We start from the raw sequence: 71,865 nt of genomic DNA, 5'->3' as shown, positions 1-71,865 counted from the left end.
GAAAAAGAGTGGTAGGGAGGAAAAGGGAGAAGAAAGTGAGACAAAGGAGAGAGTGTGGCGGGAAGGGAGAGGAGGGTGAGTGAGTGAGTGAGTGAGTGAGTGGGAAAGGAGGGGGAAGGAATGAGGGAGGGAGGCAGAGGAGGAGGGAGGGAGGGAAGCAGAGGAGGGGAGGGAGAGATGTGGAGAGAGGTTAGGTAGGTGGCTGCACTAGTGAGTGGTGGGAAGAGGACTGAGGGAATTTGCCTCAACAGCTCCCTTCAGTCTCTCCCCACCCAGTCCCCCTGTTCTTGTCATGCATCTGCAACTGTTATAGAAGAGCTGCCTGGATAGAGGAGGTCTGGTGCTGCTTCTGCATTCTCATTCTCCCCCCCTCCCTCGCAACTGGGTTTATGAGCCTCTCTGTGGTGTGTTGTTGGGCTAAAGTCAACCAGAAGTTGCCACTGAGCCACTTTGTTCTTTCTCTCAAATACACAGAACAAAACACTCGGGAGTTCCTGACTTGGTTCTGGGGAAAATGGCAACTCGCTCTCTAGCTGGTTCACCGACACCCTCGGAACCCAAACAGTTGAAGGTGTGGGAGTGTGCTTAGCTCCCAGAGTGCTGATCCCGAGAGCTCCCCATGAAAATGAACACTGCCCAAGACTGTAAATGGTCACTACTACCCAGGGTGCCCACTACCTTCACCTCATCAACCAGTTCTTCCCTGTTGGCGAGAATCAAATCCAATATAGCAGATCCACTTGTTTCCCTCTCAGATTTCTAGAAAAGTTGTCAGCAAGACAAGTCAAGATTTTTTTTTTTAACTTTCATTTTTTGAAGGGTTGGACTTCCAACAGATAACTGGGTAATTGAAATCTCCTATGACCACCATGTCCTGACTCTTTGACAACCTTGTAATCTATTCTAGGATTTTCTTATCCAAGCCCTCTGCCTGACCTGGTGGTCTATAACAGACCCCCACCATAATATTACGATTATTTCTTATTCCTTTTATTTTTACCCAGAGACTCTCAACTGAACTTCCATGCTCAGATTCACATATTTCATCACAAGTATATACCTCCTTTATATATAATGCGACTCCTCTACCTTTACTGTTTTGTCTGTCCCGTTTAAGTAAGTTGTATCCCTCAATCCTAGTATTCCAATTGTAAGTGTCATCCCACCAAGTTTCAGCAGTACCTATTAGTCTCCTTCCTGTATTAGGACTTCCAGTTCCTCCTGCTTGTTTTCCATATTCTATGCATTAGTGTAGAGACAATGGAATCCACTTTTTATGCTCCCTGAGGTTTTTGTTTCTGTACTTATCTGTGAGGTGATGTTACCTAGCATATGAGCCACTCTCTGCAACACTTTAGTATTCTTATCTACAGTTATTGGCATTGTACTAGGCTTTGAATTTTTGTCTGGCTCCCCCCTCCTTATTAGGATTGCAAGGCTCTTGTCAAATAGATTCCCCCCCCCATCCTCGTGAGGTGCAAATCATCTCCTGATAGAAGAGCTTCATCTCAAAAGTATAAACCATGGTCCAAAAATCCAAACTTTTCCTGATGACACCATCTATATAGCCAGTCATTTATTTGCAGTACTTTCCTTTCCTAAGCCATGGCCTTTGACAGGAAGAACTGATAAAAACACAACCTCACTCCCAGGTCCTTCACCTTCTTGCCTACAGCCACATAGCCTCTTTTAATATGTTCTGGGCTCTGTCCATGAAGTCTTCACTTTCCCTTATAAACTGGAGTGTGGACAAGTGTGCCTCAGGTACCTGTATCTTCTCCTCCAGTAGGGCTACCAAGATACACTTACTGCAAGTGTAATTGCTGTTACCCTCAACTAAGAATACAAACACGCCAAAGATTTTGCATGTCACTGCCTCTGCTCCTTCACCAGCCATGCTTCTGCAATTGATTTCAAATTCAAATTAGTTCTGTTTGTATTGTACCTCCCTGATAACTCCACTGCCAAGCTGCCTCCTGAGACTAATTATGAATAGCTGCTCACCTTCCTACAGGGCTCCCAGACCAGACCCCCCAGGCTAAGAGCCCTTGAGCTCTTGCCCTTTGGCTTGCACCAATGGAGAAGGAACCTTACACAACAGAAGCCTCACTCATCAGGGGTCAGAACCAGTAGTGAATCCAATTACACCCAGTCAACAGAGACAAACTGAAATCATGCTTACTCAAACAGGCACCACTCTCCAACAAGTTATACACAGCCACACACCCTCAAACACTTCCTCCCCCACAGTAACCTCAGCTAAATCTCTGTAGCTATTAAGGAAAGACAAATAGAAAAACACTCACCCCTCCCTCAGCTCTATATCCTGCTGCTTCTCAGAGCCCAATGAATTAGGTCTTGCCAGGTCCAATCATCATGCCAGCAGAAGGATTGGGGGGTGCATTTTGGGAGTGGGTGGAGATGTTGTGTGATCTGCATATGTCACCCAGAAGTGATGTAGGCACAATGGTGATGTTGGTGGAGATACTGTATGGCAAAATCAACTTCAAACCATAGAGTTTTGCCCAAAAACCAGAATATCATCCCCCAACATCAGGTAACATCAGCAAGTCCCACATGATGTTGCTATTTGGGGGAGGGAATTTACTTCCTCTGGCCAGCTGGTGCCGGCAGGCAGGAACCTGCAAAAGCAGGGGATCCCCCACTCCACCCCGGGGAATGGTAACCCTAAGTGGGACAGAGGGTTTCCTTCTCTCCCAGTTTGTCCAGGCCAGCATTGCTTCCACTGCTTTGCACATGTATGTAAATGCTAAGCAAAGCAAAAAACCTGTGAGTCTCTGGTACATGGTTCCAATCTGGTTCTGTTTGTCAGAATTTCCAGCCTGTCTCCTGTTTTGGGATGATGAAGCTAAGTGTCCATGCTCTTCATGTTTTGTATTTTGATTATCTAGGCCAAGATCCAGTGGGCTGCATTCAGTGTGCTTCATGTACACAGAAGATATTCAGCCTTTCTACTACTGACAGCAGTTATGTCTCAAAAAACTGCCCTTGAAAGCAGGAAACCTTCCAGAGGAGCATGTTGTGAGGCATGAGAGGTTGTATGTTGCCTAAAGCAAAAATCAGTAAATCAGTAAAATGTACATATTGGAGAGCTGTGCTTCTTCTTGGCCCCAGCTGATAGCTACTGAGTTTTTATTATAGTGCTGTCTATTTAAAAGTGGGAAAGGATCTGATCTTACATAAGTGTACACTTCTGACCTCCAGATAATGGCGAAGAAAATAGAGAATGCAGAATTTGGCACTCTGTCGTATATAAAATTATCCTAAAACATGTTTCAAGATTGATTTGTGCGAACAAACAAAAAATGGACTTAAATGGAGATTTTGTTTAGAGTATCCACTGATGTCATCTAAGGGCAGTAATATATTGCAATTTTAAGCTACATGTCAGAATCTTTGGTGAATCACAACCATTAAATCTTGTTTTGTTGCTATCTTCTCAATAAATTGGTACCAATTATGTTGGCTACTATCCAACACACAGTTAAGCATCTTATGCTCCTTAGAAAGCAAGAAAGCTTGGTTAACTCCACTCTGTATTGTGACTTTCAAATGTAGACTTGAAGTGATAAATTAGATATATTCTTAACAGCTGACTGTGAACTAGAAAGAAATACCTCTTGACTGGCAGTTTCTGTACAGGTTCTTCTTGCCTTTTGTCTACACAAAGCCATTTGAGCACTATCATGATAATTTAATTTTCTTCTTCCCCTTATGTTCCGGATAGCACAAAACAGTATCCCACAGTTCCCTGCTGGAAACTAAATATTATGCTTTCAAAGGGAAGGCATTCTTCAGTCAAGTTCAACTAAAGAATCTCCAAGGGAGCTGTCTCTGTTGTCGAATGCATTTATGAGCCAAGATCAGTAAATAAAAAAAGAAAACTACATCTGTCCTGTAACTTTAGAGATCACCAAGTAATTCCAACAACCATAAGTCACAAGTCTAATGGAATTTCAGATTTCCTTCATTCTGAGATTTCTGTCACAATAGACAGCACCCAAAGCCAGAATGTCCAACATGTGGACATTCCCGCAAAGAATATTGCAATATATGTTTTTCATTCTGACATCTTGGGAATACATTTATAATGTACTTTGTAAAAGTAACCCTAGTTTTATTGTGAAAGGTATTCTTCCAGAATATATGTGTGACAATATGTGTAGAACAACAACAACAACAACAACAAAATTTTATTTATATCCCGCCCTCCCCGCCGGGGCAGGCTCAGGGCGGCTAACAACACAATTCAAGTTTAGCTATACAGATAGATAAAATTACAGTTAAACAACATGAACATTTAATTAAAAATCTGCTTAAGTTTTAAAATTAAATTAAATTAATAAAAGTGCTAATGCTATGTTTACTTTAGAACTGGGGGGGAGTGATATGGAAATTATTTATTTCTTTATTTTTGTTCAAAACCAGGACTTTTTTTGAAGCAGAAACTCCTTTGCATATTAGGCCACACACCCCTGATGTATCCAATCTTCCAGGAGCTTACAGTAAGCCCTGCACTAAGAGCCCTCCTTCCGAGGTTGGTAAAATGAGTACCCAGCTTTCTGGGGTTAAAGTGTAGATGACTGAGGAAGGCAATGGCAAACCACCCGGTAAAAAGTCTGCTGTGAAAACGTCATGATGTGACGTTACCCCAGAGTCGGAAATGACTGGTACTTGCACAGGGGACTACCTTTACCTTTAAGAACCCTGTAAGCTCTTGGAGGATTGGCTACATCAGGGGTGTGTAGCCTAATATTCAAAGGAGTTCCTTCTACAAAAAAAGCCCCGTTTAAAACATTTATTAGCTGTCTTTCTACCGTGCAGAAGTCAAGGCAGCTTACAATATGAATAATACCAGGATTATAAAACATTAAAGATGACAATTTAAAATTTCAGGATTGTCAATAAAAAAAAAAAACTAAATTAGTCAAATGCAATCATAAATAAAATTAATTAAAAGCATTTTATGTTTCTTAGAATGAAAGGGAGTGTGGAGCAGTGAACAAAGTACTGGACTTTTATAAGAAAGACCTCAGTTGAATTCTCATGCAGGAAGAAATTTCACTGGCTCATGCTGGAGTAACTCACTGCCTCTTGTAGTCTACTTGGGGACTGCCAAAGTTTGATGTCAAAAAATTACAGGCCATCCAGAGCACAACCAGAAAGTGGAAGCAGGCTGAACTTGGCACATCAGGATGGAACTTAGATGAGTCCAGATGCTGGAAAGCAGAACAGAATCTGGAGCCGAATAGAATCTTCCATAGATCTTCCACCACCATGCAGGGATCGCCCATATCCCGCCCCGTCCCCACGTGTCCATCACCCCCACCCCCTCCTTGGACTGAGGGCCGCTGCCTCACAAGGGACCCTCAGGAGCCTGTGGTGCCACGCATGGGGGGGCCTGCAGTTACTGTTGAGTGCCACGGTCCACAGTCCACCAGGTCAGCCATGGCTCTGCGGGGCCAAGGCTGGGGAGCGGCGGCACACTGCCCAAGGGCAGTGCAGATCTCAGCAGCCTGATGACTGTCGCCTCCCCTCCCCCCACCAAGGCACCTCCCAGGACAACCCCCCTGATGTGTGCCATGCACGATGGGAACCCAGCAGCCCAGTGGAAGGTGAGTGCCCGTGTGTGGGGCTGTGTGGTAGGAGGGGCCACAGGGGTAGTGCTGTGATGGCTCTGGTGGCGGCCACCCCATGGCCCAGGCAGCAGCTGTGAACCTCATGAGGGCCGAGGGCCGTCACCAGGAGCCGCCAGCCCCTGGCCAAATGGAAACCAAACTATTGCACAAGCCTGGTACCAGGGACCACCCTTTATGAGATGTCCCCCAACACCCAGGATGCTGTCCGATGCGCATGCTGGAGGCATGTGTCAGCACTGCAGAGGTGGTCTCCATCTCCTGGACCAGGCAGACAGGCACCATGAGGACTCAGAGGCAGCTGCCAGGAGGGAGCACTGAGAGTATCTGGAGGCACTGCGGAGCAGCCACGAGGAGGAAAGGGTAAGCTGTCAGGCCATAGTGGATGCCCTCACCAGCACCATGGACTTGCTGGATCCATTGGCTGTATAAATAGGAGCTCCAGGGGGGCCACCGCTCCACAGCCACCATTGGATCCTCCCACCATGGAGGCAGCCCCCACCCTTGGGGGGGGGCTTTTGCTGGGCCCAGCCAGGGGAGGAAGCCCCGACTGGCACATGCGGGCTGGCAGTAATGCCTGAGGCGGAGTCCGGGGCCCCAGCAGCCACAACAGGCTGCAGCAGCAAGGCAGGCCGAAGCCCCTGTAAACGGGTGCAGTACAGCCTGGGGCCCTGAACTGAGATGGCATACTGTGCCTTGTAGTCACCAGGGGGTCCCAGGCCCACCCCAGGCCACTCTGATGCGTATCAGCATATGCAAGTCATGGTGCTGTCAAATAAGTAACTTTATTGGGAGTGAGTGGATATTCTGGGGGCAGGCAGTTCTATGGCGGCCACGTCACTCCAGCTGGCTAGCAGGGCCAGAGGGCACGTCGCTCTCTCCATGGTCTGAGCACAGAGGCAGGCCCACCCTGGCACGGAGCTCCCAGACGTTGTGGTCTGTGGCGCACTGTGCAAATGGGAATGCATGGGGCCCTGTGACTGGGCGCCATGGGCTGTGCCTCTCCCCAGCGTTCTGTGAGAATGCCTCCCTGCAGGCATCCCCTCCAGTCCCCAGGCGCCCCCCTTGCCCCTCCCCCTCCGAGGGATTCCACAGCATACCCAGAGTGGCCCCCCAACTCACCTGTGGCATAGCGGTCATGCCATGCAGGACACCCAGCCTGCTCCCACAGCTTCCAGAGGTAATCAAACCCAAGTGGGCACGACCGCATGAGGGTAGCCGCTCCAGTCCTCCATGGCCTCGAAGAACTGGGCCTTCTCCCTTTTGAATTTTGCCCTGCATTGGGCAGCATTATGGGCAGGACCTGGGCTGCTTGACCCTGTGCTCCATCGTACGGTCCAGCAGGGTGGTGAGCAGCAGGGTCACCTCTGGCTCCTGCCAGAACACAGCATGCCTTGGCTCCTCCATTTTACATGGGATACGCTGGCCATTGTGCGCTTCGACATATGCTCTTTGGCGGGCCAGAATCTCCCAGCGCGCCACTTCCCCACCAGGGCCTTCCGGGGGCCTATAGGGGCGCCACGGCTGAATAACATCCCAGACATCTGGCACTGTGCATGGGCGGCCTCCAGTCTCCTGAGGGAGGCTCCCTGGGGATGCGGCCAGCCCTGTCCCACCCAGCACAGGCCAGGCATCCTTGTTCCCGCTGCTGCTACGCCAGCCCTTTCCCTCCCCCTGGCAGCTTCCACAGGTGGAGGAGGGACGTCGAGGCTGCTGGTGGCTTTGCATGCCCTGTGGGGGACGGCAACCCTTCTGCGGGCTGCCCGGGACCATTCTCGATCCCTGTGGGAGCTTGCCAGAGATTCTGGGGCTGGAAGGGGGGCCAGGCCGCCATGCACTACTGCGTATAGTGAGCACCTCCATAGGCAGCACAGGCAGAGGGACCACACATCGCCGTGCATCTCCGCGCTAGCCCTGGGAATGCAGACTGGGGTCAGGGGCCTCCGCTGTGTATGTTGCGGGGCACCCTCCCAGCACCGAGAGGTGGTGTGGTGCGAGGCGCAGGCTGCCACATGGTGGCCAGCCCAGCCTCGTCACAGGCCCCCCCTTCTCCATATCACGACCCCAGACTTCCCTTGGGGGCTTTCTTGCCAGCTGCTGTGATGGTGAGACCAGATGGTGTGACCCTCCCTCCCCTGACGGACAGACAGCCCTCAGAGATAGGTGCCCCCTGGGCCCGCCCTGGCCCCCTCCTCCTCCCGTGGAGTGGCTGCATGGACAGCGACAACAATCTGCACAAGCGCTTCTGTTGCAAGGCGTGTTATTATTCTCCATTGTCTGTGTGGTTGCCAAAGGCAGATGATGTTGCCATAGGAGTGCTGGCCCTTGGGCAGGTGTGCTACGCGCTTGGAACCCCTGCCAACGCGCCTCACTGCTGGCGCTGCCTGAGCACCCATGTGGTAATCGCTGCCCGCACCTGCTGCCCTTCGATCTGCTGCCTGCTGAGGCGCGCACGTTGCAGCAGGGCCAAGGGCGGGACACGGGCGGGCTCCCTCTCCCCTGGCCACAGTATCAGAGCATGCCCTTGCTCCTCACAGATGTTGTGCAGCACCATGCAGGCAGCGATGACAGGGATGAAGTTGTCTGCATGGACCTCCAGCTGTACGGAGAGATAGCGCCAACGTTCCTTCAGCCGGCCTCACTCCCAGAACACAGGCAAGCAGCCCCGCCGCATCTCTCTCCATGCTCGTGCCTTTCTCGTAGCTGAGCGTGGATCACCCACAGGGAGTTCGGTGACCAAGGGTGAGAAGAGCGCTTCTGCACACGTGCGCACAACCGGATGAGCGCATCAGTGCATATCAGTGCAGATGGGGACACTGCCCAGCCCTCGGAGGTCGGCGCTGTGTGGAGATGGCCCCCAGTCTAAGGGCTGGAATTCGGCTGCTTCCCCGCAAGCGGCGTGTGGGAACGTGCGGAGGCTCCCGACTGGCTTGTTTTGGCCCGGTCCGATTCGGGATGCCTCCCAGCCGCCCTAGATTGCCTGTCTGTTCTCAGCCATAGTGTCTGCTAAGTGCTGTATAGCATCTGAAAATAAGTCTCTAAATAGAACATTTAACACCAATGCTAATTAGACTAAATGTGGTTGTAGGAATTTCAGAATGTAAGATTTGCCACAGAAGTGCTGACTTATTAAGGTACAGAGCAGGGGTGGTCAAACTCGCTTAACATAAAAGCCACAGAGAATAAACGTCAACTGCTTGAGAGCCGCACAACATGAATATCAGAGGTTTGAGAGCCAGAAGACAAAAAGGAAGGAAAGCAAATAAATGGGGGAGTGAGATGGAGGTGGAAATAAAGCGACTTTAAATGCGTTCTCCCAACCACTGGCTGGCTGGGCTCGGAGAAGTGATTTAAAGAGACAAATGCCTTCTCCGAGCCAGCTGATGGGGTAGTGGGGGCTGCGAGAGCCGCACGGTATGTGTGAAAGAGCCACACGTGGCTCCCAAGCCGCAGTTTGGCCACCCCTGGTATAGAGCTATGCATAGTTTTCTTTCTCTCTTTGGGAAGAGCTGATGTTCTCTTCCTTTTTCCTATGGTCTGTTAGACTGTTACATTACCTTGCTCTCTCACCGCTTTTTGAAGGTTCGTTGGACTCTGCTTTATAACATAATGCAGGGTTAGACAAATATTTGAGATTCAAGGGCTGCTACAGAACGGCCAAAAGTAGTCAACACAATTTATCAGCATGTCTCAGTTGTCTTTATTTTTGAGCAGTCACAGGAGATTTGCATGATGTCCTAGCTGTAAATTCGTCCCCAGAAGCTATGCCCTGCTGCACTTTCTCTTGGGTTAACACCTTGCAAGAAGAGTCTTCATAAAGCATGTACGTAGCTGCACAATTGTAACACACTCCAAATTACTGAGCACAAGTCCACCCTACAAGTCTTCTCCTTACACCAGAATGCACGCTAATTGAAGCAATCTTGTATCTATCAGACATGAAACGATGTGCTACTACAGAAGAATGAGTGACAGCACATCAAACTACTTAGAAGCCTTAACTCAATATGGGCAAATTTTGGCATAAACAAGTGAGTAGAAAATTATCACAGAATTGCCACGCTCGTATTTCAGTTTGCAAGTTCTCTTCCGAAACGGCAATATAAAGTAAAGCAAGATAAGAAGTTGGCTCCAGTGCAACACTGCAAGAACAAGAGCACAAGAGCTGGCCACTTGCACTACGTCAAAATTGTGGTATCCCAACATGTACTTCTGCTTGCACAAAATCTTGTGCCAGTTTCTGGACTCTTTAATATACAGGGAGGAAAGTGGTGTTGCACAAGTGCAAGCAAAAGCAACATAACACGTACTAGGATTTCATGTATTGACTGATGGGATCTGATGACACACAGGAGTGAGCAGAAATAAATTTCACAACTGATGTAACAAAGATAAACATTCACATTATCATCTAGAGTCACAGTAAATCCTAAGGCAACCCACCTTGTACCTGACACAATTATTCAGCATGGTAAACCTGGGAAGAATTCCAAATCTGACTACTAGTCTACAGAATGGAGGATGAGATTCAATTAACATTGAGTGGGGAAAAAGCAAAGTTAATGTGTAATCGCCAACAGGAGGATTCCTGAGCCTATGAATTGGTTTAAAAGAAGCTGGTTTAGAGGGAAGCAGACCAGTGGTCCATATTAGCCCTGTAGTTTCATAGTGACCAGTAGCCCTCCAAATCTCAACCATAAACTTTCCCAGCCTTACTACCTGAAATCAGGGATTACTGTAATTTTGGTCTGGATCTTTCCCAACCTACAGTGGCTCAAATGCCCAATGTGCTGCTATAGCTGATGAACAAATCTATACCCTTGGGGAATCGGACAGCTCTATCCACCATGGCAGGAAGTCCTATATAGCCCCCACCTTTGCCATCAGCAATGGCTACTGTGTTTGTGCAGACCTTCATGGTGCGGGGGAGGAAAGGGATGACACATAGAAGAGAGGGGAAGTCAAAACAGAACAAATAGCAGAGCTCAAGAGAACTAGGTATACTGCTTACCCATATCACACCATTGCTGTGAGTCCTTATAAACTACTACTTAGGTGCCTTGACTCATAAAATCAGGCCATAAAATGGCAAGAATCATGAGAACCGTGTTTGTGCAGTTTTACTGCAGATTATGAAGGATTATAATCTATTCTTGCAAACTATCCTTTGTTGCCATTTAAGTGACAAAGTGCAGGCATTCCAGGCATAACAGGCCCATTAATAACAACTGTAAACCAATAGCTTTTAGAATAATTCATCATCTTGTTCTTGGCAGATTGGTTTACTTTAATCCTGTTTACAGTGGCAGCTTTGCTATTTAAAGGTAGTCTGGTTCCAGTATATAAATCACTTGGAACTAAGAATTAGCATTTCATATTTATTTTGGGTTATTTCAAAGATATTAGATTAACACCATGTTAATTTTTGTCGCTACAGTGCAGTGAGAAAGTGGAGGAATTATTTCTCACAGACAGTATTTCCGTGGTAGAACATATGCTTTGCATGCAAAAAGTCTCAGATTCAGTCTTTGGGTTCTTGAGTTAAAAGGACTGCATAGTAAATTATGTGAAGCACCTTATGCTGAGACTCTTGTGGACAATACTGCTATCAATAGACAGTATTAATCTCAATATACCAATGGTCTGATTTGGTATAAGGCAGTTCTATGTGTATCGTGTGTATTCCATCCTTACTCATTTTCAGATTTTTTATCCTTTTTTTCTGCCCTCACAGGCTAACACAAGCTAAACTCACATCTTAAATAGCCATTAAAATCAACCCCTACCCCCCAAAAAATGCATCACTAAACAATTCAGAACAATATTAAAATACAGATAAGACATAAAACAGCTATTAAAACACTGGTTAGGAAGGAGGGATTACTGTGGGAATGCCAATTGAAACAAAAAGTCTTCACCTGCAGGTAGAAGATGGCAACCGAAGGGGACAGATGAATCCCCCAAGGAAGAGAGTTCCAGAGCTTTGGTGCCATGACCAGGAAAGCCTCCCCCATGTTGCCACCCAGCTAATATCAGAAGGTGGGGGCACCCGAAGCCAGGCCTCTGAAGATGACTGCAGTGGTTGTGCAGGTTCATAAGGGCATAGGTGGTCCTTGAGGTATATTGTTTCCGAACCATATAGGTCTGGTGCTGTGCAGTCACATTTTGACTTGCAGCTCCCTCCAATTTCATTTGCAGCTTTTGGATCTCCAAAAAACAAGACCAAGTCACCATGATGAAAATTGGAGGGAGCCACGAGTCAAAATGTAGCCATGCAGCAACTAGTGGGAAACTGGTCGTTTGCTCAGAGGAAAACATAAACTTGGCATAAACAGCAAGGGGGACACACCACCTTTAGAATAGGAAGGAAATTGCACATGCAGTCAGGAACTCCTGGCAGCAAGAAGGCAGAGCACAGGCACAGAACACCCTGCCTGTAAAATGAAGGGAAATAAGTCACTTTCTTCCACAAAAAGGGAGCAAAAAAAAAAAAATGAGATCCCCCCCCCAATTCTACTGAGCCAAAGAGCAGAAGATCTTCCAAATGTGACCTAAAGATGCATATCAGGAAGTTATCTTGCTAGGTAATCCTCCTCATTACAGAGGATGAAGTAGGCTGTCTCAAATGGAAGAGTTTAGGATACTAAAGTGCAGCAAAGGACCAATCATTAGATCTAGTTTACCACTTTACCTCCATAAGAACATAAGAGAAGCCATGCTGGATCAGGCCAATGGCCCATCCAGTCCAACACTCTGTGTCACACAGTGGCCAGAAATGTGTGTGTGTATATATATATATATATATATATATATATATATATATATAAAATATATATGCACACACACTGTGGCTAATAGCCACTGATGGACCTCTGCTCCATATTTTTTAACCCCCTCTTGAAGCTGGCTATGCTTGTGGCCGCCACCACCTCCTGTGGCAGTGAATTCCACATGTTAATCATCCTTTGGGTGAAGAAGTACCTCCTTTTATCCGTTCTAACCTGACTGCTCAGCAATTTCATCGAATGCCCACGAGTTCTTGTATTGTGGGAAAGGAAGAAAAGTACTTCTTTCTCTACTTTCTCCATCCCATGCATAATCTTGTAAACCTCTATCATGTCACCCCGCAGTCGACGTTTCTCCAAGCTAAAAAGCCCCAAGCGTTTTAACCTTTCTTCATAGGGAAAGTGTTCCAAACCTTTAGTCATTCTAGTTGCCCTTTTCTGCACTTTTTCCAATGCTATAATATCCTTTTTGAGGTGCGGTGACCAGAATTGTACACAGTATTCCAAATGAGACCGCACCATCGATTTATACAGGGGCATTATGATATTGGCTAATTTGTTTTCAATTCCCTTCCTAATAATTCCCAGCATGGCGTTGGCCTTTTTTATTGCAATCACACACTGTCTCGACATTTTCAGTGAGTTATCTACCACGACCCCAAGATCTCTCTCCATGGAAGGACCTTTTGGATTTCCAGTCTTCTTGTCATTCCTGAATTTGGAATTTGACCATTACCCCCCTCAAATCCTTCGGATATATTTGTAGCTGCCTACACCTTTTGATCTTTCCATTTTCTGCATTTAAATTTTGAAACTAATTGAGAATAAATGAAAGAAAAGGTGAAAACTCTTTCCAAGAGCCTCTTTCAGATTTGCGCTGTGACTTAGCAACAATGTAACCAATTGGAGCCTTTTATTTTATTTTTTATAGATCATTTTTATGCTTGTTTTTTTCAGTACACAAATATTCTATAGCTGAGAGTATTACAACAAGTTGGCTTCAAATGCCTTTTATCTAATCCTGGAGACAGTGCGTCTGCTCCCTCTGCTGGCCCCCATTAATCACACAAATCTCTCCTGAATGCTCTGTTCTGACTTCAGAACAGACTTTGGATCCAATCACTCTTTTCCCCCTTTAAAAATAATGCATAGGCAGGACTGATACTGGTGAGCTTTTATTTGTCTGCTTGGGACAAACATATACATAATGGTGTAAGATTTGGATCCAGTAGCACCTAAAAGACCGACAAGCTTTCCAGGATGTAAGCTTCCAAAAGTCACAGGCTTTGACTCTGGAGATCGTGCTGGTCATTAAGGTGCTTACTGGACTCAAGTTTTGCTCTTCCACAGCAGATCAGCACCAATCCCCACCCAAAAACATAATGATGCCAACTCCTGTATGCTTACCCAAAGGGGCAATTCATTGTTCCCTGGAGTTATTTCAGAGTGGGGATACAGTGCAGGAAAATGCTTCAACACCCTTGGTACATTCAGAATTCCACCCTTTGTGCATGATTTTTAAAGAGAAACTCCACTAAAGGCTTAATAGAATCATAGAGTTGGAAGGGACTTCTAGGGTCATCTAGTCAAACCCCCTGCACAATGAAGGAACTCACAAACACTTCCCCCTAAATTCACAGGATCTTCATTGCTGTCAGATGGCCATCTAGCCTCTGTTTAAAAACCTCTAAGAAAGGAGAGTCCACCACCTCCCGAGGAAGCCTGTTCCGCTGAGGAATCACTCTAATGGTCAGAAAATTCTTCCTAATGTTGAGCTGGAAACTCTTTTGATTTAATATCAACCCATTGGTTCTGGTCCTACCTTCCGGGTTGATGGAAAACGATTCCACACCATCCTCTAGATGACAGCCCTTCAAGTACTTGAAGATGGTGATCATATCACCTCTCAGCCGCTTCCTCTCCAGGCTAAACATCCCCAGCTCCTTCAACCTTTCCTCATAGGACTTGGTCTCCAGACCCCTCACCATCTTCATCACCCTCCTCTGGACCTGTTCCAGCTTGTCTATATCCTTCTTAAAATGTGGTGCCCAAAACTGAACACAATACTCCAGGTGAGGTCTTACCAGAGCAGAGTAAAGCGATACCATCACATCACGTGATCTGGACACTATACTTCTGTTGATACAGCCCAAAATTGCATTTGCCTTTTTAGCCGTCGCATCACACTGTTGACTCATGTTTAGCGTATGATCCACTAAGACCCCTAGATCCTTTTCGCACATACTTCTAAGACAAGTCTCCCCCATCCTATAACCATGCATTGGATTTTTCCTACCTAAATGCAGAACTTTACATTTATCCCCGTTAAAATTAATTTTATTGATTTTAGCCCAGTTTTCCAGTCAAGGTCATCCTTTATCCTGTTTCTGTCTTCTTCTGTGTTTGCAACCCCTCCCAATTTAGTATCATCTGCAAATTTAATAAGCATTCCCTCTATTCCTTCATCCAAATCATTTATAAATCCTAGGGTCACGTTTGAAACAGTCTTTCAACAATTTCTGCAGCTGCTATAGACAATGCAGTGGGTATTCTGCAACTCAGCCACCTATTTTTAATAAGTCAGGAAAATAACTACACATGAAGCTGTCCCATACCAAGTCAGACCATTTGGTCAGTATTGTCTCCTCTGATTTGCATCACCTCTCCAGGGTCTCAGGCAGAGGTCTTTTACAGCACCTACTGCCTAATCCTTTTATTTGGAAATGCCAGGGATTGAACCAGGGGCCTTGGATATGTTATAAATCATGACTATCTTATGGTGCACAGAATTCAAAATTGTGAGATCTTCAGCTGACATTAAAAAAAAAAAAGTTTCTAGCCTTTATGCTTTAAGAGGAAAAATTGCTAGTCAGAATTCACAAACTGATAAGTCCAGTAATCAAAAGATACAGGATTAAATATGCACAAGAATACGATAGTACACATTGCCTAAGTTACAAAATTCTGCAGTTTTCTTGATGTGAAATTTGGACATGGAATTCTGGTTTTAATGAGCAGAGCATGCACAAACCTTACTTTAAAGGTACATCCATTAATATAATACAACACTGCGAATTAATATACTCCTCCTCAATACTCTGCAAATTTTAATTACCCCCCTCCCTGTAACAAAATTTCCACCAAAAAAACCAAGTATTTGTTCAGGCTGATTTAGCCTCTTCAGGAGCAGATATTGAAAATAAGTCCCATTAAATTCAAAGGATTTATTCCAATGTAAATATGTATCAATCAGTACACTCCTATGCACATTTACTCAGCTGAATGTCTCGCCGTGTTCAATATGGCTTCTGTTTTACAACTGTGCATAAGATTATAGCTTTGGAATTTAAACCTCGTCACCTGGGATTGTCCCTCTCTTGCAGAAAAAGTGACATAGCTCAGTATGAAAGGCCTATTTATGAGATTTTTTTTTAAACTTTTGACACTACTGCTTGCCACACTAGCCCTCACTAAAATGTTCCACTTTTCAGGCTCACATGTAAACAATTACCATAGCACATCCTGTAGCCAGCAAGAAACAGCTGAAACCTGCAAGTAATTTCAACAGACTCAATGGTAGGTGAAGTTAACACAAGGATGAAGATATAATTGCTTGTATCAGACATAAAGACAAATAGCATTGCCTTTCTCTCCCTTGTTCTTGAAATGAATTAGTTGAAACCACACGCTGATTTTCAGAAAAAGCAATGCAAAATATGAAAATACACCAGTGTGTAATGCATTTCAAACAAAGAAATATGGATTCCTGTCCCAGGATTTTATGATGTTTCTTGGATTTCATATAAGGCTATCATTTCTGCAGACTGCATTATGAAAATAGTCCATAGTATGCTGGATACTTAAATCCAGAAACTGGGACCATGAAACAATGAGCCAGGTCCTTCTGTAATCCTGAGAAAAGCCTTGAGTTTGCAGGGGGGAAATCTGGGGGAAAAAATACATTGGGGGTGTTAAATTATATGCAAATAACAGAAGCAGAACCTGTAACTTGGCTGCCCTCTGAGTTCTCAGTGGCTATTAGGGTTGCCAAGTCCAATTCAAGAAATATCTGGGGACTTTGGGGATGGAGCCAGGAGACTTTGGGGGTGGAGCCAGGAAACATTAGGGGTGGAGCCAAGATCAAAGCTGTGACAAGCATAATTGAACTCCAAAGGGAGTTCTGGCCATTACATTTAAAGGGACGGCACACCTTTTCAATTCCTTCCTTCCATAGGAAATAATGAAGGATAGGGGCACCTTCTTTTGGGGCTCATAGAATTGGACCCCCTGGTCCAATCCTTTTGAAAATTGGGGGGTATTTTGGGAAGAGGCTCTAGATGCTATACTGAAAATTTGGTGCCTCTACCCCCCAAAACAGCCCCCCCCCGAGCCCCAGATACCTGCGGATCAATTCTCCATGATTTTCTATGGGAATAGATCTCCATAGGGAAAAACAGAGTTCCCAGCAGACATTTCCCTCCCCTCCCCCCCGCTCTCTGACGACCCTGAAGCGGGGGGAGGGCCTCCAAACCGGGGGATCCCCTGTCCCCACCTGGGGATTGGCAACCCTAGTGGCTATTGTGGGATTGTGAGGCAACAATAACATTGCCAGTTTCAAGCCTTGATTTCTGTCTGTAGAAGACATGGGACGGGAGCTGTTTTGGCTTTGCAGGCCAATCCTGCTCCCCTCCCTCCTGCACTGGGCCAGCTCTGGAAGCAACCATCAGATGGCTCACTACAATATGCACAACTCATTGAGGTGCAGTGGCAACCACCTGGTAACTCCCTGCTATCTGGCCACGGTATCTCAAAAAGGATATTGCGAAACTGGGAAAAAGTACAGAAGAGGGTAGCCGCTGTCAAATGCGTGGACAGGCCCAGAGCCAGGAGTTTTCATTTATTGGAACCTAGAGCCAAGATTTTCATTTAGTGGGGCACATTTTTTGGGGGGGGGGGGTAATTATTATGCTTAAAAATAATTAATGAATAAATAATGCAGACAAGTAATTTATCACTTAAAAATGTTTCAAGATCTGCATTCAGCCCAACCTCACTGCACTGATTCTGCTTTTAACAAATAACTTTGACCGGTGAATGGGGTGGGGAGAGACAGACTGTACTTCTCGTACAGCTGTGAGAAATCACTGGCTGACTGGGATGGACGGGTCCCTATTGCCTTCCCATGGCACACCCCTTGGACAGCCTCTGCAAAGGGAAAAGCCATGAAGCACCCCCCCCCCTTCCAGAGCAACTCACCAGAGAAGGCCCCATCAACAGGATTGAGCCCCTCCTAGTCCAGGGTATGGGAGAAGGGAGTGACAGACTCAGAAAAGGGCTGGTGGTGGGTGACACGCTCAAGACTTTGGCTTTGTAGCAAAGTTTTTCCCCTCCAGGGGCAAACAACTCTGTCTCCGAGCTGCTGCCCCTTGCTTCTGATTCAGGGGAAAGGTGTACAGCAGATTATAGAGTCTTGTTGAAAGTTGTTTGGGCTTGGGACAGTCTTCTGCTCACACCAGGACTGGTTCCCTGTCTTAACAGCTAAGAATAGCCTTGCTGGATCATGCTACATCCAAATGAGCTCATGATGTGCCTGTGAACTATTAACAAACTCATTCGAGGAAACAAAAATATAGATATTGACTCAGACAAGTGCACAAGCAGACAAATTGCTAAATTAGTTTGGTCTGATGTGTTAGCCAAATTGCCCTCAAAGGAGGTATGGGGGATTATTTAGGTGGGCAAAGATGGCAAAATATATGGGGCCAATAACCTGTGTATATAGGAGTCAGTTCACCCAGGAACCCTCTTTAAATAAAGAGATTGGTGTACTAAAAATAAGTTTTTATTGGAAAAATTCTTCACACACACAAGAAAACTCAATTATCAACATTCACACAGATCTAGGAAAATTGATAGGGACATATGAGGGAAGACATACAGCGTTATACACTACCTCTTGATGATGAACAAATGACAATAATCTAACAGACTGAGAGGGAAGGGGGAGTAAGAGACAACCACTCACAATAATGGGCCCAAAACTGATCAAGAATTGGGGGTGGCTCTGGAAGCAAGGTGGAGGTACTGTCAGAGAGACACATGGCAGGCCAAAAATCTGGCCTTCTTATAGCCAATTTCATATCCTGAGGCAGGATCATGTGATGGTTTACACCTACCTGGAGATGGTTCTCAGGAGACAAAACAAAATAATTTGATGAGTGATGATGGTTTGCTGAGTGCAAAGAAACTAGAGTGGTCAATCTAGAGCACAATGGTTCCCTATTGTAGCACCTTAGGTAAAAACAAAGGAAAGGGGATGTGTGGCAGAATTTGGCCGCTGACAGATGATCACCCTCAATGCTGCTCTGTTATGTAAGAAGCTTGTCTTGATGGGCGACAGGAAGATTCCTTTGTTTAATGAAGAGATGTTGCAGCAGCTTATTGTTGACAGTTTGCCTCTACATCTGCATCTCCAAAGTGTTGGCTAGTCTCTGGAATGTAATACACAGTGGAGACATCTTCTCTGCATGGCGGTTTGCAAGAAAGAGTGCTGCCTTTTGGGATATCTCAGGAACATGGCTTCTCTCAGGGTTGCTTCTGGTGCTGTCTTCTTGATGACAGGGATGCAGCTGCTGTTCGGCAGGGCTGAGCAGCTTGTCTGTGAAACACAGTCTGGAGTCCTCTTAGCATGGCCGACATAGGCAGTTCATACAATAACAGGCACAGGCAGGAAGCTTGCTGAGGCCTGGCTGGAAGCACTACTGTACAGTCTATAGGAATTAAATGTCCATAGCGAGGCTGGCAGAGGAGCCAAATGCTTATAGTCCATAAAACTGAGTGTCCATAGTGAGTCTGGCATAGGAGTCTAATGATTATAGCCCATTGAAACTGAATGTCCATAGTGCATCTGGCACAAAACCCAGAGAATTTTAGTTCATAATGGTTGGGGGTCCAGGGCTAACAGATGGTACATGTATATGTAGCCCCAAGCACCAGGGGATTTTAACTTTTTTCAAGTGGAACTCATTTCTAAATGTTCTGTACTTTTCACGATTCACTTCTGAACTCACTTTACCTTTTGGGGCCTACTGGTAAAGCAACTACTGCTTCTCTCCCTCACCAACATATAATGCAGGAATCTCACGCAGAAAAAGAGAGAAGGCCTGGGGGGAAAGGCAGGCAGTAGCATAATAGCTTGAAGTTTTGGCTGCAACTTGTGGCCACTTTCTACCTCCACATCACTTAATCACATTCCTCAAGTGCAAGTTCAGGGGTTTCAAAGGCATGCACACATTCAGGTACTGGATCCCTCTTTTAGGACTTAGCTGCAGCGCTTACCAGGGTTTCTCACAGCAACTGAAATATAGTGGGACATTCTAACATGTTTGCATTTTGTGGGCGGCTGTTGTATGCCGTGATCCTGTCTGACAGAGTATGCTTAGCAAAAGGGCCATCTTAGTTTTTCCTATCAGTAATCAAAATGAGTGGCCTTGCAAGCAGTCTTTATATAAGTTACAACTGACAGTAACAGCACATCTTTCTTTCCTTAACTTGAAGTGCTCCTCTACCAAAGAGATTTGTAGCAGAGTACCCCGAAGAACAACTCTTGGACAGAGGGAGGTGACGAAGTGTCTGCACTTACAAAGTCAGAGAGGAAAAGAAAAACAGCAAAATGAATTTCAAGAGAGCAGACTTCTGTTGATACTGGTAATGATGGACTGTATTAGGAACCCAGAAAGTTAAATGAATCTAGAGGATCCAGTATTAAAATACCTGAGCGTAGGATGTAAATGTATCAATTATACAAAAATACATGCACTTATTATAAAATAGTTTAAAAACAATAAGAGGCCCAAAGATAGCCTCAATTCAGATTAAAATCATACAGCAATCTCAAACATAAACCTATAGACCTGGATGGTGGAGTGGAATCATGACAGCAAACGTTGCCAGCACAAACACACAAATTGATTTGGAACAGAAGCACAAGACAGCACTCTTTTAGGCTTCCTAATCCCTGTAAAATTCATGCCACCATTTCCCACTCAATAGAAGTAGATTTCAATCCACTCCCAATCAATACTCCCTCTAAACTGTCTTGTGAGCAAAAACTGTACATTTGTGAGCTATTGGCATACAAATTGTGAGCTACCGCATAGTTGGCTCCAGGGCCATTTTTCTTGAGCTAGGACAAAAATATGTGAGCCAAAGGCTAAGAAACTGTGAGCTAGCTCATACTAACTCAGCTTAGAGGGAACACTGCTCGCAATTCTATTCCCAATACTGGGATGTACTAAAACGAATGACAGGATGGTCCACAGGAAACAATAGCAGAGCCTGGATGGTCCATAGGATATAATGGGAGAGAAGATTGTCCATTGACTTGCATGGGCTTCATTGAAATACATTGAAGCACAGAAACGGCTGCAACAAAAACCTGGAATGGATAATCTTCTCCCCATTATATCCCAGGTACCATCCAGGCTCCCATCCAGACTCTGCTATTGTTTCCTATGGACAATCGTCTGCCAACCTCCAGCACTGGATTGACAGTGCTTTGCCAACCTCCAGGACTGGATTGACAGGGAAAAATGTACCTTGCCAACCCCCAGGACAGGATTGCCAGGCAAAAAGTACCTTGCCAACCTCCAGGCCTGGCCTGACAGAGGAAAATGTACCTTGCCAACCTCCAGGACTGGATTGACAGGAGAAAAGGTAGTCTGCCAGCCTCCTTGTCAATCCAGTCCTGGAAGTTGGCAAAGTACCTTTTCACCTGTCAATCCAGTCCTGGAGGTTGGCAAAGTACCTTTTCCTTTGTCAATCCAGTCCTGGAGGTTCGCAAAGTGCCTTTTCGCCTGTCAATCCAGTCCTGGAGGTTGGCACACGACCTTTTCCCCTGTCAATCCAGTCCTGGAGGTTGGCACACGACTTTTTCCCCTGTCAATCCAGTCCTGGAGGTTGGCACACGACTTTTTCCCCTGTCAATCCAGTCCTGGAGGTTGGCAGAGTGCCTTTTCACCTGTCAATCCAGTCCTGGATGTTGGCAAAGTATCTTTTCCCTTGTCAATCCAGTCTTGGAGGTTGGCAAAGTACCTATTCCCTTGTCAATCCAGTCCTGGAGGTTGACAAAGTACTTTTTTGCCTGTCAATGCAGTCCTGGAGGTTGGCAAAGTACATTTTCCCCTGTCAATCAAGTCCTGGAGGTTGGCAGAGTACCTTTTCACCTGTCAATCCAATCTTGGAGGTTGGCAAAGTACCTATTCCCTTGTCAATCCAGTCCTGGAGGTTGACAAAGTACCTTTTTGCCTGTCAATGCAGTCCTGGAGGTTGGCAAGGTACATTTTCCCCTGTCAATCAAGTCCTGGAGGTTGGCAGAGTACCTTTTCACCTGTCAATCCAATCTTGGAGGTTGGCAAAGTACCTATTCCCTTGTCAATCCAGTCCTGGAGGTTGACAAAGTACCTTTTTGCCTGTCAATGCAGTCCTGGAGGTTGGCAAAGTACATTTTCCCTTGTCAATCCAGTCCTGGAAGTTGGCAAAGTACCTTTTTGCCTGTCAATCCAGTCCTGGAGGTAGGCAAAGTACCTATTCCCTTGTCAATCAAGTCCTGGAGGTTGGCAGAATACCTTTTCTCTTGTCAATCCGGTCCTGGAGGTTGGCAAAATACCTTTTTGCCTGTCAATCCAGTCTTGGAGGTTGGCAAGTACCTTTTCCCTAGTCAATCCATTCCTGGAGGTTGGGAAAGAAGCTTTCCCCCTGTCAATCCAGTCGTGGAGGTTGGCAAAGTACCTTTTCCCTAGTTAATCCAGTCCTGGAGGTTAGCATAGTACCTTTTCGCCTGTCAATGCAGTCCTGGAGGTTGGCAAAGTACCTTTTCCCTTGTCAATCAAGTCCTGGAGGTTGGCAAACTACCTTTTCCCTTGTCAATCAAGTCCTGAAGGTTGGCAGAGTACCTTTTCCTTTGTCAATCCAGTCCTGGAAGTTGCCAAACTATCTTTTCCGTTGTCAATACAGTCCTGGAGGTTGGCAAACTACCTTTTCCCTTGTCAATCCAGTCCTGGAGGTTCGCAAAGTTCCTTTTCGCCTGTCAATCCAGTCCTGGAGGTTGGCAAAGTGCCGTTTCCCTTGTCAATCCAGTCCTGGAAGTTGGCAAAGAACCTTTTCCGTTGTCAATTCAGTCCTGGAGGTTGGCATACGACCTTTTCCCCTGTCAATCCAGTCCTGGAGGTTGGCAAAGTACCTTTTCTGTAGTCAATCCAGTCCTGGAGGTTGGCATATGACCTTTTCCCTTGTCATTCCAGTCCTGGAGGTTGGCAAAGTACATTTCCCCTTGTGAATCCAGTCCCGGAGGTTGACAAGGTACATTTTCCCCTGTCAATCAAGTCCTGGAGGTTGGCAAAGTACCTTTTCCCTTGTCAATCCAGTCTTGGAGGTTGGCAAAGTACCTATTCCCTTGTCAATCCAGTCCTGGAGGTTACAAAGTACCTTTTTGCCTGTCAATCCAGTGCTGGAAGTTGGCAAAGTACATTTCCCCTTGTGAATCCAGTCCTGGAAGTTGACAAAGTACCTTTTCCGTTGTCAATCCAGTCCTGGAGGTTGGCAAAGTACATTTTCCCTTGTCAATCCAATCCTGGAGGTTGGCATAGTACCTTTTCGCCTGTCAATGCAGTCCTGGAGGTTGGCAAAGTACCTTTTCCCTTGTCAATCCAGCATGGAGGTTGGCAAGGTACATTTTACCCTGTCAATCCCATCCTGGAGGTTGGCAAAATACATTTTCCCTTGTCAATCCAATCCTGGAGGTTGGCATAGTACCTTTTCGCCTGTCAATCCAATCCTGGAGGTTGGCAAAGTACATTTTCCCTTGTCAATCCAGTCCTGGAGGTTGGCAAGGTACATTTTACCCTGTCAATCCCATCCTGGAGGTTGGCAAAATACATTTTCCCTTGTCAATCCAATCCTGGAGGTTGGCATAGTACCTTTTCGCCTGTCAATCCAATCCTGGAGGTTGGCAAAGTACATTTTCCCCTATCAATCCAGTCCTGGAGGTTGGCAAGGTACATTTTCCCATCAATCCAGTGCTGGAAGTTGGCAGACTACCTTTTCTCCTGTCAATCCAGTCCTGGAGTTTGGCAAAGTACCTTTTCCCCTGTCAATCCAATCCTGGAGGTTGGCAAAGTACATTTTCCCCTGTTAATCCAGTGCTGGAGGTTGGGAGATGATTGTCCATAGGAAACAATAGCAAAGGCTGGATGGGAGCCTGGATGGTCCATAGGATATAATGGGAGAGATTATCCCTTCCAGATTTTTGTTGGAGCCATTTATGCGCTTTAATGTATTTCATTGAAGCCCATGGAAGTCAATGGACAATCTTCTCTCCCCTTATATCCTAAGGACCATCCCCACTCTGCTATTGCTTCCTATGGACCATCCTGTCATTCTTTTTAGTACATCCCCCAATATTCGACATTCCACTTTAATTTGTAGCTTGCTGATTTTCGTCGCTGTCTCAGAGTCTAGACAGCGTTTAAAGAATTTCAGAACACTAGCTGGAAACTTGCTGGGGACAAAGTGTAGATGACTGGGGAAGGCAATGGCAAACCACCCCGTAAAAAGTCTGCCGTGCAAACGTCAAGTGATGCAACTTCATCCCAGAATCGGAAACGTCTGGTTCTTGCAAAGCGGGACTACCTTTATCTTTTTATCTGGAAGCTCTTTTCAAGGACTCTCGGCCTTTTAATCCCAAACATGTAAAGCAATGATGCAATTAAACTAGAGGTAAAGAGAACGCACAGGCTTGCGAGTGTCCGTTAAAGTCCCCAAATCGGCAGCCTCAATAGGCCCACAGTGCTTAGCTCCCCGCTACAAACAGGGCTAAATCCCCTTCCCTCCAGAACATGGCATGGCGCCATACGTAGTTCCTGCTTCCGGCACTTGTCCCATGGAACTCCATTTCCCGAAAGGCAACAGGAGGGCGCGAGCCACAGGACTACGTCAGAAGCCCAGGCAGCCAATCGCGTGGCGGCCGAAGCGAGAGCCGTCAGCCGCCAATGTTGTTTTCGCTGAGTTGAGCTGGTGGTGTTGTTGGCGGTGCCGGCGCCATATTGGAAGGGACGAGGCGGTGTTTATTTTTTTTTTCGAAACCACCTAACCCCCCCTCCCCCCTTCCTCCTCGATCGCTGTACAGACTACGGAGCCCCGCCGAGCGCGGGCCCCGCCGCCGTCATGCTGTACCTGGAGGACTACCTCGAGAGTGAGTCTTGTGTGGGGAGCGCGGCGGGGGGCGCCAGGCCCGAAGGGGAGGGGGAGCGGCGAGAGAGTGAGGCGGAAGCTCCTCCCCCTTTCTCCTCCTCCCCCTCCCTTTTGCACGGCGGCCGCCATATCTGACTGACGCGCTCCTTTTCTCCTCCTCCCCCCCCCTCCCTACAGTGATCGAGCAACTTCCCATGGATCTCCGCGACAGGTTTACCGAGATGCGCGAGATGGACCTGCAGGTGCAGAGTACGTGAGTCAGCCCCGCCCACAGGGCGCTTCGGCTCACGCGCCGCTCAGCTGGGGAGGGGAGGGGAGGGGAGCGCTGCGTTTTAGCCTGCGAGTCAAGTTGGGTGCAGGGAGGCTGGAGCGGTCAGCTGTTAGGGACTCTGGTGAGCGGTGGAGGCAGCCGCGCTTACAAAGTTCCCAAATGCAGGAGATAATTGAGCTGCGTCCTAAGCAGGATGAGAGGAAGCCCTGTAGAACTTGCTCTTCAGTAAAGCAGACTTAAGAAACAGTAGGTGGCAGTAAAAAGTGATGATTATGATTTGAGTAAAAGTATTGCTGCCAGATGTGGCAAGAGTAACTGTTATTTACAGCAGTTATCCGTGACACCGTGCTTAATAATATCTTAGCTCTGTTGAACTCAGTAATACCAGTGTTTTCAAGTAAATATGTTTCTTGTTTGGGAAGTGTATATGTCATCTTCTCAGAGAACTGCAAGATGTTGATACTTTGCAGTAAGATCCATGTGAGGTTTCTTATGACATTGACAGTGCAATCCTATCCAGAGTTGCTGCAGTCCAACCCTAATGAAAACCACTGGTTTTAGACTGGAGTAACTGTGTGAATAGCACTGATTGGCATTCTACTGAGGGAGGAATCTGATCTACTCAACTTAAAGGTACTTAGTCTTAAAATTGTACTGAGATTACCTTTAGGATTGCACTGTTAGTGACTTCAGTTAGAAAATAATATCCAAGTTATTATTTCCTAATGTAGGGTTTGTTACTGAGAGAGTAAAGTATTACATAGATCCACGTGGGCAGCCATGTTGGTATGAAGCAGTTGAATAAAGCAAGAGTCAAGTTTCACCTTTAAGACCAACCAGGTTTTATTCAGAACGTAAGCTTTCAAGTGCTCTCTAAGCACACTTCATCAGACGAGGGGATGATGAGGGGATCATCATTAGAGAGCACATGAAAGCTTACGTTCTGAATAAAACGTGGTCTTAAAATATTACATGTGTGTCTGTATGCACACATACTTCCCCACTTTCCGCACAAGCCTAGGCAAGGGAGTATTTTCATGTTCTGTTTGTTTATTTTACTTATTTAAAACATTTTTATGCTGCCCTTCCACTTGATCACGGTGCACAAGGTGGCGTCTATAGGAACATTAAAATGTTTGAACAATTAAAAAAAATAAAAGTTATGAAATGATTCAATAAAAAACATATAGCACCAAAACTAGAGACAAAGACCATGGTGTTTTTTTTGGGGGGGGGGGGGAGGGAACAAAACAAAAAACTCTTCACCCGCTGTTGGATTTTGTTGCATGTTCGCGCTGCCAAGGTATCTGTATTCCTGCAAAAAAATCTAGAAACGGTTATTTTCTAAGCATGCTTTTTGTCACATGTATACAATCACATAGATCTTCATAGAGGTGTAAGGACTCATGCAGCAGAGTCACAGTTATACATGTGAGCACATTTTTACATAGGTCTTCATAAACTGACATTCATGTTTTTTGCATGTATATATTCCACCCCAATTGTTTGTAGAAAAGGACAAATTGTGGCAGGTGAACAATCAATTCATGACATGAAACAGGCAAACCATTATAGGAATCCAGAGAACCATACCCTTATTTGAAGCAGCACAGCCTTTTTCTTATTAAAAGATTTGCAAAGTACTGCTTGCGTTTCTAGGATCTGATGGGCTCTGTACCAGCAGCAGGACTAGTCCTTCATTCCCTAGTTCAGCTTCTGTAGTCAAATAAGTTATTTTAGTTTCTGCACGACTTATTTCCAAATACTGTTTCTACTCTTAGGTGCCTGCAAGTGCGTAATCATCTGGGGAACCTTAACAAAGTCATTTTGATTCATTCCCTTGGCAATACCTTAACTTCAGGGCTTACTTCCATATTATACTGATATGGCTTTAGAAGTCTTTAGAAAATTAATTGGTATGGTTTTAGGTGTCGGCATAGATTTTGGTTTTTAAGAAATATGAATTCATATATAGTGGCAGTAAAATAAGCAAGAAAAATACTAGTGTTAATGTTTCTTTGGACTGTGTTAAATATTTATACATCAAACCAAAACTGCTCTGCAGTAATTTCCATGAGGACATCCAGGAGCCTGTTCCTGAAAAGGCAATTTTTTAAATTTTAGCTTCTGTTTTCTCCTGTATTGAGCACTTCTGGGGCATCTTTCCTTGTACAGTGGTAATTTGTAGAACTGAGTTTGTGTAAATGTTCCACAGTTGACAACTTTTGCTTCATCTTAATGGAATACGCAGCCTGATTGTTCTTAAGTTATCACAGAGAGCAATCCTAAGCAGATCTGCTTAGGATTCTATTCAGGCCAATTTGGAGGTCTCACTCCCAGAAACAAGCTTTTAGCATCACACTGACAGTGCGTGCTTTATGGGGACAACTTCCAAGTCAGTCTTTGTAGGGCCACAATCTTAACTATGTTCTGTTGATGTATTCATTTGCCTTGACTGTGTAGAAAAGTCAGTAGTAAAGAATCCAAAGGTGGATGTTGATTTTTAAGAAAGGCATGTCAATTTTAAATGTATTACTTAGAAATAAGCTTCTTCTTTTTTAAAGTGAAACTAGCTTTGAAGTTATTTGGGAGTGAGTATAGGTGACTTCTATAGTAGTTTGTATTTAATGACTGTTCAGGTGTTCATTTTGCTAATAAATGTGCTTGCAAGTATATTTACCTACAATGTGTGGCAGATAAATGAACATACTGTGATGTTCTCTGTATGTTTAAGATGCAATGGATCAACTGGAGCAAAGAGTAAATGAATTTTTTATGAATGCAAAGAAAAACAAACCAGAATGGAGAGAAGAACAAATGACTTCAATTAAAAAGGTAAAAGCAAGGCAAAAACTAAATAAGCACACACACACCCCAGATCACAGACTCTTGAGTCATTTCTGACAATGTACCTGCAGCTATCTTGAGGGAAAACTTCTCATGAAAACTATATTACCTGAGAAGTGTGGGGAAAAAAATGCCAGGCAGTAGCCTGTCATCTCTAGGAGCTTCATGGCTAGGGCAAAGAGTGGACATGGTTGGGCTCTGTCCTGATGTCTCAGTATGTTGGCCAGTGCTCTAGAAGTTCTGACGTTACCCTACAGTTTCTAGAGCATTGTCTGACATCATGTCTGGTTTCCCCCCCAGATGTAATGTTGGCATGTACCCCAGTGTCACTTCTGCCACTTGCTGTTCATCCCACTGGTCCAAGAGGTGAAGATGCTAGGGAGGGCAGTGGATTCCTTCCCAGAAGCAGGCATTTGGCATCCTTTGATCCCTTGTTTGGCTTGTGCTGCACTTCACTATAAGGGGAATCCTCTGCTCCTCTGATGCTAAGAACTTTCAAGTTTATTTCAAGATTATTCCAAAATGCTGCAACATTTAGCGTGAATGGAAGCATGTAGTGCTGGAGGAATATATTGTATACCATAGGAATGCCCCCACAAAAGAAAAGGGCACAACTCATATGGAAGTATAGGTTAGATTTTAAAACATAACTTGTCTTTGCTTGAACTGGCTCCCAGAATTTGTTGCCTGATTCCCTCCCCTACCTTGGAGTTCCATACTTGGAATGTTGTCCTGCATGGGCTCATTGTTTTCTATTCTAAAGTCTTCGTCTTCAAGAAAGATATTGTGCTGCACCATATATTGAATTTTCTTCCTGGTGTTTGGAAACCGGGTACACAGAAGAAGCTGGATGTTGAACTTGAAATATAGAGCACTGCTCTGACTAGTGTGTCATATTTAATTCTTGCAGCATGATCACAGTTTAAGAATGAAGAAAGAGGTGGATGAAGTACAGGCCAGTTCTTACAAAAAAAAATTGTATGATCCCTTATATTGTTATTGAGAGTTTTTCATAAAGTATTGATCATCAGCCGTTTTGATGTTAAAATGTTAGCCAAAATTTGTAATAATTATTATAAATTATTTCTGAAGACATTTTATTTTTATTATTCTGGTTCAGGATTATTACAAAGCCCTGGAAGATGCTGATGAAAAAGTACAGTTGGCCAATCAAATTTATGATTTAGTAAGTAAAATAGAACTTATACTTGGCATATACTGGGCTGCAGTTTACTGTGCTTAGAGTTACAGCTGCTCCATTCCATTATAAAATTGTATGTTAATATTTAAAAAACCAAAAAAAAACTTTAGCCTGGGTGCTTTTATCAAATTTCTCACTTTCAAAAATAGTTTGTGATTGGGCAGGGGCAGGTTCCCAGGAGAGCGAAGGCTTTTTTCATTGAATGAGTCCAAAGCCAACATGGGCATGTGAAACTAACTGCATATTGATGAGATTTTTTTTAATTGCAGCTGTCGTTTGCAACCATTCATATTAAACATGATGGTTTAAATTCATTCAACTAGATTTAATCCTTGCAGTATAATTAACCACTTGATTATAATTTAAATTTTTCAGTGTAAAGTTTTCATTATAAAGGAGTCAAGATGGACAAAATCATGTTTCTTCGTATAGCACATAATTAACTGAGGGAGTTCATTTCCAGAAATTGTAATGATGGCCATGAGTTTAGAGAACTTATAAATACAAGTTAGACAGTAGAAGATGACTGTGTTTGTTTGCTAAGATGGCTAAATGGAACTTTCATACACACACACAGTGTATTTGCAAATAGCAGTTGCTTGCGGAGGAGACTAACAAGGGATCTGGCCAGCTTTTTCACTTAGACTTGCCCAGTGCTCCTTCATGTTACAAACCCCATTTGATGGCATGGCTTTTGTCCATGAAGCGCCTGTGTTCATCTTTGGGAGTTCAGAGGTCTCCTCACTTGCCTTTTTCATTAGTGAAAAAGGCACTTGGATCCAAACTTGTGTTTTGATTCTCTGCTTGTCTGGCTGCAAACTAGCTTGAATTTCATGTTCTTAAATCAGGTAGATCGTCATTTAAGAAAATTGGACCAGGAATTAGCTAAATTTAAAATGGAACTTGAGGCAGATAATGCCGGGATTACAGAAATACTGGAAAGGCGTAAGTATGTGTGGTTTTTTCCCCTAGTCTCTATAAAGTAGCTCTTTGGCAGAAGTTGAACATACGAAGCTGCCTTATACTGAATCAGACTCTCGGTCCATCAAAGTCAGTATTGTCTACTCAGACTGGCAGCAGCTCTCCAGGGTCTCAAGCGGAGGTTTTTCATGCCTACTTGCCTGGACCCTTTTTAGTTGGAGATGCCGCGGATTGAACCTGGGATCTTCTGCTTACCAAGCAGATGCTCTACCACTGAGCCACTGTCCCTCCCCTAAGTTGATAATTGAAACAATTGTTTGACTAATATATTATTTTAAGATGCAGCTGTCAGAATGCTTGATTTCTTGGGGCTTAGCATTTTAAGAAGTAGAGACATCTGTGTAGTCTCTTTTACATTTTCATTATTTACTTTTAAATATAGATGTGTTTTGTGCAAAACACTTCATAAATATTTTCCACTTGAACAATCTTGGATTGTCATTCTAAAAATGAAAATAAGTACCACTTTGGATTTATCCCTTTTATTTCTTCAGCTACCATCCAGTTCAGAAAAATAGGTTCTGTTGATTTTTGGTGGGGTTTACTTCTGTGAGGGGTGATTACAGCTTTTGGGGGGGGGGGGGGAGGTTAAATAGTTTTTTTTAACAAACAGAAGTTGTATAGAAGCTTGTTGCTTAAAGAGGCAGTGCTGTGTATATTGGTTAGAGACTAGGATCTTAGAAATCCAGGTCCAAACTCTTCATCTGCCATGGGAGCTTGCTGGATGACCTAAGGTCAATGACATGCTTTTAGCTCTAACCTACTTCAGATGGTTTGTTGCTGTGAGAATAAAATGGATGAGAGAATAAATATTACTGTAATTGAAATACATTTTATACCTGCAGATTTGTGTAAAACTACTCTTCAGTATTTATATAATACTTTAAAATATAAGCACAAAACTGAAAATAAATTCAAGTGTAATAAAGATCAATGTAGATTGTGCTTGTTTTTAGTTTATATCCCAAATTTGTCTCAGGATTCCAATTTTAAAGCCTGATTCAAAACCATTCCTGTTAAAATATACTGTCTAGTGAAGGAACTGTGCATGGAGAATAAAAACAGTCTTTAATTCTATTACAGGCAAGTCCTTTAATATATGTTGCTTCTCCACTAATTTGTATTTTTAGCAATTTTTGAAAGATTTACACTACCATTAATTTTAATTCAGGGAAATAAGAAACCAGGACATAGCACAGAGAAATTCCTGCTTAGTTTAAGAGGATCTGTTACTGCTCAGATAGCTTTTTATAGATTTGAATAAACTGGTTTTAAAGAATCACATAGGCAAATAAAACCACAGTTTTTGAGATTGTCATTGCTATATTTCACTCTCACAAACTCTTGTTCCCATAGGTTCTTTGGAACTGGATACACCGTCACAACCACTGAATAATCATCACGCTCATTCACACACTCCGGTAGAAAGTAGGTTGAACATTTTAGCTTCTGTTGTTGATTCAAGTAAAAAACAAGCTATATCAACAGTCATACAAGCAACCTGTCTATCTTTAAACCGCCACCACAATTTGATATATAGCAGGGGTGGCCAAACTGTGGCTCAGAAGCCACATGTGACTCTTTCAGTTTGGGGAAGAAAAAGCAGTTTGGAGAATGCATTTATAGTTAAAGTTGCTTTCTTTCCATCTCTCCCCTTCTCCCTCCCCCTCTCATCTATTTCCTTCCTTCCTTCCTTCCTTCCTTCCTTCCTTCCTTCCTTCCTTCCTTCCTTCCTTCCTTCCTTCCTTCCTTCCTTCCTTCCTTCCTTCCTTCCTTCCTCTGATGTTCATGTTTTGCAGCTCTCAGACATCTGATGTTTATTCTATGTGGCTCTTACATTAAGCAAATTTGACCACCCCAGGGTGCGGTCACACGTACCATTAAAAGCGGGTGTATAGCGCTCAAATTTGAACTGCTGAATATTGATTCGATGCAGGGCAGTTCAGACAAGCATCCAAGAATGCGATTCATTCTGTTGTGTGCGATCAGACATCCAATACTATCACGCTCCTTTCTTGGAGCATGCGTAATCAGATGGTGATTTCTGGGAGGGGAGGGGGTCCATTGAACATGCGCCCAACTGTTTGGAGCTGGGAAATCAAAACTTTCTTCAGAGGCAGGGGGGGAAGAGCAAAAGTTTCCAGAATTAATGTTGCCGATCCAAACCACAGAACTGCCAGGAATTATTTTCCTAGAAATTGGCAGTGACAATGATATCTTGAAATCCTCCACATTGAAAAAAAAGAATTTTTCCCCTGTTCTGAATAGTGGGATAACGTTTCCCCCCCCTCCAATCCTGTATTCATTGGAGAAGCAGAAGCATCACCTCAGATTCCCGGATGATCTGGCAATGCGCATGTCTGCTGGGGCTTTCTTTGAAAAAAATGGTGAGAGGCAGTATTGCGCGTGAGCTGTCCAAACAACAAAAAGCCGATCCTGTGCCGCTGTTTTGCAAAAGGGCCGGACTTTATGTGCTGTCAAATTAATGTGCCATTCATGCGTAGCAAGCCTGGATGACGCCGGATGATGCTCGATTGCCAGATGTGGATGTCTGAACGAACACATTTAATCCGTCAGCCAGACGGAGCTGTGTCGAAACTAATGGTACGTGTGACCGCGCCCCCAGTATATAATCTCTTGAAAATAGTCTCTGGAGTGAAACATTGTGGTTCTTTCTGTAGTGGGCCTAAACCGTCTGATTTGGTTTTGTTTTGTCCCACTAACCAATTAAGTCATTTGCATTTATGAATCTCCAGTATTCATTTGGATTAATAATGTGTTTTTCACATCTAAATCTAGAAAGAAAGCATAATCCTTCATCTCACCATGCAACAGCAGATCATGTTCCTGAAAAGAAGTTTAAATCTGAAGCCCTTCTATCAACACTCACTTCAGATGCTTCCAAAGAAAACACAACAGGTAATTAAAAATTAGGGGCACAAGGATTAGTGTTAACAAGTTAGCGATATGGAGAACAAACACAAGAGCTAAGGTTTGATTTATCTGACATTCATCTGGCGGAACATATTAAACTTGGGGAAGAGGTCATCCCACTAGTTATTTGGACTTTTAGAGGACAGCATTTTTTATCCATAAGTATAAATGCTGACCAATGACCAAACTTTTTTTGAACATTAGCTGCTCGGGTGGCATTGCTGTATGTCCTGTCTCTGCAGAAAAAGCAGTGGCATTTTTGTGGAGAAGGAATTTGGCCTTGGAAGAGGTACATCCCCAGTCTTCTTTACTTTATGAGTAGGGTTCTGTCTTTCCTGTCTTTGGAGTGCAAAGCATAAGATTAGCAGGGGGTATGAATTGGTCTTTGGAGATGCATTTTTCTTCCACAGCTAGTTGTTTAATCTGGTAAATTGTGACATTCCCCTTTGCTTTGTAAAGGTTCCTGTGGGTAGAAAAATGTGGATTGAGTAAATGTATTCTAAGGTTAGTCCTCCATCCTCTACTTTTAGACCTCTTGCTCCCTTTCAGCCTGCTAACCTGTGATGACTTATTTATATATATCCTTTATTAATACCCCACCTTTCTCCCCAAAGGGGATGCAGGGTAGCTTGCATAATTCTCCTCTTCTCTATTTTATCCTCACAATAACAACCCTGTAAAGTGTAGGCTAGGCTTTGTGTGTGTGACTGGCCCAAGGTTACCCAGCCAGCTTCCAGGGCAGAGTGGTGATTTGAACCTGGTTCTCCCTGATCCTAGTCTAACCTCTACACTATACTGTCTCACGCTGATTAAGAATTGGTGTCTGTAGTGTATTCCTTGTGTTACCAGGATTCTCTTGTAGGTAGCATGAAGGCAACCTGGATCCTCTGTTTTTGATCATCACAGCTCTTTGGAGGTTGCAGGGGGATCTTTTAAAGCTTGAGTTGCTTCTCCATTCTGGTGGCCAAGATACCAAAATATATCTCTGGGCTCCTTTTGGTACCCAACTTACCCTTGGTACCTTTTGGTACTCAACTACCATATTTCAGACTGAATGACTGAGGTATTGCAGGCCAGATTGTCTCTTTATGGCAGATTTCTGATTATTGTTGTTATTCAAAAGCACAAGATATTTTGAAGCATGTTTGTGAAAACTTTCAAAGTTATGCATTTTCTTTCTAAGAAAGGTATTCATCATTACACTGCTTGACTTGCATACTCTAGAAAGTGCGAGGGACTTGACCAAACAAATCAGATGTATAATCTACAGGGGATTTTTTTTTTAATTGTGCAAAAACGTCCATTCAGGTAATTTATGATTATCATCTTGGTCCATTTTCTACAGTAATTCCATTGGTGTGAATTTAGTTTTCAAGTCTGTGCACTTTTGCGGGGATGTAGTTAGAGTTGATCATCTTCATTAAAATGATTGTTGTTTGTATCACACTTGGATACCAGCCCTGCTGTTTTCTCACAACATTATTACAATTGGTTCCTGGGGAGTAAAAGTAAATAAATTGCTAAACATTTCTGGAGAAAGCAGTGCCAAGGATTCTCCTGAAATATTGTACCTTATTACTTAACTGCAGCCTTCAATTTCGTTAGTAGCTACCACTGGCTTTCAGCTTTTTGAAATCTAGATCTACTTTCAGTTTTCACTTTGGACTATATAAATATGTTCCCTTTGTTCATCAAGGGTGTCGAAACAGTAATTCATCATCCTCATCCAACAGTGCATATAATGCAAATTCTTCTCAGCCATTGGCATCGTATAACCTGGGCTCATTATCTTCAGGAGCTGGAGCTGGTGCTATTACCATGGCAGCAGCTCAGGCAGTGCAAGCCACAGCACAGGTAAGGAATTTAAGCTATGTTTTCAAGTACCTGTCACCAGAAGATTGCATTAGAAGGGCAACTTCTTTCATTCTGTTTGGATTGTTTTTAGTGGTTTAAAATTACTTTCATCCTCTCATGCTTGTATGCTTAGCAGTCCCACCCTCTTTGGCAGGAGTTTCTCCACATAAGGAATGCATAGGCTTTGTAGCCTTAGTTTTTCATAGATACTATTTATTTATTTATATTTACATTTATATCCCGCCCTCCCCGCCTAGGCGGCTCAGGGCGGCTAACAACATTTCACATATTTAACAAAGATAAAACTTTAAAATTTAACAATTAAAAAAATTAAACATAAAAACCAGTTAATTAAGTTAAAATAATTAAAATACATGATTCATTACATAGAATAAATCTGGCAGCAATGAACTTGTTTGGCGCTGGTTCTGCCAGTTTAGATGGTTCCATAGTCGTATAGTAGATGGCGGCTCCTTATTCTTAGCAACTCAGCAGATATCAGCATAGGCTTGTCTAAAAAGAGCGGTCTTGCAGGCCCCGCGGATACTGTTTCTTATATGCTGAAACTCTTTGGCACTTGATTGCAGCCGGAGCCTAAAGAAAATAGGTTTTGGTGGGTCAGCAACCAAATTATAAATATAGGAATATGCAAAAAAAAAGAAAAAGCATGATTCAAGTCATTTATCATTTCAAACATTGGTGTTGGATTTTTTATATTGGAGATAAAGCTAGTCATATTCAGAAATCAGTAGACATTTCCATTGGATTCAGTGGAAATGTGTTTTCAAGTTGTAACCAATGTTCCCTCTAAGCTGCAGAGTCTTGTGAGCAAAAGTTCTACTTTATGAGCTACTAGTATTAACGTTGTGAGCTACTGCATAAATTATTGTGCTCTGGGGTCATCCTTCCTGAGCTAAGACAGAAATGTGTGAGCTGGAAGCTAAAACTCTGTGAGCTAGCTCACACTAACTCAGCTTAGAGGGAACAGTGGTTGTAACCATCTGTTCTCTCCGCCGAGCTGTGGTAAAATTCTCAACTACCACATTTCAGACAGATAGCTAAAGAGTAGGATATTTTTTCTTAACAGAAATTCTCACTTGTGTAGCAGGCACAAAAAGGTGTTAATTAACATATCAGCGAATGTCATCTACTTTATTAGGATGATGAAGTGGAAGGTTGTGTCATTTTTTAAAACAAAAAATGCAGCATTCATGGAATTATACTTTTCCCTCTGCTTTTGGTATTTTTTCCCATCCTGACTCTAATACTGGAAGCCAAACTGGAAAAAATAGAGTACTGGAGTAAGGCATAGCAGGGAGTGGGATTTGGTTATTATTTATGTATTTACGAGATTTTTACGGCGCCTTTCCACAGCCCTGTTCAATGCGGTTTAGAATTAAATATTATACGTGTAAAAACAAACAAGCCCAGGGACATAAAAACAGACTTCAGAAATAGTTGTGAACCGATATGCAACTCTACCACTACTGCTACTTCATGCTTTCTTTAAATGTGAGGGGGGGGCTGCTTGTGTTTTGCTCCTAATGGAGCTCATAGCAGCTGGAGAGGGATTAGTTGGTGCCTTTAGTTAAGATGACAGATGTTGAGACTTTGCAGATCATGAATTAGAGCAGGGGTGTCAAACATGCAGTTTGGGGGCCAGATCAGGCCCCCGGAGGGCTCCTATCAGGCCCCTGAGCAACTGGCTGTCATCTGCTTCCTTCTCCCTATATCTTGCTTCCTTCTGCATAACAGCTTGCTTTGCAAGGCTTGCTCATTTGCACAGAAGGTACAGAGCAAAACCTCTTATATTCTCCATTGGCTGAGGAAGGATGGGGGGGAAGTCAGAGCTTGTTTTTCCAGATTTTCTCAATTGCACAGCAGAGCTACTAAACAAGCCTCTCCTTCTGTTAGCTGAGGCTCCTCTCCCCCACCTCCAGTCCCCTGGGGAAGGAAGGAAAGAGCCAGAGCTTCCTTTGCCCAGTTCCCTGGATCCCAATATATATAATTGTGTTTGTCTGTGTCCTTTAAAAAGTTTATATCTCTGCTACCTAATCTTAAATACATATGCACATGACCCGACCCAACCTGGCCCAGCCCAACAAGGTCTCATTTATATGTCAGTTCTGGCCCTAATGAGTTCAGCACCCCTGAATTAAGAGGGTCTGTCTCACAAAGTGAGGTGGTCTGATTGCCGTCAGTGATTTCTTGTATCTCGTTTGGTGTGTGTGTGTGTACTTTTACTATAGAAGCCTTAGATTTTGTCTTTGTTTTCTCCTACATGTACATGTATCATATGTGCGCCAGTTAGTAAAGCAAGTTGTTTCCTTGCCATGTAAGCTGGCTGGTACAGCTTCTCTATCATGGTGAGGGGTGGAATTGAACCATAGCTCTGTGCTTCTCTTCCCCTTCTCAGGTTGCCATGCTTGTCTCTCAGTATGTTCAAACAAAATTGTTCAGTCTGTCCTTTGTGGAGCAGGTTGGGCAGGTATCATTGCCAACCTATTATGAGGGGAAACTGTAGCTTCTGTCACTTACTTCCCCTCATGAATCAGCAAAGCTGTCCAGCTGCCAATGTGGGGGGGGGGCAGGCAGCCTCCAATCTCCACCTCTGTTTCCACCCCATCTCTTGTCCTGCTTTTCCTGTCTGCCGAGCACTCACATAAGTCCAGATAATGGAATATCTTATTTAATTTATGTAATGTATTGGCCAACCTTCCCTACAAGCAGGGCTCAGGGAGACTTAACAACATGGTAAAATGTAATATCTCAAGTTAAAAACTGTAGTAAAAGTATCCTTATTATAGATGGCGAACAAAATTTCTTCGGTCCCTTCTGAGGGAGGCTTACGGAGAATGGGGGGGGTGCATGAGAGTGTCAAACTACTCGATGTACTGTCGCTGCCTCAACCAAATGCCTGGAGGAACATCTCTGCCTCACTTGCCCTACAGAAAGGAAGTAAGTCCTGCAGGGCATGGATATCATTCGGCAGAGAGTTCTACCAGGTGGCAATAAAGCCCTAGCCCTGGTTGATCTCTCAGGCTGGGGACCACCAGTAAGTTCTTCTTTTCAGAGCGAAGAGCTCTTCTTGGGGCATACTGGGAGAGGCAGTCTTGTAGGCATGTGGGTCCCTGACCACTTAGGACCTTAAAACCAGCACCTGATCTGGTATTCCACTGGAAGCCAAATGGGCAAACGGGACTCAAGGCAAATGGAACTCAAAAAGTTTTTCCAAACCTGTTTATACATTGCAATGTTTGACTGAAATTGCACCAGAATACCAGTTGAAATAATCCTCTATGGTGTGGAGGTGAAATAATCCTCTATGATTCTGCTTGGAAAACACCCCTGCCATGCAGTTATCTGCAGAGTCATTATTTAAGCTTTCTGTTGCTCTTTCTGCCGCCACCTGCCTTGAAGAATGAAACTAAACAACAGAGCACCAGAATAACAGTCATATCAGGAGACTTCCACCTTCCCAAACCTTGGAAATAATTATTTTCAGGTTAGGAATGTTTTAGATTGAAGAATGGTTTCAGATGGATTGTGTAAATTTCTAGCTGCACATCCCAAGTGTCTGAAGAGGCTTAAACTGCAGCCTTGTGCATATGTGTGAGATCAGAATGGCATGGGGTGCAGGAGCTGTGGATATTCTCATTACCAGGTTGGATCTAGGTGAAATTTTCTGCTAACAAAAGAGGTGGAGTAATTTCCACCAATTCCGTAATCCTGCTGCAGAACCCTTTCTTGCTGTCCCCTGGGAGCAGAATTTCAGTGGGCTGCAATGGAATGGACACAGAAATGGTCTGTTCCACTGACAGAAGTGCCTTGTGGGAGTGGAAAAGCTAGTCTGGATCAAACATAATGTTTCTGGGAAATTGTGCGTGTAGAGATCATGCAGGGTTCCAAATGGGAGGACACAATTTCATGAAGTTTGTCAAGTTTGTTTCATGAAGTTTGTTTACATTCTTCATGTTGTAGTAGTTTAAATCAAAAGTTTAAAATATTTATGAATGATAGTGCACTGTTTTAATATTACTGTTTTCTTTCAGATGAAGGAAGGAAGGAGAACGTCTAGCCTAAAAGCAAGTTATGAAGCCTTTAAAAACAATGACTTCCAACTGGGAAGAGAATTTTCATTATCCAGAGACACAGCTGGGTATTCGTCATCTGCTTTGGCCTCTACATTATCACAGACATTGAGTTCTTCAACCACAGATTCTCGGAGTGGTCGAAAAAGCAAGTGAGTTATAATGCAATGGTTACTTCTCTTCTGTTGCATTCCATTAAGAATTAGAAGGAAACTTAAATCTACCATCAATAACATTTAGCAGCTTTTAAGAGAAACCTAACTCAGTATTCTATATTTTTGTGTTATTTGCAGCCCTGAGCAGTTGGAGTAAAGCACGCTACAACTTTTAAAACCTTACGTGTGCAGATACACTCTCACATATATGTAGCAGCACACCTACACAACAGTCTAATTTATAACAGATTCTTGGTTAAGGCAGGCTTCTTCCTATGGATGGAGCAGAGAAATATATTTAACCACCTAGGGCAGTGGTTCCCAACCTTTTTGGCACCAGGGACCAGTTTCATGGAAGACAATTTTTCCATGGACCAGGTGGCGCTGAAGGTCCCCACCCCACCACCCGTGCCCCCATCCCTGCTCCCCCATGGGGGTCTTTAAATGGGCTGCTTCTGCCACCTCCTTGCAAGGCGGCAGAAGCAGCTGACCTGCCTCCCTCTTCCTGAGAAGCCGGGCTTGGAGGAGAGCACACGCCAATGCGCTGCCCCACTGCTCTCAGCTTCCCGAGTCTGTGCCCTGGGAAGCTGAGAGCACCATGCCTGGTTGCTAACAGGCCACGGAGTGGTACTGGTCCATGGCCCGGGGGTTAGGGATCCCTGACCTAAGGGATAGATTCTCTTCCTCCCAACAGTTACCTGATTCAGCCATTATTCCGCCCTTCTCTGTAGTCTTTTTTTCTTAGTAATAAGTGATCACTGAGGGACAAAGTAGGCATTATGGAATCACTGACACCATTTTAAAGAAGAATTTGGTCATTTAATAATGCAACACAGTGGTACCAGGCAATCTTGTATGGTTCCCGCATTCATTTTCAAGCTCTAAAACACTTTAAGTGGGGGTGGGGAGCAAGTTTACCTAGTCCTGCTACACCATGGCTCGGGCCCTTGCAGCATTTTAAATGGCCAAGTTCTTCTCTAAAATACATTAACATTTGTAGGTTGGACACATGGACACCATAACATCTCATTGGGCCATAGCTTTAGAATGAACTAAACCACCATTCTTCAGTCGTTGTGGCTTGGTATGGTTTAGCACACAACCAAGCTGTCAAGTCTGATTGCCAGTCTTTCTCATCTCTTAATCATACATAGCTTGTCAGCATGACATAGCTGTTGTGAGTAGAAGAAATCTTTTTTAAAAGCTAATGGAGGCAGTAGTCAAGATTGCAATATAGCCAGTATTGCTAAATAAAAACTTCATAAAATATTATGTCAAGTCCATATTAAGTGTTCCAAAGAGGAAAAAATCAGGGGTATCCAACTCATTTGTTATGACAGCCGGATCTGATATAATTGAGACCTTGTTGGGCCGGACCATGAACGAAAGAACATTGGAAGCCATTATTTCTGATACCTCAAGAGATTGAAGTGTGGCTTAAATATGCAGAGTTTTGCTCTGGAATTAAGTTGGATAGTTGAAAAAATATTGAATGGAATCAGCTACCAAAACATGGAACATTTTTTTTAATATGAAGCTTCTAATTATTCTTCAAGCATATGTTTTACTGTTAAGACTTAAATAATATGATAGGAATTTTAAAAATATATATACTATATAACGCTGTCTACCTTGCAAATCCTGTGTGTCGAGAATTTACTGGACTGTTACATGTGGCTGCTGAAGCTAAAAATGTTTATACTAGGGGTGTCATATTCATTTGTTATGAGGGCCAGATCTAACAAATGGACTTTGTGGGGCTGGGCCACACATGTCATAAAATGTAATGCCAGGTAGCGTAGATAGAAACTTTATAAAGGACACAGACAAACACAATTAAAGATATTAATTTTTTCACTTGAAATACAAACATTCTTAAAACTCCTGCAGTAAACTCTTGCTTAAAACTCTTGCAATTTTGTTTAAAAAGGAAAGGTGGGGGAATAGTGGAATTTGGCAGTGCAGGTTTTTTTAAATAAAAGAAAAAGCACAAGGATCACAGCAGAAATGAAAGATACAAACCAAAAATATAAAATGCTCTGAGCTTAGGAAAACATGAAATGGATGGACATTGCAAGCTTCTTTTCCCTCCCTCAGTTTACTCAGATTGCAATGACTCTCCAGTATAATATCCCCCTTTGGCTGTGCGTTCCCGGATTAGAGTACTCACTAGGCTCCAGTTCTCCGGTCCATTCAGCAGAGACAAGCTGGCTCAAAGTATCAAGGTCGCACAACTCCAGCAAGCAGCAGCTTCTAGCTGGCCACACAAACACTGGAAAGTGAAACTGAGCTCCACTCCATTAAAATACATTGCAGCACAGACAACGCTGCAAGGAAAACATGGGATGGATTTTCTATTAAGGTCTCTGTGACATTAATAGAAAATCCATTTTGCATTTTCCTTGCAAGCCCAGAAGAGCTTCACGCTGAAGCAAGCAAAGACCAAGTAAGAAGGAGCTGGGAACTTCAGCAGCCTTTGGAGCTTCAAAGGGGGAGGACAAGAGAGGGGAGAAAAGAGCTATGGGCCTGTTTAAAGCCCCTGAGTGGGCTGGTTCCATCCCGCAGGCTGTAAATTTGACACCCCTGGTTTATATTAACATATGCTTTTACACTGCTTTAAATTCAAGTGTAGTATTGTCATAATTTCAGCATTCATGTATTTATTTTTCAGAAACAATAACAAATCTTCAAGTCAGCAGTCCTCATCCTCTTCCTCGTCTTCCTCTTTGTCGTCATGTTCCTCGTCCTCCGCTCTAGCGCAGGAGCTTTCTCAGCAAACGGCAGTAATACCCGAGTCCGATACTAATAACCAAGTTGATTGGACGTACGATCCCAATGAGCCACGCTACTGCATTTGTAATCAGGTAAATCCTGTTCACTGTGACATACAATAGAGTGTGAAACATTCTGCTCATAGTGGAGAATGTATCAAATATGACAGTGTGATTTAGTAGGCTCTCGCTTGGAATAGACCATTTCAGGTAACAGAATATGTTAGACTAGGAATAAAGCCCATTGGGAGGGACGGTGGCTCAGTGGTAGAGCATCTGCTTGGTAAGCAGAAGGTCCCAGGTTCAATCCCTGGCATCTCCAAAAAAGGGTCCAGGCAAAGAAGTGTAAAAAACCTCAGCTTGAGACCCTGGAGAGCCATGAATGGGCCATGGCTCAGTGGTAGAGCATCTGCTTGGTAAGCAGAAGGTCCCTGGTTCAATCCCCGGCATCTCCAAAAGAGTCCAGGCGTGAAAACCTCAGCTTGAGACCCTGGAGAGCTGCTGCCAGTCTGAGTAGACAATACTGACTTTGATGGACCGAGGGTCTGATTCAGTATAAGGCAGCTTCATATGTCCATATGTGTGTGGTGGGCGGAATACAACAGGCTCTAGAAAGAGGCTCTGGGCAAGTGCCCCCTCCACCCTTTCTGTCTTCCCACGCAAGTGAAGGCATTCATTCCCCCCCACCACCACCACCACAGAACAGAACAGCATCCAAAGAAACAAGAAGGTGGGGGGATGCTCTGCTGTCAATAGTGTTGGGTTGTTTTTTTTTTTTTTGTAAAAAAAACAAACATTCAATGTGTGAGGGAACAGAAGCATCATCCCCAGAAACAGGAAAGGGGGGAGGCTCTACTGTCAATAGTGTTGGGGATTTTTTTTGTTGTTGTTAAGAAAAGACAATGTGTAAGGAAACAGAAACAGCATCTACAGGAGCCGGAAGGGGGGAGGATCTGCTGTCACTGGTATTGGGCTTATTTGTTTTTGTTAAAAAAAAAAAGGCATCCGATGTGTGAGGGAACAGAAACGGCATCCCCAGAAATAGGAGGGGGGGAGTTTCCTCTCAACACAGATTCATAACGCTAGTAAGTGGGGAAAGATGTGTCCGTATGGCAGTGAGGAAGGGAGGGTGAGGGCACCGGTGGTGGCCTGGAGGAGAAGGTGCCAGGTCAGCCAGCTGGCTTCCAGCTGACCTGATGGCTAGAAGAAGGTCCTGTCCTACACGGTCGGCCATCAAGTCTCGTCTTGCAGCCAACACCAGTGTCTGTGAGGTGATCCTGGCACAGGCTGCTGCTCTGAGGGCTGCTGTTCACTGGCCATGCGTTGTCCTATGGCTGTAGCAGCAGGCCCCTGGGGTGTTGGCTGCACGACGGTGCGGCCCCTGTGCAAGCATTCCGTGTGCAGCCAATTTATCTGAGGATCGTCACCATCGGAGAGAAATCCTGCCGCCACCTAAGAGGAAGCCGGCAAGTTGAGGTTCGAAGTACACGAGAGGGAAGTGCATGGGAGGCAGCGGAGAAGGGCTCGGCCAACGGGATGACAAGAGTGACTGTAAGGCAGCTGGCGGGCGAATCACTAATTTGGTGAACTGTGACCAGTCCGTCCAGAGAATTATTATAGGAAGGATAATTCCCTATACTGTTCAGTTTGTAATGTTAACACTAAGACTATAAAATCCCTGAGCATCCTAAAATTAGCCAGACCCTGTGATTAGAATCATATGGTGTACGAGCTGGAGTCGGCCAGCTGCTGGTAAAAAGAGAAGGAGGGGTCCGCTTTGACCATCAAAAAAGGCTATTCCAGGGATCATGGGACCTGCATATACAAAAGCCATGTGGGAAGGGAATTGCAGTAAGGAAGAGAATTGTGTGAGACTGAATGAAAAAACTGGCTGCATTCAATCCATGCAAAAATGCTAAAGGATCTGATACCAGAAGCTGTATAGAGAGGGTCTTCCAGCTACTAATTCTCAGCTTTCCATGATGTTCATGCCCATTGATACAGCACATCTACAGCTTTTGCAGTACACCCTCTTCACCATCCCAACTCTTGTCAAAACATTTGAATTCTTCAAAGGCATAGGGGGTTTTTTCTGTTTAGTTTCTGTAGTTATGTATTTGTTATTGAACTGTTTTCCATACAGTAAAATTATTTACAAGCAATTTATTACTAATTATGTGCTTCCAGAATTTCAGCGTTATACAAACATTTAAAGCACTGGTTGATATTAGGTAACACTGACCAAATATGCTGGAAAGATACAAAGAATTACAAAGTTGGTTGTGATAAAACACAGAGTAATGCTAATTTATTGTCCATTGGAGAAATACCAACTTATGTCCTAACTGAGTATATATACCTTCAGGGGAAATGTAGGTTTACAGTCTGAAGCAAGAAGTAAGGGGAAAAGGAAATAATATACAAAACAGAAGGAAATCAGATAGGTCAGGCTATGTATTAAAAGGCTGAGTGAGATGGAAGTTCCAGTGCCTGGTGGAAGGACATTCTAAAAGAAGGCACTGCAAGCAAAACAAAACACACAAAAATAACCAGTACATAACTTTTTAAAAAGTCTTAACACAGGGGTGTTGAATTCATTTGTTATGATGGCCAGATCTGACATAAATTAGATCTTGTCAGTCTGGGCCACAAACACAATTAAAGATTTTTAAAAAACTTAAAATATGCTTAAGAGACTAGCACTCTTGCAATATTTTGTTTAACAGTTTCTGATAGCTAACACCTCTTGCTCTGAACTACTGTGTCAAAATCTGGAGACAATGTCTGTGCTGTAGCAATCTTGAGTATGCTGTTCAGGTGTTGCTCAGGTGTGTGTAAGTTGTAAACCTACTTCTGATTTGACATTCATTACAGAAATCTCTTGGTCAATGCTTTGAACCTAAGACACAGGGGAGAATATGAAATGGCTGGGCATTTTACCTTTAAGGTCCCAAAAGGGTATCTATGGGCAGGATAGTTGAGCGACTGTGTTGTCTGGCGGCTAGCCTATCAGCTAAGATCCTGTGCTTGAGCTCCGCTCTCTGTGTCCCCATCCATTTGTTTTAAATCAGGCTTTTAGCTAAAAGAGATTTAACTTCTTGGGGGGGTTTGCTTTGTTTCTAGTCTGAGGACAGTTTTATGACTAACATTTCAGACTGCTCATTGCTTTATGCAGTTGTTAGGATCGGGCTTGTTTTTGTGTTTTCATTATGAATAGCCTTGAACAGTTCTCTGGAAAGGCAGCATACAAAAGCATTTCCGCTTTTTTTTTAATTTTTCAGTTTATTATTATAACATTGACACACACCGCAAACAGAAAAACAAAACACACACTATATACAATATACACTGAAGCATAAGGATCAAACTCAGTTACATACATCATGTCCCATCCTTATCTAAACCACATTAATATTCTAATTCTTTCCATTTATCATATCATAGTATTTTACTCAATATCTATTTCCTAAATTAATTTACAACCTTCAACCACTCATATAATGGCTTCCAAGTTTCTTTACATTCTTGTATATTGCCTTCTTTCAACTTTACTGTTTAAAAAATCCACCTCTTTGTTTAGTATCCTGTAGAATCTTCTATTTAATTCTAGGTCTTTTATTTTGCCATATAAATTTAGATACTATCTTGTTTAACTGTTGAAAAAAGGATGTTGGTAGCATGATTGTAATCATTTGGAACAGGAATAACATTCTGAGTAAGACATTCATCTTTATTGTTGCAGTTCTTCCTAACAATGAGAGTTGTAGATCTTGCCATCTCTGTTTTTATTTCTTTCAAGATCTTATCATAGTTATCGTTTTTCAAAGTTTTCCATTCAACTGTTAGATGAATTCCCAGATATTTTACCCTTTTTTCATATCCAAACCCAGATTTATTCTCTAATTCAGTAATTTGTTCCTTTGTCATATTTTTTGCTAAAAATTTAATTTTTTGGTAATTCACTTTGAAACCTGCTACTTCCCCAAACTGTTTCAACCTTTCTTTTAACTTATCAATTGAATTAGCCGGTTCCTCAAGTATAAACATCAAATCATCAGCAAATGCCTGAACTTTATGCTTTCTCCCTTAACCTTTGTTCCTCTTATTTCTCGGTCTTTCCGAATAGGATCAATCAATTATTCTAGTGTTAAAACAAACAATAATGGCGAGAGTGGGCATCCTTGCCTTGTACCTTGTTCGATAGCTATTAAATCTGGTTCTCCATTAACATTGATTCTGGCTTTCTGATTAGAGTAAATGGCTTTAACCATACACCCAAAATATTCTCTACAACTGATATCTTCTATACATTTTAGCATGAATTCCTAGTTCACATTGTCGATTGCTTTTTCTGCATCCAGCGTGATACAAGCCATTTGTTTATCTGGATGCTCCCGGTAAAATTCCAAAATATTTAAGATGGTTCTTACATTTTGTCTCATCTGTCTTCTTGGGATAAAACCAGACTGATCTTCACGTATCACATCTGGAATAACTTTCTTAAATCTATGTGCCAAGATGGCTGCAAAGATTTTGTAGTTTGAGTTTAGAAGGGATATGGTCCTGTAATTCTTAATATCCATTGAGTCAGATCCTTCTTTATGTATCAAGGAAATCAATGCTTCATTCCATGAATCTGGAACCTTAGATGTTTGTTTTATCTCCTCTATGACTCTCTTATATGGGAACAATATCACTTCTTCAAAGCATTTAAAAAATTCCGCTGGCCATCCATCTGGGCCTGGAGTTTTATTGGTTTTTTATTTTTATCATGTCTACAATCTCTTGTATTGTTATGGGGCTATCTAGAAAATGTTGTTGCTGTCTTGATATTTTCTTTATTTTGGCCTACTTTATATATTGTTGTATTTCTGATTTTTCCTGCTTTTTATATAGTTTTTATATAGTTTTTGGTAAAGGTGCCTAATAACCTCCTCAATTTGTTTTGTCTGTGAAACCTCCAAATTTTCATTTTTCAGGGACCTTATCATTTTCTTCTCTCTTTCCTTCCTTAATCTGTAGGCCAACCATCTGCTCACTTTATTGGCATTTTTTTTTAAAAATTGTTTATTCCATTTCAGTTTTTTCTCCAATTCTTCATTTAACAATAAATTAATCTGGTGTTGTATACTTTGAACCTTCATTTTAATCTCCATTGTATTTTTCTCTTGTATTTTTTCCTGTATATGCAATTTTCCTAATAGTTGATTATAAGTTTTCATTCTTTCTCTCTTTCTCCTTGAGGAATATCTGATTGCTATTCCCCTAAAAAAACCCCAAAACATTAAAAATGTCCCATATCGTTTGAATAGGTGCATCTTTTTCCAAATTCTGATCAAAGAACATTTTAATTTCTTTTTTGGCTTCTTCCAGGAATACTTCTTCCTTTAAAATTTGGAGATTCAAAGTCCATTGAGCGCTTTTTGTCAAACTTTGGAGTGTAACCTGTAATGGGTTATGGTCTGCAAATGTCTTGGGCAAAATTACAGTTTCTTCTAATAACAGGAATAAAGAAATTGAAATCCAGCACATGTCAATCCTGAACCAGGAATCATGTACCTCAGAATAATAAGTAAAATCTTTCATTTTAAGATTTTTCATCCTCCGGGCATTTTCATCCTCCGGGCATCCGCCATCTTTAAAAAAGTTCTAGGCAATTGGCTATGACGGTTTTTTTTAATCTTTTTACCAAATTTCCTGGCCATGTCAACATCAAAGATTGCGTTATAGTCGCCTATAATACAGTGATCTTGATAATCAAACTCAATGATTTTATCATGAATGGTCTAGTAAAATTCTTCTTGTTTTTCATTCGGGGCATATATATTTCCGAGTAATATTTTTTTCCCATTATGTACTATTTCAGTCAATAACACTCTGCTATTGTCAGCTGTGTATAACAATCTGGATTCAATCTGGGCTCTGATATAAATTGCCACCCCTCACTTTTTCTTCTGGTCTGTTGATACATATAGTTGGCCTAACTTTTTATTTTGAAGATATTTTACATCCTTTTTAGTAATATGTGTCTCTTGCAAACATATTATATCAGCTCGTAATTTTTTTAATTGTAAAAAGGTTTTCCTTTTTTGTGGGGCATTTAATCCACTTATTTTTCAAACCCTTAATCTTTAAAAATCTGCACTCCATTTCGTCACTGTGTAGTTTTTCGTCGTCCTCTGCAACCCGCCTCTCTTTTCCGCTCTGCGCTGCTCCTTCTTGACAATTTTAATTAAGTATGCTTTTGTTCTTTATTGCTTTATATCCGGTAGACCAAATTAAAGTATTCTTTCCTTCTCAAATTATCGGTCTACAATAGGTAGATGGAATGTCTAGTATCCGTTATGCTCCATTTTCCGATGACCCAGTTCAAAATGCACAAGGCGTTTACAAGCCTCGGCACGGGAAAGGCAGAAACTGGTAGGGAAGCTTCCCTTCCAAAGTTCCTGCCAGCTCCCTTTGCTACAGAGAGTCTTCTGACGCTCTTTTAAGGGGTACCACACCACGGAGACCCCCTCTAAGGCTTGTAATCGACGGTGCTTGCCAAGAGCCCTCAGTCAAGCCCTCCGCATCACAGCGCCATCTTCCCGGAAGTCCCATTTCCACTTTTTAGAAGAGCTCAGTCTTGCTCTATAAAAACATTTTCCAGTGTGCATTAGCTCTCAGAATGTGTTTTGGACAAGAAGGCCCTTTGAGTAACAAACCAACCTTTCCCAGCCCCTCTCTACCTGTATATAAGGCTTGAGGAAGTCTGTTTCAGTGTATCTGAAGAAGTGTTCATGCACACAAAAGTTTATACCCAGAATTAATAACCTAGAGGAATCACAGTTGCAAAAAGGCAAGCAGAAAAAACCAACACAAACTATAATTGAAAGCACAAAAATAAACACCAATAAAGAATAACATCAAAATTGTATATGTCTTATTAATGAGGTATGGGGAAAATGAAAAACCTAATACAACAAAACTTGTTTAAAAAAAAACTTTCACAAGTGAATTCATAAACTTAGTCAAGAGTAAATAACAAAGTCCATAAAACCATATGAAGGTCAAGAGTCCAAAGAAGTCTGAATTGAAGGAACAAGTAGTTTGGAATAGCTGTCTCTCATTTGAAAGAAAGAAATCTTTCGCAGCACAGTTAAGTCTTTGGACATGCAAATACAATTCCAGTAGGGCAAGAGGAAGAAAATTTATATCCAGCTACTTTGGACTACTCTTTCCTTGCCAGGTCTGTTTACTCTTGGATATCTTTGAATGGTTCTTTGGACTTTCATATGGTCTTACGGACTTTATTATTTACTCTTGACTAAGTTTATGCATTGTTGTCATTTGCCCATGTATATGATCTCTTGTCAGTTTGGTGTAGTGGTTAAGTGTGTGGACTCTTATCTGGGAGAACCGGGTTTGATTCCCCACTCCTCCACTTGCACCTGCTAGCATGGCCTTGGGTCAGCCATAGCTCTGGCAGAGGTTGTCCTTGAAAGGGCAGCTGCTGTGAGCCCTCTCCAGCCCCACCCACCTCACAGGGTGTCTGTTGTGGGGGAGGAAGGTAAAGGAGATTGTGAGCTGCTCTGAGACTCTTCAGAGTGGAGGGCGGGATATAAATCCAATATTTTCTTCTTCATCATCTTCTTTTAATTGTATGTGATATAGTTTGTTTAACAAAGTTTGTTGTATTAGGTTTTTCTCTCCCCCCCCCCCAAAAAAACCCCTTGTTATTAATAATACATACAATTTTGGTAAGTTATTCTTTATTGGTGTTTATTTTTGTGCTTTGAGTCAGTTTGTATTTTTTGCTGCTTGCTTGTACCCAGAATTAAACTTTGTTGGACTCAAACTTGGTTCTGCGTTGTATTGTATATGCATGAGTGCCTGCCAAATGTACGCTTGATGTTAATCATATGAATAGTGCAGGTGAACACAAACAGCACACTTCACCTTATAGATGATTAGCACTGTGAGTTCTGATAGTGCATATTCATGCAACTATGTCTCTAGACTTTTACTTGAAAACACTCAAAACAACTATTCACTTGAAATGGATGCCAGAAATTCTCTGTGGAATAAGAACGTGCCTCATGCCTGCCTTGTGTGTTTCACTTTTTAAGATACAATCTTTTCTTAATCCTTGTGAAAAGAGTTATTTTTATCTAGGCGGTTCATCAGAGTGAAGTGACTATGAAGCATGTGTAAAATGGATGCTTTAAATGGTACTGGATAATCTAGAAAATCAAAACATTTGTTGGGTAACCAAATAGGGAGTTCTTGGCATGCTCTTCTGGTCTTTTCCGATCTAAAACAGGCAAGAACAGAAACAGAAATGTGTAACGTGAATTCATTTCCAGCCTAGGACAACCTGGCATGTGTCCCATTTATGTCTCTTTGATAATGAAGTATTTTGAGAAATATACTAAGGTTTTCGTTGTTTCCTTTCAACTAGGTTTCCTATGGTGAAATGGTGGGCTGTGATAATCAAGACGTAAGTATGGAAAGGGTGATTGATTTTAGATGTAAAATTACATTGTTAAAAATTACAATTTTAAGCCAAAAATGAAGGCTAGCACATGCAGAAGATTGTGCATTCGCACCAATATTTCCTCACCGTCTTTCTTCTAGAAAATGTTGCTAATGCTGTAGATATTTCTAAAGTTGCTTTAAAGTTCAGGGGAGGTTGGGATAGGAATTTGAAGTCCCATGGCACATGCAAAACCCTTAGGATGAGGGGCAGAGTAATAATTTCACAGAAGAACTCATAGCACTTGCAGACCGTTAACAGATTAAAACCTAAGAAGTTTTCCAATGATAATCAGGCCTCCCCCGCCACCCGGACATTTATTTTTAGATCCTTCCAGTGAATGCTGCCATTTTTATTCTCCGTTTTTAACCTTTACATAAATAAAATTACCTGTGCTTCAGGCTTCTCCAACACCTACAAGTGTCGAACGTTTTCAAACATAAGCTTTTTAGGAAGCAGTGACATGTCTTCTCATAACTTGCCTTGCAGTGTCCCATCGAGTGGTTCCATTATGGATGTGTTGGACTGACAGAGGCACCCAAGGGGAAGTGGTACTGTCCACAGTGTACAGCCGCGATGAAGAGGAGAGGCAATAGGCATAAATAAGTGTCCTGTCCACACTGGTGGAAAAGATTGTGCTACTGGGGAGGGGGGGAGTTTGGGAGGGTGGAACACTTCTTTGCGAACAGTCAAAGATCAATTTAGCTGTCATAAAATGTTGACTTAATTTTGCTAGTTGTGTTTTAATATTGTATCTAAATTATTTATGCACTATTGTTGTGCTATAAATACTTTTTCCGGTTAGCCATGGATTGTTCCAGTGGCAAACATATGCAGACATTTGTACTCTCCAGCCATTTTCTCTAAGCAGCAGGCATTCTACAGTCGTTCAGTCTTCAATCAAATTCCAGCCAGTGAAGGTTCTAAAGGATTTTATATTTTAGCTGGCATTCTGCTGCATGATCTGTACACAAGAGCTGTGATGTGGAGTTTTGTGCATATAGGGTGGTGCAGAAAGCCAGGCTGTTAAGAGAAGGGATTTTCCAAATGCCTTTATAGCTTTGTTTCTTGTTGAAACTTAAATTCAGCAGGCTGAAGAAAATGGTTCTTGTATACACTAGGCTGGTGTCCTTTAGAGTACTTATTACATAACAAACAAAAAACAGACTCTTGTACACTTTAAAAAAAAATGTACCACTATATATGTTTTGGGGCCATTCATGGCACAGGTCATTACAAGGGTGTTAAAAGTGATAAACCTTTTATACCAAATGTGTTTATTTTTTTGTGCAAGTGAGCCTTTAAATTGGAACATATTAGGTGTTACAATTAAAAAAAAATCAAATGGTAGTATTAATGCTTTGCATACTTTATCAAAAAAATACAGTAAAACATTTCATGGAGCTTTCATAATACGCTGTCTAATTAACTGGAGGATTTTAAATAGTTTTTATTTTTTTAAAAAAATATATATAAATAAAAGGTTTCCATCTCTAATGTACTAAGCGCTATGCCTACCGTGTGATCATTTTCTGTCAGGGTTTTCACATTTCTAATGTCAAACAGAAATACTCCCTTAAAAGAAAGGCGTGTTGACCAGAAAATTATTAAAATAACACTTTCAGAGATTTAAAATACTCATTGACCATATGAGGAATTTAAGCACAAAATTTTAAGTGAAAACTTACTACGCTGTGAGTGCATTCACACACACTAGATAACATGATTTGCAACTGGATTTTCACTGTGTAAGAATAGCAAAACCCACTTGCAAACAGTTGCCATGTGAAAGCGCCCTGTGTTTAAAGGTAGTGCAAAATTTACCATCACAGAATTATTGGTTTTGACAAGCATGTCATATTTTTCAAGTGTCAGTAAAATCTGTTGATTTTTATTTTATTTATGTTAGTGACAGTCAAGGACTCGAGACAGATTACACATAGTCAATGCAGTTAACACGGTGGAACATTCAGTGCATTAGGATTTTAGAAGTTTAGAACCACCAGGAGGAACTGAAGCATAGCATAAGTATTAACCTGACAGATGCGTGTAGTATTCATGCTTCGTCTAGCTCTGATAATAGCTAGTCTGCAGCATTCTGCACCAACTTGAGTTTCTCAATTGGTTTTGAGGGGGAATCAATGTACAGCATATTGCAGTAGTCTAGTCAGGATGTTTTGAGGAAGAATCGCACTGCTACACCACCAACCCCAAATCAGACTTTTCCCTGCAGCCACTGTATCCGGATCTGCCTGTCCCGCATTGATCTTGTCAGCCACCAGTGAGCCTGCAGCAGATGTGGACTACTGCACCCTTCTTAAATCTTCGTTCGCGAAGTCAAGCCGAGAGAGAGTCAGGATGCTAGTGTGGCATAGATCCAGATGGCCAGTTCAGCTGTATCAAGGAAAAGAGCCATCTTATGGGCTAGGCTGAGTGTTTGGCATGAAGTGTTTTTTGCAGCTGCATTTAACTCGCTTCTCCAGTAATAAAGTTGGATCCAGCATAGCCTAAAGACGTTTAACTGAGTCAGCTAGGATCATCTGAACTCTGAAAAGCTGGGAGCACAATATCCTTCAAGATCTCCTCTTTCCCAACCAGTATAAGTTGATTATTCAGCACAGCATTCCCTCTTACCGGTCTACTGAAAGATTAACATCAGCCCCTGCCAGGGGTGGTCAGACTTGCTTAATGTAAAAGCCACACAGAATATATGTTTGAGAGCCTCAAGGCATGAATGTTAAATGTTTGAGAGCCAGAAAGAGAAGACAAATAGATTGGGGGGAGAGAGTTGGAGGTGGAAAGAAAACAACTTTAAATGCATTCTCCAAGCTGGTGACTGGCTTAACTTGGAGAAGAGGTTTAAAGAGAAAAATGCCTACCCCAAGCTGGCCAACGGGGTGGGGGGGGGGGGGGCTTTGAGAGCCACATAATACATGTGAAAAAGCCACATGTGGCTCCCGAGCCACAAACCATTGACAAACACATTTTACCCCTTTTCACCCCCTTAAGGGTAGAATTTCTAAAAATCCCTTCAGAGTGGGTACTTATGGAAGGAATGCACTCCCTGAATTTTGGGTTTCTAGGTCCAGGGTTTGGGCTGGGTGTTGATGAGTCAGGACACTTTATATATATGTAGATGGGGGAGTTCTGATGCTAAGAGAAGAGTTTCTTGACTGCTTGCAGCTGAGGTGAGATTTGACTTGTGGACTAGGGCCTTGCATGCTCAGCTACTTTACATCATCTGCACAAAGTAATAACATTTTTTTTCAGTCCCAGTAATCAAAGCCTTCCCAGTTTGATGACTTAAAAGCACAAAAAAATGCAGAGTGGAAGAATCCCATTTAGATTTTGGTCCTGTCAAAATCATGAGTCATCCCTAATGTTATTTTAACACTAAGCAAAATAGTTAACACGGGCGAAACACTTTCTTGTGGTATTCCGTATATGGCTCTCTTTCTATTCCATTCGCTGGACTGTTCCCCTTTATAGTGCAGACAAGTGTGTGAATCCTCGGGAGACGGTGCTTATAGGCTTATGTACCTCTTTTGAATAAATGGTTGTGTGGGAAGAAGGCAATAGGAAAATTTTCCCACTGATGTTATCAGAGCTGATATTTGGGGTAAAAGTCCAAACACCTATCCCACTGGTTCAGCTGAAGGATAGCAAATTCAGTCTGTTGCTAAAGATGGGCAAGTTTAGACCTGCTCACCTCCATTTTAATTTCTCTAGTTCCTTCTCCTGTGCTTTCTGGGAACTGTAGTTTCTAGAATGCCTGATATTAATGCAGAGAGGAGGGGACTGACCATTAAGTCCAGAGTCTAAACTTATTGCATCAACGCTATCCCAGGAACATTCTACAGTAAAGCAGACACCGGAAGAAGGCTGAAATAAGTACTCCTGTTATTGCACCTTAAAATACTTTGGTTCTTAGCTAGCTAGCATGACAAAGAATCAGTATCTCTTCATGTGCTCTGTCTGTTAAACAACTCCAGTTTCCTGAGCTTAAGCACATTACATGCCGCTGCTGCTGAGAGCAGACTTATCATATTACGAAAAGCAAAAAAGAGGACATATTTCCTGACTGGCTACTTCAAACAAATGACCACTATGACAAATCTCATTTTAAATACCCCTATTTAAGCCGTGATAATTGCCACTAGCTAGGAATACTCCTAACCTTCCAATCCCAAAAGAGGACATTTTAATCAGTTTTAAAAAGAGCCAAAAAAGGACGGTCACAAAAAAAAGACACATCCTCTAAAAAGACACCTGCAGGGCCAGTGCCAGGATTTTTGGCTCCCTAGGCGAGGAGCTCTTTTTGGTGCCTTAGTTGAGAAGCTGGTGGAAGAGCGGGTTGGCCACTGAACTCCTCTCACCACCCTCGTCGAGGACGCACCATTGGGAAGCTTGAGGGACATCTCTAGGAGATGTGAGGGATGGATTTGCCAAAAGAATTAAAGGTGGTGGTGGGTTCGTGATGGACAAACTTGACCCTTTCCCCCGCCCCTGCCTTAAGTTGGGCACACTCCAGTGAAGAAGCTCTGCTGTGCATGTCCCACCACAATGAATGGTTGGGTTCAGTGGGGCTTCCACGCGAGAACTTCCCCGAGACAGTTCCATTCCTGCTATTGGCAGGGAGGAGGAAGGAAGGGATTTGACCCCTCTGCTTCAAGCCATCCAGTCATCTCACCTAACTAAGCACCAGAGGTCAGTGAGAATGTGTCCTGAATAAAGCACTCTCCTGCCCCAAAGCAAGAGCCGGGTGCTTTTATCGACTCCCCCCTCACCCAGATCCAGCTGGGAAAGGGGAGGACGGGCCCAAGCATGCCTTCTCCAGTGCTTGGGGACACACCATCCCTGCCTCTCTGGCCAGCCCAGTCCTCTCCACACAGGACAACCAGTCCTGGCCGGGGCAGGGCTGCAAGAGCTGCTGCTGCAGGGTTGAGAAAGGAGGAGGGAGCCTTGCTGCTGCCAGTGCTGCCCCACTGGGCCCTGTCTGGGGAGCTGGTGCAAGAGGAAGTGTGCCCTGCCACAGAAGCCGCTGCTGACACCTCACCCCCTCGAGTCACGTGGGGGTACCCCAAGGGCCACCACCCTAGACAACTGCCTAAGGTTACCTAGCAGTTGCGCCAGTCCTGGACATCTGGTAAACCTTATCAGAGGAAATAAGTCTGGGACAGAAGTGAACCAAGTGAAGCGTTATAAGGCACTTAAGATGTCAGAGTGGATTGAAGAAGACTGTGCTGCTCAAACATCTGGTCACTGAGGCACATTTCACATCTGGAAAGGTTTACGTTTTGAGTGTTTAGCATGTTCTTCTGTTCTAAATGAGTTGCCAGTCTGAGCATGCCTCCTGATCACAAGGATGTTAGTCCAGAACAATAACTCATGCAGAGATGAGCTAGGAAACCTCTGAGTGTGTGATTAAGTTGTGACTCTACCAACATAAGAACATAAGAGAAGCCATGTTGGATCAGGCCAATGGCCCATCCAGTCCAACACTCTGTGTCACACAGTGGCCAAAATTTTTTTATTTATATATATACACACACACACATATATACACATATTTATACATACACACACACATATACACACACACACACTATGGCTAATAGCCACTGATGGACCTGTGCTCCATATTTTTATCTAACCCCCTCTTGAAGCTGGCTATGCTTGTAGCTGCTACCACCTCCTGTGGCAGTGAATTCCACATGTTAATCACCCTTTGGGTGAAGAAGTACCTCCTTTTATCCGTTCTAACCTGACTGCTCAGCAATTTCATTGAATGCCCATGAGTTCTTGTATTGTGAGAAAGGGAGAAAAGTACTTCTTTCTCTACCTTCTCCATCCCATGCATAATGATTGAATGATCTAATAACACCTAATGGGCAAAAATTTTAGGTGCTCTTTGGAAAATTATCAGTCCAACTCTAAGCAAAATTACAACTTTCTAAGTCAAGAAGTCAGTGTGTTTACAGTGGTGTAACACTGCTTGTGCTTGCACTGTAGATTATGCAGAGCTGTACCAGGCATCCTCCTCTATGGGGTGATGTTCTGAAATCACTGGAGTATTTAATTATTTGACTCTCACCAGAATGACTAGAGTATTTTTACCAGCACAGAGTCCTGGTAAAGTTTCTGGTTTCTTCTTTGAGTTCTGGTTATACTTAATGCTCAAGTTTTCTGTATTCTAGTATCATTTTTGAGCTTTGCTTATGGAGTGCAGAGCATATGAGAGAAAAGTACATTGTTTCTGTGATCCAGCATTACTCCTGCAGCTTCCAGTGGGTGTATGCGTGCCTTTTTCAGAACTTGGTAAACTTAACCCCACCCCTCAGGGCAGTTCTGCTTTTTATTTATATGTCTGTGGTCCAACGGAGTTCAGATGGAGTGCTGTGTGGCTGTGTGCAAGATGAGCTGGAGTCATGAGGCTGGATTGTTCTGAGTGGTTTTAATCAGCGACCCGTTAGGGGAGAATGGAAAACGTCTGTCAGGAATAAGAACGGAGTAAGTAAACATCACTTTGAATGGGAAAGCTGGAAAAAACCAACTGAGAGAAAACTAGCCTTTCTGCTTGTTAAAATCGAGACAAACTCATTCAGAGAAGGCAGTGTGTGTTCTCTGACAGGAAAAAGGCAATTTAAGAGATCCGGGATGAAAGTAACGGTAAAAGAAACAGGGATTGGAAGTGCAAGAGGATAAAAACAAGAATAACAAAGCAACTTCTAGAAAAGCCTTGATGCTCTTAAGTTATGCAAGGCACATACTGAATTGTTTTCTTGAATGCTATTGAACTTCTGGAGCTTCTACTATCCTGAGTAAAGCGTTTGTCCAAATTGTAAGGTTTCTTCGGTTCAACATTACTGGCTACATATGTGTATTTTCTTGCACTTTCCCTTTCTTCCCCCTTTTCAGCACAGATCTGCCAGCACTCCTTGTGAGACTGTTTGTATTATGCTCTGAGGACCTAAGACTTTCTGTCTCATGACATGGGAAAATACAGGCTCAGTAATGATGGCAGGAACTTGACGTACCTGTGGGAAAACTCAAGTGCATCCCTTGATCTCACACTGATGAAAAGCAACCACAGGGACCATTACTGTAATGGGCAAAATTAAAACTGTGAGGTGGCCATGGCTTGCAGACAAATTCTGCCTTTCCGGAGGTACTGTCGGCTCCGTCCATTCCTTTTGCTGCTGGTTCTGGCCGCCTATCTTTTCTACCAAACTCTGACACCATTAAGGACAAGAAGATATCTCCCAGAAGTTGGCAGTGGTGTTCTTACAGAACAGGAGGTGAAGCAGAAGGAGTACAAGGAGGTTCCTACAAGGAAAGTCTATTGTTTCCTTCCTTCAAGCAACCGAAAACTACAGAAGGAGGTAAGATAACTGTCAGGTCTAGAATGACTGGCAAACTGGAGCTGTATGTCTGGCTAAAAATAACCTTCATATACGCTGATGTCTAGTGTGCATAGGTGAGGCGAGAACAGTGAACAATCTGAAAATGCTTTTAGTGTATGTTCTTTGACTGAATTAAATTGTCTAGATAAGTGCTTCCCAAGTGATGTCTTCATGGAGTCTGAGAATATTCAAAAAGTGTAGTGGAGGGAACTGGAATGGAAATGAGAGATAAGTAGAAGGAAATGGTTCTAAAGCATCCTGGGCACGACTGAAGTTTATTATTATTGTTGTTATCAACATCATTATTCTGCATAAGTCACAACTGACGTGCTGATTCTGTAGGGTTTTCGATCCAAGCGATGCACAGAAGTGGTCTGCCATTTCCTGTCTTTGCATAGCAACCCTGAACTTCCTTGGAGGTCTCCCATCTAAGTGCTAACCTGAACTGACACTGCTTAGCTTCTGAGATCCATCTAGCCTGGGCAACCCAAGTCATAGCAAATTCTTTATAAACTTATAATACAGTGGTTTCAACGCATAGAGGAGATGCGGTTTCAGTGACCAGAGCTCTTTATTGAGATACAGCATGGTAACTAGTAGCTAATGGGGCCAACTATATACAGTCCTGGGTTCCCATGCTAGAATGCCATTGGATCGTTTGAACCAGCAGGGGGCTTTTGATAGGACCAGGGGAGCAGGGATTTGGATCCTACTGCCCATTGTTCTAGAGTCCTCAAGCTCAGTCCTCAAGGCTCCAATGAGCCAGGCAGGAACACTGGAACATAAGCATGATTTCGCATACACAACATCCCTGCCCCCCATTCCGCAAGCCGTGACATACATAGTCTCTGAATGGTTGGGTTCAGTGTACAGGCTTGTGGGTCTCTCGTGTTGACTGCCTGAGTGCTGGGGTAGGTGGAGTAGCAGCGGGGGCTTGTCTCGAACCCGTGGCTTCAGGCGCGGTGAGCGAAAGGGCAGGCGATGTTGGTGTTTTGGGCGGTGTAGCAGGATCCTCAGTTTCCATCAACTCGGTGGTTGCACGGGAGCTGGGTTCTCAATCTGGCCAGCTTGGCTGGTTGAGGTGGCGAAGCTTCTGGCTGGATGGGGCTATAGCTGGCGACCTCGTCCTCTGGAAGGGTGTGGGACCTCAGCTGGTCAATGTGGCGCCTGAGGGTGAAACTGCCTTCTGTGTTCACCTCATATGAAATGGTCCCTAGAACTTTAGCAACCCTGGCTGGGACTCAGGCTGGGCCACTTGCAAAGTTCTTTGCATAGACTGGGTCCCCTGAAGAGAATCCACAGGGCACCCTGAGCACATCGGGGAACTCCTGTAAGTCCAGGACTCTGTCTGGGTGCATCCGGTCAAGGAGGGTGGACAGCCGCCAGCCCATGAGGAGTTCGGCTGGGCTGTGGCCCGTGGCAGTGCAGGGGATGGCGTGCTGGCCCAAGAGGAACTCTGTGAGGCGGACGTCCCAGTCCATGTGCATGATGTGGCGGAGGGATTCCTTGGTGGTCTGCACCATCCATTCCACCTGGCCTTTCGTCGCCAAGTGGAAGGGCGCGGATCTGATGTGCCTAATCAAGTTCCATGCACAAAAGTCCTGAAAATCCCCGGACGTGAAAGCAGTCCCGTTGTCTGAGACAAGGGTGTCTGGTAGGCCTTGTGTAGCAAAGGCCCTGCAGAGAGTGCCAATGGCCTCCTGAGAGAAGGTAGATGCCACGGGGACTACTTCCAGCCAGTTAGAGTGAGAGTCCATGATAAGGAAGATCTGTCCCTGGAAGACCCCACAAAGTCCAAATGCAGGTGGTACCATGGGTTACCAGTGGACTCCCAGTGCTGCACTGGGGTGTGGGGTGGTGCCGGTCTGGTCTCTTGGCAGAGTTGGCACCAGGCAACCCAGAACTCGATTGCGTCATCAATCCCAGGCCACCAAATATAACTGCGGGTGGGTGCCTTCATCTGTACCACACCCGGATGAGTCTCGCGGAGCGCCGTTAGTACTCACTGGCGCAAGGGTGGGGGTACAACCACTCTGCTTCCCCAAAGAAGGCACCCTTTGTGTACTGCGAGTTTGTCCCAGCAGCATGCATACACTGTAAAATCCGGACCCACCCAATTGGTGGACCATCCCCTTCACACCCAGTCCAAAACTTGGGAGAGGATCTGGTCCTTGGTTGACAGGCAGACAATGTCCTTTGCGTGCACAGGGAGGTCCAGGAGAACCTCGAATAGAAAGATCTGGTGAGCCGGAGTGGGATCAGGGTCCCCCGATGGGAGTGGCAGGCAGCTCAGGGTGTCTGTGTGACCCATCGCCTTCCCTGGCCGGTACTGGAGGGCGTACTGGTACCTGACCAGGAAGATCTAACGGGGCCAACTATATACAGTCCTGGGTTCCCACACTTGACCACCACTGGATCGTTTGAACCAGCAGGGGACTTCTGATTGGACTAGGGTAGTAGGGATTAGGATTCTAGAGTTCCCAAGCTCAGCCCTCAAGGCTCCAATGAGCCAGACAGGAACACTAGTAAAGGAACATAAACATGAGTTCGCATACACAACAAGACTCTTATGGGAGTAGGGATGTATACATGTTACTGCAAATTGCATCATGAGAATACTTTAGAGTTCTCATGATGCAACTTGCGGTAATGTGATTTTAGAAAACCAAACTTACTTTAATGTTATTTTAGAAACCCAAAACTATCACAACACTTTAGATTTGTTGTGGTCCTGTTTCCAAAATTTCAAATTGTTTGAAATATTTCCACAAGAAAAATGATGTGGAAATTGAAGGAATATGGGTTAATTAGGTATTTAATACTGTAGTATGAAGAAGTCAGGAATAAATAGTAGTTACCAGAGGAACCATGAAGGCTCTTAATTTTGCAGTCCTGTGCAAAGTTCTTCTAGGCTAACCCCGTTGATTTCAGTGGGCTTGGAGTGAAGCAACTCTGCACAGGATTGCTCTGTAAAAGGCCATTTACATGGGTCTGAATAGACAACACAGTGCTAGACCAATATGCTGGCTACCCTGTTGCTGGAAAACACTGCTAGCGTTCTGCACTTTTATTTTCAGTTTTTCAAGACTCCCCAATTTTTGATTCTATGCAAAACATACTTGCAAGTGTAACCAACCCCCTTTAGAAAACTGGATGATTGATGGATGGATGGATGGATGGATGGACGGACGGACGGACGGACAGACACATATCAATCTGTGGACCTAGGATTTCCAGGTGCCTAAAAATAAGATGCAGCCATACTCTGCTGGATGAAACATTTTAAACCCTGGTCATTGTTTGATAGTTGTTTATTAAGGTTAACTCAGTGGAGCTGTATCAGCTATTTTTATTATGGCATTTTCATTTTCATGCTGGATTACTTTCATAAATACTATGCCGGCTCCAAACCATTTGATACGGGTATCTTGGATGATTTGGACTATATCCTGTGGCCTACTCACTGTAGTTTTATTGATTTGTTTACTTTATTTACGCCCTATCTATCTACCATGGGGATCCAAAGCGGCTTACATCATTTGCTTCCCCTCCATTTGACTGTTATAAATTAGATTAGGCTGAGACTGTGTGTGACTGGCCCTGTATGATAGAAGTGTTGCTGCTGACCAGCCGAGAAAAAGTAGAGATAAGAAATGGTGCAGTAAGAGCTGTATTTGTATGGCTTTCTTAGTGATCTTGCTGTGATTCAGAGGGCAGGCTGGACACAAGCCGTGCGCAGGGGTCTCTGGCTCAGTGGTATGCAAACCATTGTTCTCCCATAGCTTTGGTTTGGTATGAGTGGTTTATGCCGCATAGCATGTGCTAGATATTTTGTGGAGGGAACTTCAATTTATCTTTGAGTTACCTACTTTCCAGCTGTGCCATACTTTGCTGGCTGAAACATTTCAAACCCTGGTCATTGTTTGATAGTTGTTTATTAAGTATAACTCAGTGCAGCTGTATCAGCTATTTTTATTATGATGATTAACATGGATTTAACAGCACAAGATTTTAGTAAGTCCCCGGGGGAAACAATGCTCTATAAAACATGTGGATGGCTATTTAAATTAAATGTCCTCCAGGCTAATTCTCTTATTACAAACAAAATGATGTCCTAACTATAAATAAAGTGTTCCCTGACGTCCCTAGTTATGGGGCACCTCAACAGGGCTTTTCAGTCTAGATATAATTTCTAATAAACTGGAAATTTTGGTAGCTTTTAGCTGGTTTGCTAATTACAATAGTCTGATCAAATAGTATGTGCATACTCTTATTTGCAGGTTCTGCAATGGAATCCTAAGCAGAGTAATCATTGACTTCAGTAGACAAAGAAAGGTATAATTCTGCTGAAGGGGTAAAACATTCACGATCTTCTTTTTAGCTGATGTATATCTTGGGAATGCAGTGAGAGTTGCCAATCCCCAGCTAGGGGCAGGGTATCCCTCGGTTTGGAGGCCCTCCCCCAATTCAGGATTATCAGAAAGCAGGGGAGGAGGGAGGGAAATGTCTGCTGGGCACTTCATTATTCCCTATGGAGACTTATCTCCATAGGGTATAATGGAGAATCAATCCATGGGTATCTGGGGCTCTGGAAGGGCTGTTTCTTTGAGGTAGATGCACCAAATTTTCAGCATAGTATCTGATGCCTCTCCTCACCCCCCCCCCCCCCAGAATTGGGCTACTGGGTCTAATTTTATGAGTACGTAAAGAAGGTGTCCCTATCCTTCATTTTTTCCAATGGAAGGAAGGCATTTATAAGGAGCATGGTCCCTTTAAAATGTGATGGCCAGAACTCCCTTTGGAGTTCAAAAGTGCTTGTCACAACCTTGCTCCTGGCTCCACCCCCAGTCTCCTGGCTCCACCCCCAGTCTCCTGGCTCCACCCCTAAAGTTCCCAGATATTTCCTGAGTTGGACCTGACAACCCTAGAATACCTGCTTCACTGAGATTGGGCCAAAATGTAGACCTGCCAAAGTAAAGGGATCTGCTCATTTCCTCATGAATAGGAGCTAGAGATTTGGCTTGTCAGTCACCATATTAGAACAGAGTTTTTGCATTATAATGATCTATAGATGAACATACAGGAACGGGGTGGGGATCCCAGCCACTGTTTCAGATCATGAAGTAGTTACCAGCCTCCTGGTGCACTCTGTTGATGTAATATGGACATCAGTTTATGTTAAGCAAGCAGTAAGCTAGGTCCACATCTATCCACAGACTCTGTGGTTAACTTGACTGACCCACCCTGTAAAATATAGTTCAATTAAACCTAGGGTATCTGGTTTCAGGGGCATTTTAGAGTTAAATTTGAACTGAAAGCCTTTCATTGTGGAGGCTGTGAGTCAGAATACGGGTGGGTTGAGTGACATGAGGAAACCACCAGGGAAAACTTCGTTTCTACTACATTTGTATCTGCCTTATGGAGGAAGATGAAATTCTGGAAGTAGAGGTTGGGTCCTTGAATAGTGAAGAAGAGTACAACCTTTGCTCACTTGATCTACATTAAAACATTCATTCATAATGTACCACTGCCTGCATCTTCCTTTGGGTAAATATGTAAAATAGGGTTGCCAAGTCCAATTCAAGAAATATCTGGGGACTTTGGGGGTGGAGCCAGGAGACTTCAGGGGTGGAGCCAGGAGACATTAGGGGTGGAGCCAAGATCAAGGCGGTGACAAGCATAATTGAACTCCAAAGGGAGTTCTGGCCATCACATTTAAAGGGACGGCACACCTTTTCAATGCCTTCCTTCCATAGGAAATAATGAAGGATAGGGGCACCTTCTTTTGAGGCTCATAGAATTGGACCCCCTGGTCCAATCTTTTTGAAACTTGGGGGGTATTTTGGGGAGAGGCACTAGATGCTATACTGAAATTTTGGTGCTTCTACCCCAAAAAACAGCCCCCCCCCCCAGAGCCCCAGATACCCGCGGATCACTTCTCCATGATTTTCTATCGGAATAAATCTCCCAGCAGACATTTCCCTCCCCTCCCCCCGCTTTCTGACGACCCTGAAGCGGGGGGAGGGCCTCCAAACCGGGGGATCCCCTGCCCCCACCTGTAGATTGGCAACCCTAATGTAAAATGATTAAGCAAAGGACTTTTGAATCTTAGCATTATACACCTCCCACTTCAAGGTACAGTTGACTGACCACAGAAGTCCTGTGGTCTGCCTTTGTGCGGCACCACAAGTCAACAATCAAAGCATATTTTGGTGCTTTACTGACCTGCTCTATATTTAGAGAGCAAACAATGAAAAACAGAGTAACATTCCATTTCAGATGAGAGCTCACTCCTTCCTGAACAAAACTACTAGCAAGGTAAAAACCAACATTTTTTAAAAAAAAACCTCCAGTGAAAAAAGCAAAGCAGGAAATTAACTTATTTCTAGCAATACAGAAAGGCTCCAAGTGTAAACATAAAACAAACCAGACCCACAAAAAGATGGGATTTGACATACAACTCTGTGGGAAGTCCATATTGTAGCACACAGAAAAACAGCTTGTTTTAGAAACAATAAAGTTTATTGTAAAGTTAAATAGAGCATTGGGAACATGGTTAGCAGCTAATTTGTAGTGTTCTAATGAAGCTGAGCTAACATGAGTGGTTCTCTTTCCATTGAGCTTGGTGGCCTTTAGCCAACTTGATGTTAAGAGGTGTACAGCAGCCATTCACTGGGAGCCCTCTGCAGCTCCTTGATATTCCTGGTGGTCCCAGTCAATTTATCCTCTGTACCAGGAATTCCCTTGCCATTCCCAAAGTCTGTGGGTGGTGCTTAGGCAGAATGGAAAATCTACTGCACAATTCTTCAGTAATGTGCTTATTCACACAAAACCCTCCAAAATGCTTTTCTTTTTTTCATCCAATTATACGTGTATTCAGGGTTTACAGGGCTCCTTCCAGGGCTCCTTGACTGCCTGCAGAATCACTTTGGTGACCGGCAAAGCGATTGCTGTGGATGTGTCCCTTTGCATAATGTCGAAGACATTATCATCCACGACAGGTTGTGGCTGCATCACAGGCAGGGAGAGGGAGGTTATCCTCTGTACCAGGAATTCCCTTGCCATTCCCAAAGTCTGTGGGTGGAGGATAACCCATAGTTAAAACACAAGTTAAAAACATTCTTCTGTTAGTTTTAGGCTATGTTTCTCTTCCTAGCTAACTAGTTTTCAATGGAAACTTACTCCCCATTAACTGTGGGGTACCGCTCATTCTTAAAGGTAAATTCTTATGACCAACTTCCTGTGTTGAACATGTGGGTGAATTGAGTGAATCCAAGAAGGTTCAGCAAATTTTGGGGTGTTCTCCTTCAGCATAGTTTGCCTTTGTGGATTGTGTTCCTAATCGAAATCAGACATAGATGAGGTAGGACTACTGAAACTGCATTGTACGCCAAGACATTTCTAAACAGCAAGTTCCCCTTTTCTTTCTGTAACTTTGAAAGATTCAGCCATTTTTAAAAAACAAAAACAGTTATTCTTGTCTTTGGCAAAATGAAATAGTGATTGTGTGCTCTGTGAGTGTGTTCTTGAGCCAATTTCATGTTTAAACAGAAAAAGCTTTGAAGTTATGTAAGTAAAAGAGAGCAGCAGAGGCCAGCAAAACGTCTTGCATTAAAACAAAATAAATGAAAAGACAAAAATGCTTCTTCCTCTGTGTCTGTGTGTGTACTGAGAAAACTGCAGTCTGTTTTTCGATGAACAGTGGCATGTATTCAGTTTAGAACTTTGATTTTATGGGGTTAGTAGCTGCAGGATTTAAAACACCATGTATGGGGCAAGGATTATTTAAGTGTTGTGTAGTGTGTTGGGTAGGGGTGGTCACAAACAGGAAAATGTGGTTCCGTTTGTGAATCATAATATGCCCTGGCTGCAAACCATAGACCGTCATGAACTTTTCAGCACAACGAAACAGTTCTGTTAATGAGATTTGGGACGTGGTAGAAGCCCTCCTCCCAGCATACTTGAGACACCAAGCTCATAGGGGATCTCCAGCTCTCTACTCTACCTGCCTCCAGTTTTGTTGAGGATTGGATTTACAGGGTCAAGTTACACTAGGTTTCCCAATCCCCAGGTCCCAGCGGGGGTTCCCCTGGTTTTACAGGCTTCCCCCCTCCCCCAGCCAGCTGGCCGGCGGGGGAAGCTCCACCCCCACAGCCATTATGCACCTCCAGGAACGATTCCCATAGGGAATGATGGGGAATTGATCCGCGGGTGTCAGGGGCTCTGGGGGAGGGGGTTGTTTTTTGAGGTAGAGGTGCCAAATATTCCATATAGCATCTAGTGCCTCTCCCCAAAATACCTCCCAAGTTTCAAAAGGATTGGACCAGGGGGTCCAATTCTATGAGCCCCAAAAGAAGGTGCCCCTATCCTTCATGATTTTCTATAGAAGGCATTCTAAAAGGTGTGCAGTCCCTTTAAATGTGATAGCCAGAACTCCCTTGGAGTTCAATTATGCTTGTCATACCCTTGCTCCTGGCTCCACCCCTAATGTCCCCTGGCTCCACCCACAAAGTCCCCAGATATTTCTTGAATTGGACTTGGCAACCCTAAGTCACACCCCCCCCTCTCCAAATAAGGTGCCTCCGGGAAAATGCTCTCTGGGGAAATGACAGGGACAGGTTCAGGAGGTTCTGGAGTGTACAGAACAAATCTTATGCAAACTAAAGACATCAGACTCATGGATGCTCTCCAGATGATGCTCCTCTACCTGACCTCCATATTTGGTAAGGAGTGGATATACAGGGTCCAAGTTATGCCCCCCCACCACCAATAAGGTGCTTCTATCCTCCATTGTTTCAAATTGAGGGGGGGAGGAAACAGCAAGAAAGTGAGGGCAATACAAGCCCAGCAGAACAGGATCAAAGTCCCAGAAAATCTCTGCAGTACAAAGTGAAGGTGGGGGGCATATTTGCTGGTTCAGCAGAACCAGTGCCATTGTGGGACTGCAAACCCAACAGGACGAAGGTCAAGCCAGGAAAGTGCCTTCAGGTGCATGTTCAAAAGTGTATCAAATGGACCCCCTAAAAGCTACACACACCAAACACACAGGGAACCTCACCCTGCTGCCAGCTCCTCTACAGCCTCTCTGAATTGGGGGGGTGGATAACACTCTGCCCCATGGCGCAGAGTGGTAAGCAGCAGTATTGCAGTCCAAGCTCTGCTCACAGCCTGAGTTCAATCCCGGCAGAAGCTGGGTTCAGGTAGCCAGCTCAAGGTTGACTCAGCCTTCCTGAGGTCAGTAAAATGAGTCCCCAGCTTGCTGGGGGTGCAGTGTAGATGACTGGGGAAGGCAATGGCAAACCACCCCATAAAAAGTCTGCTGTGGTCATGATGCGACGTCACCCTAGAGTCAGAAACAACTGGTGCTTGCATAGGGGACTACCTTGACCTTTTTAACGCTTCTGGGGTCCCAGTTACAGACCTCAAAAAAAGGTCTCCCTAGTGCTCTCCCTGGAAAAGACAGCTGCAGGTACATGAATCTATGGAACAGCTCAGGAACAAGGCAGTAACACCAAACTCACAGGGAAACTTCACTTGGTCAGACCAGCGCCCCCCCCCCCGCCCCCACCAGGCACTGAAAGCAAGGCAAGCATCTTTCCTATGCTCACAGCCCCCCAAGTCTTCAAAGGGAGATCTGAAATGACAGAAAGGCAGACATAGCACAAAAGCAAAAACACTGTGTAAAACCATTATACACTCTGTTCTTTAACAATTGATACTTGTTCCATTTGTATATTTTTAACAATTCCAATGAAGTTTTCAAACCCAGCTTATCCAGCTTGTCTGTTAACATGATTTAAGCAACATGATATAAACGATATGAATACAGAACTATCATAGAACAGTTTGGTGTATGACGGAATGCAAAAATAGTTCTTCCAGTATCCAACAGGTTACAAAAAGATTGTAACAGTAGCTACATAAAGGTTGCAACTATGACTGGCGAGCTGTTTAGGTCGAATCTCATTTCCTGACTCAGAGTTGTGTCAATTAAACAACTTTACATTCACGAGAAGCTTTTCTTTAGAACTAGTGATTAAAAAAGTAACTTAGTGAATTAAACCCACTGCAAGTATGTACTACTTCCAGAAAAAGAGCACCCAACTTCTAATTTATCAAATCCGAAGCCAATTTCAGACTTGCCAAGGAGCAACAATTGCTTCTAACTTGAAATGGTTGGCAAAGGTCTTTGATCCACTGATTGATTGTCATCAGTATTAATAGAAATTACTAATGTTAATTACTTGCAGCTGGGTTTATCCGGTGTGATCAATGAAAGACATCAAAATTATTACAAAACAGCTAACATCAACCCAAATGTAATACGATACTATCTCAAACTTACTTTAAAAATGAGAAAACTTATACAAAACGGGATAAATTCAGGTTTTGGTTTAAGCCATATTTTGTGTGGACTTGTAATTTATATGCCCAAATGACTTTCTGATGCAACAAAACTTTTCTGATATCACACTGATTATTTATTTATCATCCTTCCCAGAAATCAGGCTCAGGACAATTTAGAGTAATATAAAACCAGCAAAAACAACAAAAGACATTAAATGTGGAGAAAATCAGATGGTTCTGATGGTGTCACTATCTCGTGAACTGAATCAAGTCATGAATGTAAGTAATGCATTGTGCAGGGGGTTGGACTAGATGACCCTAGAGGTCCCTTCCAACTCTATGATTCTATGAATTCTTCAAAGGCAGATTTGGAATGATAGAAAGGCAGACATGACAAAAGTTCTGACATGGACCCCCCCAAAGTTACACTATGACAACTTGGCCTCATCAGACAAGCAGGGGAAGTGTGCTCACAGCTCTCACAGCTCCTTTGCCCCAAGGCTGAAAGACACAGGTCCAGAGCACACCCATCAACTTCAGTGAATTCTTCTACTGTGCAAAGGAATGGAAACACATCAAGCCAGCCAGGCCACCCCCACAGTCTCCAAAGGCAGGCTCTAAACAGCAGAAAGACAGACACCCCCAGAGTTCAGACAGGGGCTCCCCAAAGTGACCCCAGGACCTTTTGGCAGGCACCCCTGGCAAGCACTGGAACGCAGTGAGGCATGCTGACAATGTTCCCAGGCCCCCTAAAGCCCAAACACATAGATCCTCTGGTCACAGGGTTGGAAGGGGTGTGAAGATAAGGGAAGATGGCTGTTGACTGTGCTGATTGTTCTGTGGAATGTGCTGGTTGTTCTAATGAGGCTTCTTCCTGTTTGGGGCTTTTTGAGGCAGAAGTGCTGGGCTATTCCTCCTCCTTCCCAGCCTCTTCCACCCGCTGTTCCCTCTGACCATGTCTACTAGCCTGTAGTCTCTGCAGCTCTTTGCAGAACTCACACTTCCGTTTAGGCTTCCCAACCCTCCCGCTCTGGCGGGAGTCCCCTGGGTTTGCAGCCTCATCTCCCGGTCTTCAAGAAGTGAGAAGCGGGGGTGGGGGTGGAGGGGGGGGAGAACATACCTGTAGGCTTCATTATAGAGCTCCTGAGCCATTTGTAAAATGTCTGCCGCTTTAAGGCTGGGCAGGGAGCAGGAAGGGCTTGGGAGAACAGCCCCGCCCTTTCTTTTGCTTTCACTTTCACAGCAAGAGTTCTCCGGAAGAAGATCTGGTAAGTGTGTGTGTGTGTGTGTGTGTGTGAGGGAGGGGGCAGGGGATTCCCTGGTTTGGAGGCCCTCCCCCCTTTTAGAAAGCGTGGGGGGGGGAGGGAAATGTCTACTGGGCATTCTATTATTCCCTATGGAGAACGATTCCCATAGGGAATAATAGGGAATTCATCCGTTGGTATTGGGGGCTCTGGGGGGGGCTATTTTTTGAGGTAGAGGCACCAAATTTTTAGTAGAACATCTAGTGCCTCTCCCCAAAATACCCCCCAAGTTTCAAAACGATTGGACCAGAGGGTCCAATTCTATGAGCCCCAAAAGATGGTGCCCCTATACTTCATTATTTCCTATGGAAGAAAGGAATTTTAAAAGGTGTGCTGTGATGTGATGTGATGGCCAGAACTCCCTTGGAGTTCAATTATGCTTGTCACATCCTTGTTCTTGGCTCCGCCCCCAATGTCTCCTGGCTCCACCCCCAAAGTCTCCTGGCTCCACCCCCAAAGTCACCAGATTTTTCTTTAATTGGACTTGGCAACCCTACTTCCGTTACACGAGCTCTGCATTCTGGAGAGCAGTGCTGCCTTTTATCTGGGGGTCACAGATACAGGCCAGCTTATACTCCCCTTTCTTTCAGAGAGAATGCAACCTGGTGGTGATGCCCACCTGCAGCCTCTATGCCAAGGCCATGACCTGTGGGAGAACAGCCATCCCCTCAGGACCCAGCTTCAGTGCAAAGGCTAGCACAGATATGTAGAAAGTAGACTGCAGGAGGTGTACTTAAGGCTAAGGTTGGAAAACTTCCTGGAGCAACTTGAGACTTCCTGCAATGCTAAAGAAAGAGAGACACCAGATCTGGGAATTAAGGGACACATTTTTATCAAGCAACGTGGCAGGTCGATTTCAGTTATCTGAGGCCCACAGTGGCTATAGTAACATGCTGAATGGGGCTGCCCAGGGATTGGCTTAAGTTCTACCCAAGCTGCCCAGCCTTGTGAAAGTCCCCTCTACAAAGAAATGCCCCCCACCAGTGGTTAAATATATGCTTTTACATTTTCCTATCCATAATTTTCATTCTGCCTCTGTGAAAAGTTGTAATGAGGATAATTAAGAAATCTATCAACATAAAAATGCCAAATCTGTCCAAGGGCTAGCTTAAGCTCTAATCAAGCTACCCAGCCTTCTGAAAGTCCCTTTACACCAGTCTGGTTTAAATGGACTGCAGAAGAAGTGGGCGGGGGGGGGGGGCAGCTGATAGGCAGGAAACAGTCCCCGCCTCTCAGCTGTTTCCCCAATCTTTTCTGCAGTCTCTTTAAAACCAGCCTGGTTTAAATGGACTGCAGAAGAAGGGGGGAGCAGCTGATAGGGAATTTTTTTCTGGTTTCCCCCCAAAATCCTGGATACTTTCGGGATGCTGAAATATACCAGAAAAAATACCCAGAAAAATACCTACATAAATATCTTCTGTTAATGTATCACTCACATACTTATCGGTTTGAAAATTGGACTTAAATAAGGCAAATAATTATTCTCACAGTTCAGGCAAAGGAGTAGAAAATGATTAAAGATTAGCAAGAAGGTAAATTATTTGGACAGATTCTTTTCATCTGTCGATACGGAGTCCTTTTATGCCAAGTCTCAGCCTGAGGTAAACTTTTATGACTGGGAAAAAAAGCTGTTTGAAAATTTACAACTGGCACAACTTTGCATATATTAGAACTTTGGCCTATTATGTATGGGTGTTTTTCTTCCCTTTCACCATGAATATCAGTTGGGCTTTCTTTGTCATACTGCATTGATTTTCCTTCTTTCAGTGCTCAGTTCACTTTCTGGTTGCTGTTTTTCCATGCTTTCTGGGAATGCTTTTGTGCCAATTTCCCCCTTGTTTCACTTCCAAGCTGAAGGTAATTCAAAAGCGTACAGATTCCCTCAGATTTTCTCCTGCCCTTTTGCTGCCCCTTGACGGTTACACCCCACCCCCACACACATCAAGGCTGTTCCACCCACTCTGCACCTACCACCATCTTCCCCCCTTCGTCAGTGTACAGGCTCCCCACAGACTCAAAAAGTGCTTCCTGGGATTTGCTGAAGCATCTCCTGCTCCAATGAGGTGAAGAACCGGCAGGGCTGGGGATGCTGTGTTTTGCAGAAGATGCAAGTGAATGCCAGGCAACATAGCACTGGGCACTTCGGGAATAGGGTTGCCAAGTCCCATTTTTAAAATATCTGGGGACTTTGAGGGTGGAGCCAGGAGACTTTGGGGGTGGAGCCAGGAGACACTGGGGTGGAGCTAGGGGGAGGGGGGAAAATGGTGCCGGGGAGCATCGCTGCTCTGCCGTGGCTGCTCCTCCGAGATGGGCTCAGGCTGGGCCCATCTCGGAGGAGCAGCTGCCGGGGGGGGGGGTGTCGCGGCGGCGTCCCGCGCTCCGCCTCTGCATTGGAATGGGGGGGGTGGAGACGGGCCAGGAGCGTGGCGAGCCGGCTCGCCACTCGCGGCTCGCCACGCTCCTGGCCCGCCTCCACCCCCCCATTCCAACCTAGAGGCTG

The 71,865-nt window shown here is 43.7% G+C and overlaps 2 protein-coding genes across 6 annotated transcripts in view; both read left to right on the top strand.

Moving 5' to 3' along the window:
- Positions 1 to 24,362: 24,362 nt before the first annotated feature.
- On the top strand, positions 24,363 to 51,816 carry ING3 (inhibitor of growth family member 3). 4 transcript variants are annotated; one of them, XM_060244836.1, is made up of 12 exons: positions 24,363 to 24,692; positions 24,869 to 24,940; positions 27,697 to 27,797; positions 28,930 to 28,995; positions 29,859 to 29,955; positions 31,348 to 31,419; positions 32,791 to 32,910; positions 34,622 to 34,779; positions 38,832 to 39,022; positions 41,697 to 41,889; positions 50,237 to 50,275; positions 50,801 to 51,816. In XM_060244836.1, exons 1-12 carry the CDS (start codon positions 24,665 to 24,667, stop codon positions 50,915 to 50,917), a joined length of 1,254 nt encoding a protein of 417 aa, XP_060100819.1. In that variant the 5' UTR covers positions 24,363 to 24,664; the 3' UTR covers positions 50,918 to 51,816. The 4 variants fall into 4 exon arrangements, with proteins under 4 accessions (XP_060100819.1, XP_060100820.1, XP_060100822.1 ...); XM_060244837.1 differs by having other exon boundaries at positions 24,438 to 24,692; positions 34,721 to 34,779; XM_060244839.1 differs by having other exon boundaries at positions 24,486 to 24,692; positions 24,869 to 24,933; positions 34,721 to 34,779.
- Positions 51,817 to 57,270: 5,454 nt separating this feature from the next.
- CPED1 (cadherin like and PC-esterase domain containing 1) overlaps positions 57,271 to 71,865 on the top strand; it is a 190,741-nt gene continuing 176,146 nt past the window's right edge. For both annotated transcript variants that reach the window (XR_009555726.1, XM_060244835.1), the window contains exon 1: positions 57,271 to 57,693. Coding sequence is in view for 1 of the 2 variants with exons in the window: in XM_060244835.1 (XP_060100818.1) it covers positions 57,448 to 57,693 (246 nt within the window). In the remaining variant the exon portion in view is untranslated. The remainder of the gene's footprint in view (positions 57,694 to 71,865) is intronic.

This window comes from Heteronotia binoei, chromosome 8 (assembly GCF_032191835.1).
Source record: "Heteronotia binoei isolate CCM8104 ecotype False Entrance Well chromosome 8, APGP_CSIRO_Hbin_v1, whole genome shotgun sequence".
Lineage (NCBI taxonomy): Eukaryota > Metazoa > Chordata > Lepidosauria > Squamata > Gekkonidae > Heteronotia > Heteronotia binoei.
This window is presented reverse-complemented; position numbering and strand designations above follow the sequence as displayed.

Coding starts and splice junctions, on each gene's coding strand:
- ING3 (XM_060244836.1), top strand. CDS start 24,665: ATGCTGTACCTGGAGGACTACCTCGAGA. Junction 28,996..29,858: donor CCAATCAAATTTATGATTTA/GTAAGTAAAATA, acceptor TTCTTAAATCAG/GTAGATCGTCATTTAAGAAA. Junction 31,420..32,790: donor TTCACACACTCCGGTAGAAA/GTAGGTTGAACA, acceptor ATCTAAATCTAG/AAAGAAAGCATAATCCTTCA.